The sequence below is a fragment of the Larus michahellis genome, chromosome 2 (genome assembly GCF_964199755.1).
Source record: "Larus michahellis chromosome 2, bLarMic1.1, whole genome shotgun sequence".
In the NCBI taxonomy this organism is placed as follows: domain Eukaryota; kingdom Metazoa; phylum Chordata; class Aves; order Charadriiformes; family Laridae; genus Larus; species Larus michahellis.
This window is the reverse complement of record NC_133897.1, coordinates 36,810,285-36,882,373: the sequence shown is the minus strand read 5'-3', so window position 1 is coordinate 36,882,373 and position 72,089 is coordinate 36,810,285. Positions and strand designations below refer to the sequence as shown.

Here is a 72,089-nt window from a genome sequence, read left to right as displayed (position 1 = left end):
ATGTGCTTAAACGCTTTCCTGGGCAGGGGCCAGAACGATCTGCGTCCTGCCGGACGGACTTTAAACCCGCACGGCTCCAAAGACATTAGTGAGGGTTCTGTAGAGGTAAATCTAAACCCCGAGACTTGGATAGAAAGTGAGCTCCATTTTCCTCTCATCGGCCAGACGAGTCCCATGGAAGAAACAGAAATCTACGGGATTTTCCACCGATGGCGCTTTGCCCAGCTCGGCCCTTCTCAGATCCCAGCGTGGCTGTGGCTGTCAGAGCTGCAGCTAAAGCTGGTCCCCAAAACTTTGGCAGGCTGTCATTCCCTCAGAATGTGCAGTTTCATCAAATACGAAACGTGTTGCAAAACGGATCTGACTTGGCCAAAATAAGGTTTTGGAAGAGAAATGGCAAATAGTTTTTCACTACATTTTCAACATTTTAAATGAGCTTTTTTGACGTCTCAATTAAAAAAAAAAAAAGCCGGGGGGGGGCATTTTTTAAAAATGAGAGCTGTAAGTATAAATATCACCGGTCAAAAGTCAGGATATCCATTCCATGATAAATATAGCCACTTTGGGAAAAGAAGGGAATCTCAGCATGAAAGACACAGTCATTCAATTTACCTACAGCAAATCAGGCAGGGTTTCATTTAGGTGTAATTTAAACGTTTTGTTACATGTATTGAGCGAGTGTGTACACTGGAGAGGATGCGTTCCCTGAGGCAGCTGACTCACTTGCTCAGCGTCCAGGGCTTGCAGGCTCCCCGTTCCCTCTCACCTCTGCCTGGAGGAAACTCTTTCAGGCAGAGCCCCTGGGAGCCCTGATAGCCCCAGCACAAGCCGAGGATATAACAGCGTCCAGACACCCAGCTGTGGAGCTGAACCAGCTTCCCTGGGGTTTCTAAAGCGAGGACGAGCACCCTGAGGGCTCCCATCCTGGATTGAAGGAAGCTGCAGAGCACAGAAACTCTGCAGTTCTTAGCCCGAAAAGTAACGCTGGGAATGGGAAGACTCAGTGTCCCACCAGCCGTGCCAATAAGCTGGCGGGAAACAAGGCAAGTAGAGGCCACAGCGGAGGTCCTCTCCCAGTGACACCTGTCTGGGACGTTGCTTGGTTCGACGAGCCAGTGCTTCATCGTGAAAAGTCGTCTGCTCCACAAAACTCTCATCCAGCGCTAACTACATCTCAAGAAAAGAAAAAAAGAAATTAAGATTATTAGCCTGCCTGAAAACATTGTTTTATTTTGCTTCTCTCTTATTTCAAAGACAACTCACGCATGCGGGGGTGGTGCCTGCAAATGCGGGCAATTGCAATCTGAGCGGAAGATAAAGGTCAAAGTCTCAAAATCCTTTGCCAAATGGAACTGCTGCCCTGAACACAGCTTTAATCACAGTAGGACAATGTTCTTCTCTATTGTACCTTGGTGGGAGATCTCTGTTGGCTCAAACAAAATAGATTCTCCTCAAAGAATGAAATGAGATGACAATGTAGATATTGTCTTTGAATGACCTCCAAAAGAAAATCAGGAAGTGCATACCAAACTTGATTGGAAATGTACTTATTGTACTGACTGGGGAAAAAAAATTTCAGATGAAATATCCTGATTATACAATCACCAACATAGAGCGAAATGAGAAATAGGAAATACATGCAAACATCCCTATTCATAGGTTTATATGGTCTTTTCAATTTCCATCAAGCATAGAAGACAATGAATAGCTAGGGATTTGAAGTGTACAGAAATGTTTCTGCAAATCTAGAAGCAGTGAAATGTTATTAAAAAAACAGTTTAATAGAGTAAGAATTGCTTTTCCTTTTCAAATTGGTGTGTATCATTTTTGTGCGGTAGCCTAATTATCTTTCCATGATTATCTTTATTTTTAACTAGCATTTTGCTGTCAGACATTTGATTCTTTTCTCTCTATTGAAATCTTTTCACACTATTACCTTTATCCTTATCCTGTTATATCAGAAATTTTTTTAAGGAGGGGTCTTTAAAGGCTAGTGTTGCTGCATAGCTCCCTTTTTCAAAGCCTGGCCAGATCTGAGCACTGATCTAACGGTTCAATAGTGTCTTCTGTTGACTTTTTACTTCCCTCAAGGGAAAAAGAAATTCTGCCTTTGGGAACATAAGGGCAGTTCATCAGAGTTGTGAACGCAAACTTTACCCAGAAACTTTAGGAACAAAAACACATTTTGTGAAATACATCTGTAAAAGCGTGAAGCTTTTTTCTTTGTCTAATTTTTTTTTTTTTGCTGGACCCAAAAAATTCTTTCCTAATTTAAGTGAGGACTGGTACCATCTCTGCTTTGCAAACGTTGTGACTGACTATTGTTTTATCACTGTATTATTATTTTCTTTCACTTTTTTTGGATCAATTATATCGCCACATTTCAGAAGGGCACGGACTATTTTCAAACATAAGGCTTTGTTTCCCTTTACAACTCAGGTGTGAGAATAGACAGGGCAAAGGCTGTTTCCCCTAACAACTCAGGGCTAGAAGAATAATAGGGGTGATGATAATGATGAAGCAAACTAAATACAACAGGTCTCCCAGATGAAAACTTCTGAAAATATAAAGAAAAGTGCGAAAAGTTGTCTTTTAATTAGCAGGAGGGCACGAAATGCTGAGTAATTTCATTGCCAGAATGCAATAGGAAATTGCTGCTCCAAATTCCTCCGAAATCAAACCTGACCTCAATGGACTGTCTGATGAGGTCATTGCATTGTCCCAGGTGTCATCGGTGGGATCAGAGCAAGCCTGAGTGACAGGAAGGGACGCCCCTGTCCACGCGTGCCCGCCGCCAGCCCGCGGCTCAGCTGCCCAGGCAGAGTGGAGACCGGGCTGCGCTGGGCTGAAGCGCTCTCGGCTGGTCCAACAGGCAGTCACGTTTGCGGCTAAACCCCAGAGCTCTTGGTGAAACCTGCCTCCCAGGTGTGTCTCCCTAAAGCCCCGGACACCTTGAGCCCCCTCTCCCAATGCAAGGGCACCTGCCTGCCCCTCTGAGCCATTCCACGCTCCCTCCCATGCGCCTTTGAGTCCAAGCCGTAGGAAGAAGGAAGGATATCACCTGAGTCCTGCGTATGAGCTGCTTGCAATACAGAAGCTGCAAGAAATGCAATTAGTCCTAGAAGGCCAAGAGTACAACGTTATGTAGTCTTGAGCAGCAGCATCTGGCCCCATCTGTGTTTGGCGACTGTTGCCATGGGAATGCTTTGCACAAGAAGGGTTTATTTATAGACAGATAGCAATATAAATGCATTTCCCTTTTCTTACCTGTTGGTTTCTTATGTATCTGTAGAGCACTCTATTCCGGAACACTCCTCTGCAAATAGTTACTGCACAAACAACTCTGAAACCTAATGATTACAGTGGAGATCTGGGCATTCTCAGAGGTACAGGAGTACATGACTGCACCTTCACAAAGCAAATTTGCTTTGTGCTTTACTCTCTGGGGGATATGGTGGCAGGGATATTTTGCAATAGCTGCAAACTCTCATCTGAGCTTTGCTTCAGACTTGACTTGACAGTCGCTCCCACTTGACCCAGCTCTAAAGAAACACCTAGTTGGTCCAGCTGAAAAGTCAAATGTATCCTAACAAGATGCCCACCTCATCAATCCAATGTGACCCATCGGATCACATGCATGCTGATATGCCTGTAAAAAGATAAACGTTGAGATAGCAGAAAAAACACTTACTGTTACTACTTTATGAATTTGTACTTTTTATGATCATTTACAAATCAAATAAAGCACAACACCAAGGAATTTACACCCAAAGAAGAAACACTTCAGTAGCGGAAAGCTCAGCTAAGACAGGATGGTGGGGAGAAATAATTGAATCTGTTTCTCCACATTGGAAAAAATTGCCTGAAGAGCAGGATTATCAGCAAGGTGCCTATGTCCATACCAGTTAGTCTGAGGCATACGGAGAGCGCAGGCTGAGTCTGAGGAGAGCAGACGCACAGACCTCGCACGCGGCGGGCAGGCACGTTCAAGTCCTTCCAACGCTATGTCCCCCTCCTTGCTCCCATCCCCTTTTAGCATTCACTCCTCATGGGGAGGAGATGACACAGTGGCACAGCCACTACCTAAAGCAGGAGTAATGTAATACTCATACGTTATTCTATATTGATTTTCTTGCCTATCAGTAGCATTGGCAATATTTCTGCTACGAGGATGGATTTTATGTTACCTCTGTTCACTGTTCACTGACAGTATATATTCCTGTGTTTTCTCTGCTGTGGCGCCTGATTAGATTAATCCTTTGTAGAGTGAATTGATCAAGGCCTGTTGGAGCCCCGGGCTTCTAATATCTCTCCTAAAGAAGACCACACACAGGTCGTGCTAGGTTCACATAACTGAACATGAAAGAAATTCTACAGAAGAAAAAACATGATCTAGAACACAAACCCTTGCCTTTCTCTGCAATTTAAATATGCATTTGCTGATTTTAAATACTACTTGGATCAGCTATGAGATGAATACTTCGCAAAGTCTGATCAGGAAGGTTCAGGGTTAAAACTCCAGCAAGCAGAGCAGGCTACCAATTATGTCCAGCTGAGATTCCTGTGTAAGAGAAAAAGCTGGTAGGCAAATAGGGATTGGTGTATTTGGAACAGGGAGAAGGTTTCTGTTCCCAGGAGCTGGTGATTAGTCTGATATCTCTGTTCGGATTCATGGTTGAGCTGAGTCTGCCAGAAAAAGGAGAAGACAGTTTGAGAAAATTATTTCTCCAGAAACCCATCTCAGAAACCTTGGGGAATATTTTTCTGAGCTTTGTAGCAATATTATAGTGCTCTTGGGAGATTAGAGGTTGGTTGGTTAAGTAAGTTTCTCACATGTTAACTGAGAGGATTAGGCTGTTCTGTCTCAAAGACCTTGTAAAGAGGGAAGGCAAGAAAATTACTTGTCAAAGAACTGCCAAAGATGGTGGGCCTGATTTCAGATGTCAGACTATGCCATGACAGGGAAAATAGTTTCTGGGATGCTGATGCCCACTGCCATGGCTGCAGGGTGTCCCTGTGTGCCTGCGATACAACCTCCCCCTCGGCACCCTCGGGATGCCTTTTCCAGTCCTCACAGCCTCATTTCACCCTGCAAAAAGGCATACAGATATGGCAAAGGCTAGTGATGGCTAAAGTTACCAGACTGCTCTAAATTCTTTTATTCATGTATCTTTGCGTCAACAACTTACATCTGTTAAAAGTGCCACAAGTCACGAGAGAGTAGACAGATGCCAGGAAACGTGCTCTGTGACTATGGGCTAGTCTCACTGTCCGCTTTTCCTCTGTGGTAGAGGGATAATACCCATCAGGTTTAGCCTTGAATTTGCCCACAATGAATGTCAAGCATCTCATCACTTCAACTGTTGAGAGTGGCGTACATTGGAGGTAAGGAACAGGCGATGCAGGTCATGGGAAGAGTTACTATTGTCAAAGAAATACCTCGGTATTTTCATTTTTTGTGAACATTTACTTACTGTGTCCTAGGCTCTTCTCCTTGCACCTCTGCAGGTGTAGAGTTAAGATCTCTCCGAGACTGTCTGGGAGAGGTAGAAGGTGAGCTCACTGCAGGGCTCGCTGCGAGATGGGAGAGCGCTTCCCTGCCATGCAGGACAATGGAGGAAGGACCGCAGGCGGCAGGTACTCATGTGTTCACCATGTCTGTCACTAGGGCTTTCCCTGTTCTAGGTGGCACGGATTAAGCAGTAAGTGAGCAGCAATGAGTTAAAAAACAGAGGTCCCATCCCCAGGAAGTGTCCTACACTGGTGCTCGCAAATCCCTGCGGTTCTCAAGACTGAAAATACCGTGGCCCAAATTTTCCTGTGTGTTTAATTTTAAACGTAGTTATCTCAGTCGTCTTCTCAGAGTAACTTATCCACCACATTTTCATCCCATGGAAAGCCCACGCTGAGAAAAGCATCTCATAAGCACTTCTATAGCTCCCTAAATGCCTGCCTGGTGCAGAAACATTCGGAAGACAGGCCCAAAGCTGTAACTGGTCTATAGAGAGTTGCTGCCATCGCTGTTCAGAGCAAACTGGTAAAGCTGATGTGTTGTTTTCAAATCATCCTAGCTGACACAGGAAAACTGCACAGTATAATGTTGTGAACACAGACCTCAATTCAATGTTGTCCTATAGAGTGCCCAGTCACATCAGAGGGACAAATGGAAGTTATTGCAATGATCCTCTGGCGATTTATATCTATTTAGAATGATATTTGCCATCTCATGGCAGCAAGATACTGAGCTGCTCCTCAGCCATGTAAAACAGATTTTCTCACCTGCGAAAGGCAGGTGTGAGGACGGTAAAATGTTTCATGCATTTCAGCGCAGCGTTAATGAGATGTAGTGGTAGATTCAGGCACAGTCTCACTGAAGTAAATAGCATGAGGTCGCCAGTCCCACCACTTTCAAACCAGCTGACACGTCAGAACAGGCTGCTCCTAGGGGCTGCTTAATCTTTTAATGTCTTCCTCCCTCCTCCCCTGTAAACTGAAGTAAAAATATTTAATATTACTTTTTATAGGCGATTTTCCAAAATTCTGTGCTGTGGCAAGATGGAAAACCTGAATTTTACAGGAACACTGTTGGTTTTGTGCATTGTTTCTGCAAGTCTCAGAGCTGCTCCTAAAAAAGAGAAGCACTGAAAAGGAAAAGAGCAAACAAAAAGAATGGATCTCCGGAGGTGAAGTGGAGCTGAGCACAGAAATAGAAATACTTTCAAGTCAGCCACAGATTCAAGACTCTGGGTCTCAAGCTGTACATCATGTCACTTGCCAGAACAGCAAGGAGCTGTTTAATGAACTGAGATTTTGGTAGGTAGCCTGAAAGAAAAGGAAATCACAGAGGAATTATTTTTTTGTTGCTCTTGCAGTTTCTGAGAACCAGAGAGTCTTCACCTACACATATATGTTACAGGCTGGCATAGTCCCACTGAAGTCTTGTCTGCTTGAAGGTAAAACGCTGCTTTCCTGCCTTAGTGGATCAAGGCCAGCAAGCTCCACACCTTCCCAAACAATCTTGAAGCAGTTTCCTCCTCTAATTTGGCTCCCTTGGCATGAGAAAAAGCTCTCATAAGTTGTCATGTCTGCTTAGCAAAGGCTCCTTTCATGGCTAATATGATGTTAAAGAGACGAGTTATCCTAGGAATACCTTAATGCTTTAAAGCTAATATGATGAGAGGAGACAGCTCTAATCTGAGGAGAGACACAACCACCTCCACACAGACTCTAGTGGCAAAAGAATATAGTGCGTGTGTGTTAAGGCACGTTAGGCAATGAGTCATTTCTGACAGAGAAATAAATTTATTATTTTTGATCTGCAAGAGCAAGAGGCCTTCCAGGTCCACAGGAAAGAAACCAGACCGGTATCACTTAAGTTCGCAGACAAGGCAAAAGGGCAAATAAGTTTTTCTACAAATAGGCTAAGATAAGGGACTTAAGTCTGCAAAACTGCATACAGAAAAGGAGTTCCCATACTTACCCAAGCCTGCTTAATTAGGTTATAGCAGCCTTTAGGATTAATTATTCCCAGCCCGTAGGAGAGATGGAGAAAAATTATTCCAATAACGCTGAAAATAATTTTGAAGAAAAACTACTGAAAAGAGACTCTGACCCATCCCAAGGCTATCGACCATTATTGCCCACGTTTGCTTCCACTACACCATTAACTGGATGGCAAAACACAGCATGAAATCTGCCATAGGAGCGGAGTTACTGTATGCAGGTCTAAGCAGGTTACTCGTCCATCCTCCCTGCTGCCCATCGCAGATGGGTTTCCAAAATAAAACCAATGAAGCTACACCACCTGCCTGTTTGCCTGACACCATTACCAGAAACGGCATCACAACCGTGGTGTAAAAATTAATAATTCTGTTCTCACCTCTGAAAAGGCTTTTCATTTTAGCATATCAGAGCCTTGCTCTCTTTGGGATTGTACTGTCAAGGAGTATGCTCTGGCTGTCTGGTGGAAAGCCAGGGATTTCTGAAGGAGCCGTCACTGGTACAGACGAGGTTTGGTGCAATGGCTTCAAACTGGAAGAGCGTAGATTTAGATTACATACTAGGAAGAAATTTTTCACTATGAGGGTGCTGAGACACTGGAACAAGTTTCCCAGGGAAGTTGTTGAGGCCCCATCCCTGGAAGTGTTCAAGGCCAGGCTGGATGGGGCTTTGAGCAGCCTGGTCTAGTGGGAGGCGTCCCTGACCATGGCAGGGGGCTTGGATCTACATAATCGTTAAGGTCCCTTCCAACCTAAGCCATTCTATGATTATATGATTCAACAGGGACTCTCTATTCCAGCTCCCCAAAACACTGCTTTTGAAGCAGCCCCTCTGATCTCACCTGATGTAGCAATTCCGTAGCACATAAAAGATGTGGTGTTCTGATTACTGTACACAGAAATTTATTAATAACCAGACTAGGCTCCATTCACCAAGGTTAGCCTGCCACCAGATTCACCTTCAATGAAGTATGCTCTCGATTTTAATTTCCTCCACTGAATAGGACAAGGAAAGGGGAAATGGTGGTTCTGCTCTGTGCTTGTCCGCAGTGAAAGGGAAATCCCACTGCCCATTTTGGCTTTTTTCATGCTGTTTGTGTCTTTGGTCCGCATGTGTAATATATATATGTTAGTTTGTCAATTCTCAAGCAAGCAGAACTGTGCCAGATGCGTGGCAGAGCAAAAAGCTCAGGAATTCTACCCAGAGGAGCATATAATTTTATGGTGGCACGGCACAAGCTGTGTATTCACAACAAACAAAAGTTCACAGACTTTTCATTACTGCTCCTACACACCCAGCTACAAATTTCCTTTCCTGAACCCCACCCCTTAGAAAACCTGAGGTGCATAGTTAAGAAGGCAGTTACCAAAAAACCCAACTCAAATGGAAATGCAGTGTCTTAGCTGTAAAGAATTATAACAACATAAGAAAATATTTCTCAGCCAGCAAAATTTACATTTTCTCCAGCTTCACTACTTTTCTTCTGTATGAGTTTCCTTAATGAATTCACAGTTTTGAAAAAGAGACTTTTCTTTTTCTCTGGTTGGATGGAGTTACCCCCAGAGCCAGCTAAACAAAAAGGTTCAGATAACCAAACCAAGTTTTCTCTTTCTGCTCTCTAATGGCTTTGGCCTGAAGTGCCTAGAGGGAAAATAAAAATCTGCCAGGTGATAGCCTTAAATCAGGGAAATGAGAAAACCGAGAGGAAGCAAGCCATTCAAAAGCAGTCAGGAGCCACACCGGGCCGCTCTGGTGAAGCGCAGCTGGCCGTCCCCTCCAAACTCTCACTGGGCTCTGCTGGGATCTAGTGCCTGCGTTAATCGTGTAATCCTGGTAAAAAAATGTAAATCTGTGAAGCATATACTCTTTTTACCACACAACCATAAATAAAGCGGGCCAAGCTTATTCCAAACACATTCATGATCAATTTTTCTTGATTTAAGTTCCCCATTTTTTAATATATTCAGCCTGATTCCGCTGTCCCTTCCACCTGCTTGAAGCACGAGCGTGTCATCAAAGGCCTTGAAGTTTCAAAGCCCGGTGCAAGTAAAATGGGAACCAAGCCCCTGTTCCCCCAGGATAAAATCCCAATTCCACTGGCATCAGGACTTTGAGAGGCAGAATTTATCACGAGCCCAATTTAAACCCCATTTCTTTCACTGATGTAAACCCTGACTTAGGCATATATGGAGGTGCTCGTTCCACCTCTGCATGTTTTTTTTTTCTTCCAGGATGCCGTTCATAAGAAGAGGTTTAAGGAGATGAAAGAGGAAAGGAAAGAGGAAGGAGTGTAGATAAGAGTTTTCTTTCAGCTTTTTATTGGCAGATAAAAGCAGAAACCCCACTGACACCAGCAACGATTTATTTATTGGCAAAAAAGGTCGATCAAACTTTATAGTCACAAGCACTCTGTTAAAAATAATAAAACTAACAGATATATGAAATAATAGGTTTACATTAATGGCAAAAAATGTTACCATCTGCCCTGTCAATCAAAGTGCATGCTGAAATTCTTCACTGAACTGGAACCGCAGAAACAAAAAGGGATACAGGAGCATGATGGCAGCCTGGGTTATAAATTACAGGCAGTAGATATATTGTTATGAAAGCTATATCATTCCTTAAAATGAATTCAACCTTCTTGACCTACCCCTTTTCTTCAAAATTTCATCTCTTTATATGACCACTTCTTGGACCGCCAGCCCAGCATTCAGATGCCTGAAGATCTGCAGCATGTTTAAAAAGATGAGAAACGACAAATACTTTGACGAATTATCTCTCAAGCCCGGCCATTTCTGTAGCGCTTCACGCATTCTGATCAGACCTCTCAGCTTTAATGAATTTGCCCTTGGTGGAGGCTGCGAGGGCAATACTAATGGTTTCGCGAGGGGGTGAAACCCAGCGATGGCTGTTGTGGTCGGCAGTGCCAAAGCCTTGCCTGCTTCTGGCCCGAGCTGGAGAACCAGGGAGGGGGAACCAGCTCCGGGAAGGACTCGTAAGATCAAGGTAAACCAGATCTTGCCACGTGTGGAAATATTTTTCCTGATTCCCCAACAAAACAGAAACATGTATGTGCAAGCGAAATTCTGTGCGAAATGGAGGTCCGATAAAATGTTACTTCGGGTCAATCAAAACTTTCCGCTGTTATGAAATCAAAGTATTTTGGTCCAAGTTTGCCCTTTGAAAGCTTGTCGATGTGTTTTTGTGTGAAAATAGTAACAATGAATTGCATGTGGGAAAAAATCATTTCCAAATGAAAAATGAAAACGTTCCATTCCAGAAATGTTCACATGGGCCACTTCAACCTTATGGGAATGCTTTGTTTTGGGACAAGAAGTTCTGGAAACAAAATACTGCCAGAACTGACAATTTTTTTTCAAAACAGTGTGAATAAAAGAAAAAAAAAAAACGGCACTTTTCACTTAGAAGAAATTTGGGTTGCAAAACAAATAGTTTGGCTGTACTTCACTGGGCTCCAGCAGCAGGCTCTGAACCTGAGCGTCAGGAGGCCACCTTCAGGTGAAGTTAGCTGCTGCTGAGGTGACACTGGGTGAGGATCCTGGCCCTTGCTGTTAGTTAAACAGCATTTACTGATGAACTCAGGAACCTCGTGTGGGATTAATACTATGTTCGTACCTCGGTGGGTATGGTTCAGAAGACCAAACAAAGCTCCAGCCTGTACCATTGTAAGCCCGTAGGCGTCCTGACAGTTCGGTACCGACACCGTGAATGACATGTGGACTTTCTTTTAATTGGCTGATTACAGGAACAAAGAAGCAGATCTCTGTTTTGCAGGAGGCAGCTTTCTTTCCTTGTGGGGACCATGTTGAGAGCCATACCCTGCCTATGAAAAAGCAGGTCGTGGTCTGAAAAAGAAGGGCTGTTTCCCTGTGCCTCACTATATCGATATTTATTCGTTTTCTATTTACTGGCCAGAGCTGTCCAGGGGAAAATGGTGAAGCATTACCCGTGGCAGCGCAACCCGCAGATAGACCATCAGATTAAGATAAATTTCCTAATTTAAGAATTATTTTGATGGGGTGGGAAAGGGCAGCTCAGTTTTGTCACCTCTGCCAACAGCCCCCCGGCATGCACGACTGCTCTCATTGTGGAGGAGGGCCCTGCCTATCAGCACCGACATTAGCTCTCAGCCGTTACTGCAGGCAGAGCAGCTGCAGGAGCTTAGCGACACCCCCCACCCCCCCAAAAAAACCACTTACACCACCGGGCCATTTTAATTGCAACCCAGAGCTTAAAGTCTTCATTAAGTTCTCTCTGAGCCCTGCCTCCTCTTCTGTAAGATCAGCCGCTTGTCGCCCTGACCGGCGGAGCAGCGAGGAACATCTGCAGTTCAAACGTGATGCATATGCAACAGCGGTCTCAGGATTAAAGGTCAACAGACTCCTCCGACACCCAGGACCCTCTCTCCCTCGCAGGGTGTCTGGTGTCTTTTACATCCCATTGTTCGAGACGCTGCGCTTCCTGCCAGGCTTTCTGCCCGCTCGCTCAGCCCAACTGCTGCAAGGCTTGGCGCGGCGCCTTGGCAAGCTTGGCCGGAGCTGCCCTCGCACAGTGGCTGCCGGCGAGCGTGCGGGGGCCACCGCAAGGCAAACGATGGGGTCCTTCCCTCGGCTTCTCGTCGCAAAGCCGAGGGAGAGGATGACTGCAACAGCTGCACTGCTGGCTCGCTCTTGACAAATGGTCCTGTCACTCTTCTTATTGATTAGCAATGTTATGACATTTCCCTTCAAAAACACAGATGTGGCACGGGCAGCGACAGGAGCACCGCTCTGGGAGGAACATAATGTTTGCTGTTGTTCCCATTCTCCTCCCTGCATCTGTTCATATCTGCGGCGATGGTTTCATGCACCGACTGTTTTATCAAGAAGCAGTGGGAGCAGGTGAAACCTTTGCCTGGGTTAAAGGCAAATACGTCTTGTCGCATCAGGGGACGGAGTGTGCAGATGACAAGCCTGGTTCTCCCCCACCCTGTACCAGTGTGCAGGGAGACGGCAGGGGATTCAGTCAAGCCAGTGTTTGCAAAGGAGAGTGAAGGCGCATTGAATCCATACGTGATATCAGATTCCTCTTGTGAGGTTTTTGGGTCAATTTTTGTCACAAAATGTATTATAAAAACCCCATAATAACAACTATGAAATTTCGGTGGTATGTTTGCATCCAGCAGGTCATCATCCCAGGAACACTGAGATCAATCCCATGTTGGTACACACCTCCATTCAGAGACATATGGGAGCCCATGAGCTGTGTCAGGGGAGGTTTACTCATGGGTTTGTTGATCATGTGCAAAGCCTGGAAGCACCTCAGCATGCCCCTCAACCTGTCGGTGAACAATCCATTTCTTGGGGCGGGGGGGGGGGGGTGGTATCCAGGTGAATGAGCTTCACAGCCCCCCAGGTAAGAGACTCTTTCCTCTCCTGGAGCCCCCAAAGCGGGCGTTTGCACATCAGCAGAGCTGTTCTCATGCGGGTGAGCCCTATCTGCACTCCACCTCCATGGAAATCCTTCCCCCTGCAATAGAGGTCATCTAATACCATCAGCTTTCAGAGGCTTGGGAAGGGTAGCTAAGGAAGGAGGACGCCAGGAGGAGGACACCAGGACCAATCTTTGGCACAAGGAGGAGGGCCTCTGACAGGGAAGGTCTAAGATAGCTCAGCTTCCAAGCATCTGATTAAAAAGGGATGGTTTGAAGCATGTCTGCCTGAGCCAGGGTCTTCTGGGGGCTGGAAACCACAGAGAGGGGACCTGAAAACATCAGGACACGAAGTATGAGATGCGCCATTCCACATACTGTTAAACTGTGCATTCTGGGCAAAGCCTGCATTAGTGAGCTGTGGGTATCTCCGTGTATCTCTACTCCGTGCTCAGATTTTCACTGTAAAGGCATGTCCTGGCCACGCTGCTCTGACCGCACCGGAGAGAAATCCCAGCTGGTAGAGCAAGAAGCAACATTTTCTTCAGTAAAGGCGTAGGAGCTGATTGTATCAAATATTTATCATCCGAAAGACAAGTTTAGGAGTTTTCTCTATTTTCACTGGCATGAAGGAGAGCAAGTTTTTTCCCTGCGCCTACAAAACATGCCCAGTTTAATCTTAAAATGGCATAAAGCTTTTCTTATTAGTCTGAAGCATTTAATTCAGCTTTAATTGAGTCCTTTGCGTGCCTCACAAGGAAGCTAGTTAGAGGAAAAGTGCTTACCTTCCAGTCCTAAAGGCTGCTCCTCGGAGGTTGAATTACGGGACCAAGCATGGTCTTGCATTAAGAGTCTTGGAAATTCCTGATAAATTGACTGTATACACAGCAGTTAATGACCTTGTTGTTGCATTTAAGGGATCTCTCTGTCTTTTGAGTCAGAAAAAGCAAAGTATGTCCTATATAATTTCTTTCATTGACCAAAGTCTCTTACAGTGCTAATACAGCTAAAATGAGCTGATCCACAAGCTTGATTTACATGAACTTGAAGCAGAGCACATTAGCATGACTGTGTAGGCATTACTGTACAGAGCATGCTAGTAATGAGCAGCCTATTTGTGCATGTCTCTTGTAAAGCTTTCAGCATATTTTACAGCCCCCCAAAAAAGAGATATAGTCTAGAGGGAAAAAAGAAAAATACAACAAAAACATGGGTTTGACCCTCCAGGCAACTCGATGTAGATTAATATGAGTTAAATGGAATGTGACCAATTTGTAAGGCATTTGGTTTGTATCTTGAGAAATTGAAGACAAGATCATTTTTCCTTGCAATCAGAGTATGCCTTGGGCTACAAGCTCTCGTAGTCTCTACAATTGCCATAGGCCTCCTCTTCTAATATAGCAGAGTATCCTAGAATATTTCTTACAACTTTCATAGTCCAATGATGTGATCAATTTGCCCGTATGATACTTCTGCTGCCTTTCCTTGGGAAAAGCCTCCATTAGTTGTAATATGTGCTTATAGCTTCTGTGAGTTTCATCAATTTTTGTCTAGTATTTTGCCCACAGCTGTTTATTTATGCAAGAAAAGAGTTGAGTAATCTACATCCTATACAGTATGCAGGGATTATACAGCAAGAAAAGCATTTTTCTGCCAAAGGTTCATTGTTGTTTCTGAAGAAGGCTGTTTCAGGCTGGTAAGAGGCCAGTAAATGGCGAGTTCACTGTGGACCCACATTTTTTGTTTATGTAACAAATTTTTGCTTATATAACAAAACAAAAAAAATCTCAAAATGATGCCGTTCTCAGTGTTTTATTAATGACCATAAAAACTCTTTGCATTTTTTGAGATTTAGAGGTGACAAATTTAATGTGCTTTACCAAACAGGTTGTAAGGCAGCATGCTCAGTGGAGTTGCTGGTCCAGAGAGAGACTAACTGAGGTCGCAAGGAACTCAGTAGAAGGTTTCAAACACAGCCCAGGAGATTCATACCCATGAAGCAAGCTCAGCTTCCTCTAAAATTCTTCTCCTTTATCACATCACACCACCTTCCCATGCCAGCAAACAGCCAGGAGACCATCTCGAATGTCTCAAGTTCAGCTTAGGTTTCTACCCCACTCTTTGCAGCTATAATTCAGGAAAAGATTTGCCTTTGCTTTTCAAATGACTTGAAGAAAGTGCTCCAAAGTAACAAATCCAGCAACTAACTTGAATATGCCCTTCAGCCTTCCACGCTTAAGAAAAAAAATCTATGATATGTTTGGCAGTCTTCCACTTGGGTGTGTGGGCAATATCATTCAGGCACATTTGGTAGCTATAACAACAAGATGTTCTGTAACTGTTAAGCTCATTTGTTTGAGTAGTGAACAAGGAGGGACAAATAGAGGTTGCTTTTCACTTATTTAATTATTTATTTAAGACTTAAGATAAAATAACTGAAAGATGGGCAATCGGGCAATCATGGCTGCAAGCACAGAAGTATGGGGCAAAGCTCATCCAGGACCTCTTTGTGCCTCCAGATGCCACCATCCATGGCGCTGGTGGAGGCAGCTATCAGTTCTATAACCATTAACTCAGATCAGAGAAGAAGTAGCAGCCATGAACTCCTCCTGCCTGCCAGTGTGCAATAAAAATGACCAGTAAGTTCTAACTCAGTCCTGGCCCCAGGTCCTGACTGGATCCTGTGTTCTTTGCAGAGTTTTGCATCACAACATACAGAAATCTATCCTTGGCTTTGCAGGCAGTGGAGGGCTGTATTCCCTGTGATACTTTGAGCTGTGCTTGTTGAAGAGAGAGAGATGTGGGATTGTGCTGTCAACCAATGACACCATGTTAAATGCTGGATGCACAATGGGATAGTTGACTGTTCACTGCTATTGCCACCTTCTGTACTGTGCTAACAGTATGGTGTGCTAGCCCTCACCAGCATGCCAAGCCAGCCTTAGTCTTCCTCTCTTTTCAGTGGTGTTAGAGGTGGTTTGGAGAGAAGAGGGAAGGCAGATTTGCAATAAATACCTATCCACAAAGAAAAGTGGGGAAATGAGTCTTCATCGTTTTTAACATCTTCTAATCTTCAAGAAGAATTTTATTGGTCTAAATAGGTTTTCTAGGAAATGGATGTCCTCACAGAAGCCCAGATAAGTTTGGGGTGAAACGGGCTGCTGAAAGTCACCTAGTTCAACCTCCTGTTCAAAGCAGGGCCAGCTTGACAGATTAGGTTGGTCAGGGCCTTGTCCAGGTGGGTTTTGAAAACTTGTCAAGCAGAAGAGCCAGGTTTTAAATACACAAACCTCTAGACAGTGCATTGTTGTTCTTTTTTTTTTTTAACTTGAGTGACTCAAACTGTGATATGCCACTGAAGAAGATTCATACAACAGTATGTGGTGCCATAAGTTGCTCTTCCAACCACTTCCTCATTTGTATTTGGCCTTCTTGAAAGAATCGCTTTTGGAGGAGTGTACCTGCACTGAATTCGCAGGCCCACAGCCCTTTATGTATTGGCTGGATCTGGCCTTTCCCATCCAACATAGCCATTCAACCCTTTATTTTCAAGACTTACTGTTCTTTTTTCCCACCCCACATTTCAGGACACAGCCTCCAGTTCTTCAGGGTCGCAGCCCTGCCCTGCGGCCGTTGGCCTGGGGAGGACGGCAGGCTGCTCGTTGAGGGCATGGGTTAGGCAGGCATTTTCATTTCCCTCCTGCTCTTCAGCCTGAGATAATTGCAAAACTGATGGGCTATCTCTCCTCTAAGTTCAGCAACAAAGCCTTGCAGCTTGTAAGAGTAATTCAGCCACAATTAGCGCTGGTGTGAAGCCAGGGCCTCCCACGGATGAGTCTGCCTGGTCCAGTGCAGAAGCTACAATCTCTTTAATGATGGGAGGTTCAACTAAATTAAGGTTGACCCTCAGGCTTCTGGCAGCTAAATTCCAGCAGTAACCTTCCCTCCCACCCTTTCCTCTGGAAAAAATCCTACCAACAACAAACTACAAGTGAGAGGGGGAGGAAACCTCTCTGTTGTTAACCTTTACAGGACAGTGGATGTGTCCAAATCAGACAAAAAACATGATGTCTCCTGCTGAAATGCCATAAATAGTGCTATCTCACAGTGTGATCTTTGAGAGAATCTGTTTTGGGGAAAGAACAGAAGAGGAGTCCTAAAAAGAGCGCGTGAAAAATGATGAAAGTTGCTTTGAAGTGAGTCCGAAAGCTGCAGTGCTTTCAGCAGCTTCCCCCTGGAAGCCCTTGAAATTCTATCTGCAATAAAAGGTACCAAAAGAAAACAGCTGGCAGGAGCTGTTAAAGTGGAAACAATATGCAGTTCAGAAGAGATAAACAGGATGGGCACAGAGCAGAATGAAAAAGAAAGTATGGATCTGTTACGTGATGGGAACAGCCCTTCTGTCCTGGGCTGATATTGCGTGACCGGGGAATTATAGGTGGCTTTAGGAAAGTGGACTGGGAGAAAACAGATTTAGGACTTGCTTTTCATGTGAACATGCATTTTGCTTTGCACTGGAGGACACAGGCATCAGATCTGGTCCCCTGATTCTTCACTGAACAGGCCTCGGCTTGTGTAGAACAGATTAGGGTGGCGGGATGTCATGCTCAATGACACCGCCAAAGCAGAAGCCAATCTTCTGTACTGATATTTCTCTGGTACCCAAGACAACGGCAGCTAGAACAGGAGCTCCTTTCCAGTTTCAGGACAGTGAGGCACTTGTCTTGCTAGCTTGGCAGTAGCTCTCTGCTGCCAGCTGTAGAGATGGGTCCAGTCCTTGTGCAACTCTGAAGCAATGCTGAGGCCGTGGCCAAATCTAAAGCCTGCAACCAAATATGAAGACTGCTTTTGCCCTCACTGGTAGATACCACAGCCTTTGGAGACAGAAACTGGTGAAGGACTAACATTGGGGTTGGAACTGGATCCATCTCTTTGTGCAATGCAAAGAAAAATATTGCTAATGGAGTGTCCATGGACCTTAACCTGTTCTGATGTAAATTGTAAATGTTGCTGTGGTTCCCAGCTCAGTTCTGTGGATCTCTGCTGATGGGACTGAGAGTGCAATACAGCTATGGGAGGATGGTGAGGAATCTATGTGCAACCACATCTGTGAAAAAGTCTTTCATGTTCTGATCTGCTATTGACTCTGCCCACGCCATTACTGATGGAAAGTCTGCTTGGAGACCTGTGCTCACAGGGAAAGGAATACTAATCAAAACTTGTCCTTTCTTCATAGATGCACGTCAGATCAAAAGCACTTCTAGGGGAAAACAGTAATTCAGAGATGTGGTGGGAGTGGAGCAGAGAGGAGCCGAGTCATCCTTTCCATCTGCTTTAATTTCTGTTTTATACAATTCTCATTCTGCAGCCTCAATGTAATTATTTGTGCAACCATTAGACTGTCCCAGTGTTAGGGACAGAAACAAAACTGTCCCGCACAGCTCCACTGATTTTCCAGGCATGTGTATTTCCAAGGAATATTAAAATACAGAGAATAGGCCTCCAGTTAATTTTAGAAAAGGTGTGAAAATGTTCATATCAAGTCATTGTGCAGATGACCTAAGACATTGTACAAACAATATGTGGCGTGGTGTACTTGCAGACGCTTTGAGAAGTTAGTTTGGGCAGGGCTATGCTGAAGAGAGGAAAGAATAGCCAGGACTGATGTTTTCTAGATATATGTTAAATCTCCTTCATTTGGGAAGGATCTGGCACCTTGCTGAAGGCTAAAGGATAACCCGTAAGCAGGGAGAAAATTGCATCCGTGATGGTAATTAACATTTTTCTCTGTGGGCAACAACTCCTCCGCCTTCAGATAGATCCCAGGTACTCAAAATGCCTCGGGGGCTTAAATACTGCTGAGGACCTGGGTCTAAACCACCTATTCAGAAAAGGACTCAGGCACTCACATAGTTCCTGCAGCTCCAAGTGCTTTGATACATCTGAGGCTGCAAAACTCTTTCCCACTTGCACCAGTTTTATCCTGATTTGCACCTGATTTAGCTCCCCATAAAATCAGTGGGAATCCCTCTGCCTTCTTTAATAGATGTTGGATCGGGTGTTAAAGAAGAGAAATTCAGTCTACCTAATCCATATGCACAGATACTGTTGAACTTGCTTATTAGGAGCAGAGCTTGGGATGGATGAAAATGAAGTGCTAAATATGTCCAAGGGTCAGGAGACTAAGGATGCCACCAGCAATGGAAAGGCGATTCCAATATATACAGGAGTACTGGACTGTATGCTATGCAGTTCCATTTTCTCTTACAGCTAAATCCTCTGGAATTTAATAAAATCTTCAACCTCTTCTAAAGGCCTTTAAGCAATTGAATGAAATTTAATTGTGAATTACAATCTGACCATGTAGTTCTAGATCCAGAAAAGTTACAGAGAGACTATTCCCTATTATGTTCTGTAGCTTTTAGGAGCAGATGACTTAAGATAAGATTAACTTCATAAGAGCACTGAGTTTCATTCTTTTTAAATTCTACACAACTCTTATAAGTTTTTCACTGACCAATTGGCAGTAATATATTTCTAACTGAATGCAGGCAGCTAGAAATTGATACGTACACTGAAATGAAAGATTTTCTCTTCCTTATGAACTTACAGCCTAGATAGAGTAACTGCATATTTTTTTTTATATTTGCATAAATATTTAATAATAAAAATTCTTAAGCTTTTTGCATAAGGTCATAGGATATTAGAATGCCCAATAAGTTAAATATATCAAGTTTGGATTTCCTTTCACACTTCTGGAGTGTTAGTTCAGATTTTCTTTGGTATAAGTGCAAATTGGATTTGCACTTTTAAATTTTCGTGTCCTAAAGTAACTGAATATGTGCCTGTTTCTGTGCTATAAGGATAAATACATAATTTCTGTTTACAATAATGCATATGAATCCTAAACTAGAAACCTGCAGTACAAAAAAGAAAACCAGGTGTTCCTTGACCCAGTCTTCTCGGTACACATTTGCCTTGTTCTTTCTCAACTGCCTCCGAACAAAGTAATTCTCTTATTAATCCTTTAACTCCCACTTCATCTTTGTTTTACTGAGAAGTTTTCTATTTCTGGTAACATATCATTTCATGGCAGCGCAAGTCGAAGTGAATATGATTTGTAAGAAGATCCAACAATACCACAGTATGGTGGACACCATTCTCCATCCTCTCTTCCAACTCAGTGCAAGATCTGGTTTGCATGGGAGCTGGTCTTCACTGACACTGCTGGTCCAGTGTCTGACGTCCTTGAGACCTGGCCCTACATTGGATTTTCCATCCGGTTTGTATACAGAATCAATAATACATGTGAGAAATTGAACGGTTAGTTCCCGTGTGTGATTTTTTTTTTATGTTTGCCATTTGTCTACCCTGGTTTTTGACTTACCAAATATTGTTACCTCGGCTAATTTGAAACTTGAGTCTGTGAGGACTTCTTCGGCACTCTGCAGAAATAAAATGAGAGTTTCACGTGCTCAGCAAATTGTCTGCATCTTTTGAGATGAAACCTAATTTTCAATCTTCCTGACGTTTTACTCAGGACTCAGTCTCAGTAACCTATTGAAGTTGCTGTTACCGAAAACCACAGAAACTCTGTAACGCCATTTAGGATTAGCCACATCCCGTTCACCCAGTGACAGCTCTTTGTTTTCCATCATCCGTCATCGGGAAGGTTATCCCCAGCGCCCGAGGACTGGAGTGACCAGATCCCCACCGCCTGCGCTAGGGCTCAGCCCTGCAGCCGCTGCCTGCACTGCTCCCATCCACGTTCCCGGGAGCACCAGCCCTCGGGCTGCTGCAAAACCGGGGCCTTGGGCTGCAGGATGGGTTTTGCCTGAATTGGGAATGACGGCATTGCAGGGAGAGAACAAGGATTTGTAATCTCGTTACACCCCCATCCTCACTTTCCTCCCCGTGATCAAATTTAATTTGATAAAATAATGGAGGCAATAACTGCCAAAACTCAAGCCACCCGGGGAATAACTGAGCGCATGCAAAATGATGGATTCGAAGGAGCACATAACATTTCTTAATGCAACATGTTTCCCTTTAAATCATCGCTTGAGTCTTAACTCCTGAAGCAACCTCAGTACAGGCTGTCTGTCTCCTCAGAAGTGCCCTCTGGCAGGGAACAGGCTCTGTGTGCAGTGTCTTTGTCTAATTGCATTTTGGCAGAGCGTGGTGAGGAGGAAATAGAGAAAATGAACTAGTTAATGTTATGGACAAAACCCGTCTATGGCTGGAAAAGCGGAGGAGAGTCGAGTCCTTCCTGCTTTGCTGAACTGTCCTGCGTGGGATGCGAAACTCCGCCATCCTGGTGACTCTAAGTGAGCATTAAGGGGCAGGTTTCAGTTAGCTGCTCACATTTGTGCGCATTCACTGGTGATGGTTAATGTGACTATAATTATTGCATGGATATACTTGGTTGGCTTTCCCACATGGGCTATTTGTTGATATATGTAAATCGGGGAGAGGCGGGAAAGTATTACAAGACACAGGTACTTTCTGCTGACTAGTTATAAGCGTTTCTTACAAGGTAAAGCTTTGCATGAATGTCCTTGGCCAATACTTGACCAGGCTTTTCTATACGTCTCTATTTAAAGTACTTTCAACTCAAGCAGACAAACACATTAAAAATCATCATGCAGAGTATCCCACCTTACAGCTTATGACACGAGCCTGTGTTTGCATGTCTTACCTCTCAACTACACCGTCAGCTTTATGTCTTACCTTGTAAAACATGCCTTACCCTCTGCGAGAAGCTAAAGCAGCTGGGAAAGGTGGCTGCCCCTCTGAACTGTGCTCCAGGAGGGGATTTAAGGAAAGAGGATTTAAAACAAACCGTTTAGAAGGTTGCTGATGCTGATGCTGCTCAGGAGAGGCAAGAGAAGACTTCAGGAGATGAGAATCTGCCTTCCTCAGGCAAAGCGCATGGGCTCTGTACTAGAATAAAAACTGTCCTGAGACAGGGTTTTGCAGCAGGTACTGTTTAACAAACACGCGTAATACTGCAGAAAAATATGGGGTGATGACCACTTCTATAGAGGTGATAAAAAATAACCTTTTCTTTGTCTCTCAGTAACAAGGACATGCAGGCAGATGAGCCCGGACCCTAGTTTCAAAAGCATCTACCCAACCTTTCTAAATCAGTAGGGGCACTCTTGAAAAACAGAGGTGGAACATAAAGCTAGCTTTATTTTTCACATAAAGCCAGCTTTATTTTCACAATTTCCTATACAGTGACCGTGCTAAATCAGACCTGGCAAGTGATAGTTGCATCAGGAGCATCCTCACAAGGATGAAGGTGCGGGAAGGTATCCAGCACAGTATTAATGCGACTCCGAGTCTTGCAGCAGCGCTCTGTGCTGTGGCAGAGCCTTGAAGTTCACCGAGGAGAGAAGGAAGGGGGAGCGCGGTCCAGAGGGGGGAAGATGGATTATCTTGTAGCTGACCCATTCTTTGTTCATCTCTGTGGCACCACATCCTTTGCCACACAGGTCATAAAATATCCTCCCAGTAGCTATTTTGACAGTGGCATAATAAAGCTCAGAAGGGAATGAAGAAACACATCCAGAAGTCTCAAAATAATGCAGCAGACTGTGTTTGTACTGCCGTTATAATATAGTGGATTATCAGCAGTTGCACCAACACAAAATAAAAGTAAAACTTAAGGGTTTTTTTTTCAGAGGATCAGATATATTTTGCTTTTGCAAAGTACCTTTGCATACCTTGAGAAAGAGTCCTTCTTGTTAACTTAAGAAGGAATTATTTCCTTGGAAATGAGCATGATTGCTATGAAAATCTCTGGCAGGAATACAGGCAGGAAAAATATAGCCTAGTATCAAAGTGGTCCGGAAAGACATGACTGAAATCATGGTTTTAATTTATTTTGAACAATTTCTCATCTGGTAACATTTTTCCATACTATTTTAATGGCTCTGGTACTCTTACTGCATTCTAAAATTAACCTTCACCTTACGTGAACTAAGGAAATTTCATAACTACATCCGTATGTAACATTGCATAGGATTGTGAGTTGCTGGTACTAATGGTATTAATTTCAAATATATTTCAATTTTCTTCGAAAAGCAACATAATGGCAACTGAAATGATATCAAATGCAATAATAATAATAAATATTAAAAGAAATGTATACGTAAAAGTAGTAGTCAGAAGCTCCCCTGATAACTGGTGTGCGGTTGTGTCAGATGCTTTAGGAGCAAAAGGCTACATGCGCTGCTAAACCTGACGTTGATATGAAATAGGAGGGGAATTAAAGGCGCGGCAAAATGAAGTGACCTGACCAAGGCGTGCTGTCAGGCGCCGGAGGGGAAGCAGATAAAACACAGGACTCAGGAGTCCCCGACAGGTAATCTATCCATGAACGATGCTGCCTCTGTATTTCACGCAGTCCTTCTTGTACCGGGACAGAAGAAACCCAACAAGAGGTGGAAGAACTTGAACCCAGAGACCGCCAAAGTCAGCCCAGGGCAATTCCATGTGTGAGACCCATTTTGCTTCTCTCCAAGAGGATTTGGGACCAAGCCTCACCAGAGCCAGCAGGGAGTTGCAGGGATGGCAGTGGGTGTTTGCTCTGGCTCCAGGTGAGCATCAGGTACTTTTGGTCAACAAAGCAACACCCAAAGAAAACGTATCTGCCACAACGTAGTGAGACCTGGGCAGAGTGCCTGTTCTGTAGAGCAGAAGAATGCAGGACCTGGTTTCTCCTGGCCCAAAGGGTGCTTTTCTGGGCTGAAGGGATCAGGGAAACCCCAGGAACCCGAGCAGAGAGGGCTCATGGAGTCTGGCCAGGGCCAGGCAGGAGATATTTCTGTTTGACCGGTTGGTGGGCTCTGAGACTTGAGGTGGAAAGAGCGAGCCTGATGGTTTTGGCTACTTCATCAGGCTGTGGAAACATATAGTCTAGACGTAAGTATAAAGAAGCCATTTTAAGGGATGGCATTTTAAAGTTATTATACAGTTTATCCTCTGTGTCCCCTGATATCTACCACAAGATGACGGTAACTTGCTTGGATTTTTTTTGCTTGTTTCTTTGTCTTGTTGTTTGTTTTTTTTTTTAATTGGCACTAATATCTGTTCATTTCTATACACATGGCAGGGAGCCTGAGGGGCAGGCAGACGGCTTTCAGATCATCTGTCCTATGAACTCACTGGAAATTACTTGGTCCTCCTTTGCCCAATTACTTGATTCCCCGAATGTTGATACTAAAGGAAAACACGACATTGGCTCCAGGGCAGGCTTAACCTTTTCATTCCAAGAGTTCCAAAATGGATTTTTCAGGCCAAATACACAAGTTTTATTCAGAGAGATGTACAGCAGTTTGGACTTGCCTACATGGCCACTCAGTCCCCGGCTGCTCGGTGGTGGTTTCCGAGGGGAGTGCCAATTAGTGCTAATTGCACAGGCGTTTATGGGTACGTATGTGTGCATGTAATGTGGACCCATGTCTCCTCCTCAGACCATCACTCATGTCATACAGGCCATAGGCCCATCCGACAGCTGTGAGGTGACCTGGAGATGAAAAGCTCACATCCCATATCCAATCCCCGGAGCCAGCTGGGCCCATCCCCTAAATGACTATATAAATCCTAATAAGAGCTAAAGACGACATCGGCAGGTACCCCAGGCTTTCCTGCTGCCCCCTGGGAGCTGTCACAGTGATGCGATATCTCAGCTGGCCCGCTGGAAAACCCCATGATAAGGTGTTTGCCTCCATCCCATCCGACTGCAGAGGACATGCCTCTCTGGACAGGGGTGGAGGGACAGCGGCTGGACGGATGGCTCCCCACTCTCTGCTCCCGGTGAGCAGGAGAGTACCTTCCTGACAGGTCACTGAGGAAGGGAAAATGTCCCATCTTTCCCGGCCACCCCAGGAAAGCCCCTGCCAGCCCCAGTAGGCAGCTGGTATGGCCCTTGCTGGCAGGACATGGGTTTCGGGGCTTCTGGCATACCAGGAGCGGGAGAGCTGTGCACTCCCAGGTTTTTGCTCCCCTGCACCCAGCTCTTCACCACTCAGCCCTAGTAAAAGACAGTTTTGCTCCTCTGTTTGCTTTGCAAGTGTTTAAAGCACAGCACCGAGTAAAAAGCCTATGCTCAGCTAAGCAGGACCTTTGGACCATGTGGAAAGCCTGCCTCGACCCGTTAAGGATTTAATCTCTTTTTGGTTCACTAGGAACATCTGCAGTTAACTTGCCATGGTGAGAGCAGAGCCTGTAGCTCACAGGAGTGTGTGTGCTGCACATTTACAAGCAGACACTGGTAGCTGGGCTTTTTAAGACTGAAACTGAGGGAATTCACAGTGAGAGTAGCTAATTTGCCATTTTCTTATCATTGTTTCCTAGAATTACAGCCAGAAATAAAACTATGTTGAGGAAAGATTTCCCTTCAAAAACATCCTGATATGGTGCATTTAAAAACATAATTCAATATATGCTTTCATGGATCTTAGCATTTCTGCATAAAAAAAAAAAAAAAAAGAGCCAAATTATAGCATCCTCTTTGCACCAAAAATATTAAAAACTGCTATTGGGAAAAGGTCTGATGCAATATTGATGTTGTCATTACAGAATGTATAATAAATTGCTTACCACTGTGTACTGCATATACTTCATTAAAGAGTTGCTAGTAAAAGAAGAGGTAAATAGTATTTTTTCTGGAAGAGAGAGAGAACATACACTGAAGAGTCAAAACTTTTGCCTGGGAAAGACTTGCAGAAAGTTGTGCACGCTGATTTATACTCTTTGCTCAGGAAAAACGAGATCTAGGTTGTGATGGCAGAGGCATCTGGCGACTTTTTCTGTGCTGCTGCTGATTTTTTTCTGCAGAGCTTCTGAAGCAAAACTTGTGCAGCGCTGGACTGTCAGCGGCAATGAAGTAGCTCCACCACCTGGATGTTTTTGGAATTGCTTGTCTTCCTCGATTACGCTGGACTATATACATGTTCTTTTTTGTTTTGCTTCACTTTTTTTTTTTATAGGTACGAACACATATTTGAAATAAGAGGCATTATAAGGTAAAGCTGTAAATGCAGGTAAGTGATAACATTCAGCTTGTCCTTGTGTGCCATCCAGCAAGAACTTCTGTCTCTGATCTAAGAGCAACCTTTGTTTTACAAGTCTCCCATCATACTCTGTGGTGTTACACCTCATTAAAATCTTTAGAAGTCACTGTCCCAAGAAATAACAGTGAAATGGAAGAAAGGAGTTATTCAAAAATATTTTTCTGAGACATATTGCATTTATTTCTGTTAAGATCAAGAGGAGTTATTCCTGAAAGACATGGATATGAAAAAAGGCAGATCCCGAGCAGAAAAGTCTAACATTTTGGTGAAAGAATTAATAAAGTCAGTGCCTCATATCTGTCTCTTGTTTTTATTATAAAGACCCTCAGCCCTTGCTCCTTACACCCTGGTTTCAAGTAAAAATCCAGTATGTAAGTATAAATTTCAAGCAGAAGGAAATTCAACCCAGCCAAAATCAGCCTGGCAGCAGAGTATAATCAAACCCAAACCTTGCCCATAGTGTGGCTTTTCCCAGTTGCTCCCATGCTAGTGTATTTGGGCCTCATATTATGCACCCAAAGTCTTTATTTGTTCACATCCCTCCCTATTTCCCTGAATCCATTAGCTATGAATTAGTTTATATGAATTAACTGTGAATCCACACACACATGCAATTTAACGCAGGTGAGCAAAGTGAGTGAAGACATGAACTTTTCAGAGCTCTCTGGGAGCTCTGAGGGCTTCTGCTGGCACTGCTTTCCCCGGGGCTCTCCGCCGGCGTTGCCCTGTCTAAAGCTGTGGCGAGAATCGAGCAAGGCAAGTCCAGTTGGCGATGGCATGCCCTTTGGGCTAAGCAGCTTATCTCAGTCCCCCCTGCCCTTCGGTCAGCACGGGCACTGCTTCACCGGGGACTGATGTATAACAGGTCACAAGCAGCCACCAGCCTAGGAAGGATAAAACGTGTATGCGCAGCCTCAGACCTCTGGGAGCTATACAGGGAGAGAGGGAGAGTGATTGTGGTGCCTGCATGGACGGAGGATTTTTTTTTTCCCCCAGCAGTGCTAGTTTTAAGTCCCACTGTATGTGGAAAATGTTTATTCCTCTGTCACATGTGCCTTAAAAAGAGCATATTTCATGCTACAGAGAACTGATGTGTGTTTTTCTGATGTGTGTGTTTGTAAATTTACCTGCAGCAGCTGAAATCCCATGTACAGCCCAAATCTGTTTTAGAAGTGTTTTACGGGGCGTAGTAGGAGATTTGGCAACAGAGCAAAGAGATGGAAGAGGGCAATAGTCATTGCTGACATCATGTCACAAACAAAATAGACTCATTCACTCTCTTTCTTATACAGGAGATGTTATGGAAACATACGGCACTCACAGTTCCGTTACTTTGTTATTTCTGTTCCTCCCCCAGCCTTACTCCCATCCTCCCTAGAAACCTCTGCTCTTCTTTTTTTTGTTGTTGTTGTCTTTCATGGCCCTCTTCAGGATGAGAAGCAGGCAATCCCAACAGGAAAAGAAAAAAAAGTAATCTCCTCATTTACAGAAAGTGTACAAGAAGCAACAATATTTTTAACAGGATCGCTTTGGAGTTTCGAGGAATTGTAGACCTTTGGTGGCTGGCGAGGAAATGGGTTTTACGCTGCAGACCGTGAGCAGCTGTCCCATTGCCTCCAGTCACACAAATAAACTGCCACAGAGCCCCTGACCTCAGCATTGCTGCAGTGATCATCTCACTGCTTTGGTTAACTGAAGGACCTGTAAGTTTATGTCCTGAAATCAATGATACTCAAGCTGATGAGAGAAAGAAGTGGTCTGACAGCAGACACACCATTCATCCCTCTTGGATAGCAATGCCCTCAGTATTGCACCTGGTTTGGGTTGGAGGAGAGCAGACCCCTGCCTTCATCCAATAGCCACGCTTGCTCCACCAAGGCAGCAGCATTTTTTTGACAGAACAGAAACCTGGAGTCCCGGAAGTACCCACCATACGCTAAGAGTAGTTAGGAGTTTCATTTGTTGTGTGGAAAAGTAGTTCTTTTATTTTGTTTTAATCCCTTGCCTCTTAATCTATTAGAGTTCTTTTAAAAAAAAAAAAGGACAGAAAAAAAACCCTAGTTCTTAACCCCCTCAAGAATCCAAGTTGAAGAAAAGGAAGCAGTTTGATTTGAGATGAGATCAGGCTTCCAGAAGGGTTTTTTAAACCTTCCTAATTTAGTTTATTTAAGCTCAGTGAAATGAGCTATGCAAAAATACATAAAAAGTCTCAGCCTTTAAAAGAACCAAAATTACCAGAAGCTTCTGCTAGTAGAAAATTCCTCTATTACATATTTGGCAGCGAAGTGGCTGCATAGACAGATGACGTGCCATTAGAGTCCACATAAGTAACCGCTAGGGAAAGCACCTGCTGCAATACAGAAGATGTTGTTAGAAATGCAAAGATCTGATTGAAAAGCAATTTATATTCCAAGGAAATGCATAATAAGAGAAGACATACTACCCAGCGTAGAGCTTCCTGCAGAGGAAAGTGACACACAATAGAAAGCAGTTAATCCTGTGGAAATAATTAAACAAGATCAAGGGAAAAATATATTTGAAAATATACAATGCTTAGCCAAAACATGTCTGATTCAGCTTAATGAAAAGGGAGTTTGTCCTCTTGGTCACGGAGTCTTGCAATCTAGAGAAATTCTTTAAATTAAGAAATAGAGAGAGGAATACTGAGTCTAATTCAGCAATGAGATCATGCTATTTCAGTGGCTGTACCTGCCTATTGTCGAGTAAAATAAACATGTGCAAGGAAATTCATTTCAGAATAAATGATATTACTGCCTTCCTGTCCTAGGTATCCCTGTTTCTGAGAGGGATGGGAACAGAGAGAGCAAAGGCTCTTGCTTTCGCTTTTTATACCAGTGAAACAAATGAAGTCAACCTCTGCTTTCTGCCCTATTTCCTTGCACTGATCGAATCTTGCTCCCCTGGGTGTTAACGGAAAGAGTCCTATTAAAGCTGGCAGGAGACTGAGTCAGACCCTGGAGTTATACACAAAAAAGTGGGACAGTGATGAAGAAAAGAGGTAAGATTATCTGGTTTGTGCCACTCAACCCACAGGCAGGACACGGCAAAATCCGAGCTGGAAAAGGACAGAGCAGAAAGCCTTATGAACTTTGACAAGTTAAGCATCTTCTCTCTCCTGGTAGGGGAGACAGAACTGACAGCTGTGTTTAGGGATAAGCCTTAGGGAAAATGAACAACTGAAGCGATCCTGCTAAGACTATGGAACTTCCCTGCAAGAATTATCGATTGCTGATGGCTCTCCTTGTCCACTGTCCTGCCCTGGTAGAGTTATGCATCTGTACTGTGTGGCCAGGGCATGCGGTCACGCTAACCTGTGATGAAACCGTGTTTAAATATAAGGGGAAACTCTTGAGTGTGGTAGAGGCAGGAACAGACAGGAAGATGGAAATACTGAAGCAGAGACAGTTTGGAGATTAACTCTGCACTGCACCTATCATCTAGGGCGTGAAGAAATCTCCAGGTAAAGCAAGGAAACGGAGAAGTTCCATACGCAAGTATGTTCAGGTTTTTCTCCTCACAAATCTGCCTCTCACTTCTTACTCTGTGTGTGTTAATGTAATTCAGAAGTGTAGTGTAATGGCCAGTGTTTTATTCACCTTTGCTGTCACTAGGTCCCAGATGGGTGAAACCACATAGCCTGTCAGGCTGAAGCTCTGGGCAAGGCTGCAAGAGCTCACGAGGGGATATGTGATGTCCTCTGTGGGCTTGGGACCTACATCAGCTGGAGTGTACCCTGGGAAAGCGTGCTGGCATTGGTATTTCTCCCTTAGGAACTGGGAAGTCACATACAGAGCCAGGTCCAGGTGCTGGCTGGGCGCAGCAGAACCTAAGGGTTTGTCTCATCCACAGCCCCCTGGCACCTCGCTGGTGCTTGTCTGCAGCGGGGATTCACCCGGGGCTGTGGCTAATCCTGAATTTTTCCTTTCCAAGGTCTGATGCCCAACTCATTACAGTAATCTCAGTGGTCACTGGTGAGGTCCTGAATATCTGCTCTGAACTCAGTTGCCAAATAGGTGACTGCGGGCTCTCAACCTCTGAGTGCTTTTGCAAACAGAAGCAAGAAAAATGTTTCCAAAATGATAACAGCAAGAATCTGACTGCAATCTGCAAGTCAGATAGGAACACAAAGAGCATTTCATCTCCTTTGTGATTAAGAGTGAGCTTGACACATGGAAAACAACCAGACCACACAGACAAAGGAACACTGGAAATAATAACCTTTAAAGAAGCACATCTGAAAAAAATAACCCTCCCAATGTTTAAATTTGCCTAGTGAGTACAGATGCCAAATGCATTTCAGGAATAGCTTGGCAATGACTGAGTACAACATTTAATTAAGTGATTATGTAATCAACCCTCTGTTTTATGAAGCAATAATTCAATTCCCAAGCGGGTAAGCTATGAGGCTGAAGGCCGGGCAGTTTATCACAGTGAAGGAATCTGATTACTGCTGAGGAAAACATAAGGACAATGATGTTATTGTTAAAATACCAGTTTAATTAATATAAAATTAATAACTTTAAAAAAAAATAATTCATAGCAATGCATAGCCTGACAGAAAGATGGTGCTTCCTCCATTTTCCATGTGGAAGTGGTGGTTATTTATGGCCACACAGAATGTGCGGGAAGTTAATGATGTCACACAGTCAATTTATTGGGGATAAAATTACAAGAGTAATTTTATCAGGGAATGATATAGTTCTCTTCCTGGAGTATAAGTAGACAAGAGACCCCACTTATGCTGTAAAAGAGAGATCAGACAAGGTAACTTCATTGCTGGAAAGCTTTACACTGGATTATTAATAATAATACCACTAACCCAGAAGTTCTAGCCCCATTGACCTGTGACTTCACATACACAAAATATATGATCATAGAGATCTGATCAGCAGTTGGTGAAAATACATATAGTATCAATAGTATATATGAAGTTGCACCAGCCGCACATCTTGCTCAGAGAAGAAAGTAATGCCTTGTGCAAACAGGGTACCAGAAGGAGACAGGGAATGAATTGCATTCATTTATGCATGTCTGGGTTTTGTTTACAGTTCTGTTTAGATTATTTTATTGCAGATTTCAGCAAATCAGTGTAGGAATAAGCATAGATGGCATTCTTGAAAGAGATTCAGAGTAACGTGGATGGAAGAACAATTTACTGCAATATGAAGCATCAGAACCACGGGGGAAGCAAATGAGGAAAAGAGCAAAAGGAGCATGAATTTGGGAAATCAACTGGATATAGGGACGGGACAAGAAAAAAATGAAAAGAGATACAGTGATCAGTGTGATTAATAAATGCAGAGTGAAGTCTTCAGAGATGAGTGAATAATGACTTTAGGAAGGTGTGAAACCTCCTTTTTCCCGCTGCTACGGCATTTGCAGAGGGTCAGGAAACCCATGTGGAGACTTAGCATTTCTGAGAGGCACCTGAGAAGACGTCCCATCTCCTTTAAGACACCTGGATGAAAAGAAAGAAAATAAATTAAAAAAAAAAAAAAAAAGAATCTGAGCACTGAATTTAGCCTATTGCAGTAAATTCTGCTTTTACGGTGGCACTAGGATATTAGGGGCTGTATTACATGCTGGGTTCCCAGGATGGACCGTTCAATGGACTGCATACCATGTAATCATTGATTTGGTGCCTTGAAATAAAGCTTATAGGGAAAGCTGCTGGGGGAAACAGCACTAATATAGACTGAGACTGGTTACCAAAATGAGGAGGAAAACTATTAGGTTGCAATCATTTTATAGGAAAGTGTTCTTAAGTGAGGGAAAAGGAGTTTATGTTCCATGTAGAAGAATCCCCGCAGAACAGTTTCAGCTTATTAGTACTAAATTGACCACAGCAAATGAGTGCCACTATTGTCAATGACCTGGCATTTTATAAGCACACTGGGGCTCAGTTTTGAACTATTTTACACACATAAAGAATGTGAGATGGAAGATGAAAGCAAGGAAATCCACCCAGCAGTCGCAGCTTCAAAGACTGCTGCAGAAGAGCGTTCTCGAGGGTGTGCACATAAGTACAATGAGATTTGCTTTGCTTCTGGAGTCTGACCAGTGGCACTGAAATATGAGGCTTGAATAGAGCAGTGATAGCCCTTAACAGGGAAATCGTTAGGGCTACACACAAGTTGCTAAACGATGAGGAATTTAACCCTTCTGAAAGAGGAGTCACTAAAGGCATTTAAAAGTGGGAAAGTAATAACACGAATCGATGTGGGGGAATGACCTGCTGAATGGGACAGGTCCTTTGTGTCACAGCATGGCCCAGGATTTTTCTGCGCTGAGTTCCAGAGACTTCCTATGCAGAGCTAGTCTCTGTTCTGCCTGCTGGGGCTACAGGACAACTCACAGGCTACTCAGCTGGACCAAGTTGGGGACATTACAACTCCCATGACTCCAGATTTTGAAGTCATGCCACAACAGAATAACTATCCTGAAAGTTATGGCCTGTGGTGAGTGCTCTACTAGCTTCTTTAATGCAAGTGCAGCAAACCTGCTTGGTAGGTCACCAAGCATGATAATCCTACAGCCCTTGGTCAAAACAGCCCATATGATCTTGTCCCTCCATGTCTATCTGTAGTGCCATATCTATGTACCCATCCTCAGCCAGAGAGGTGGCTGGACAGAATGCTTCATCAGGTGAAGAACAGCTGCCATACCACAACCTAGACTAAAAAGAGGGTAATTTGTTTTCTACATGACGCATTGCAGAATTCTCTAGTGAGACTCTCTGGGTTGTGTTGATAATCACAGCACAATCCCCTTCATCTAAAGCCCGTTGTCAATGTTGATTAAACTCTGTGTACAGTGAATCTAGACTTGAAGTTTTGACATTCATCAGATTTCAGATGTCTAACTGGCAATCAAATAGCCAAAGCAGAATTGGTAGGAGGCCACAGGCAACACAGAACAGATTCTGATGCCAGTTTCCAAGTGCTGACAAATATTAACCTACCAAGACAAATATTAACCCACCGTCCAGACTATCAATCAAGAAGTAAAGCTGTTGATACACCAACACCAGATACCAAAGAGCACCAGATACTTTTATGCTCTTGAGTTTACTGCACTTCAGCACTTTCCTTCTCAAAAGTTTTATAAAAGCTCAGAATTTTTAACTCAGATTTTAAAATGCACTGAGCTTCCCAGATACGATGTCTAACAATGTTAATGACGGCTGGTTTCAGAACTCCCAGTAGAATTTGTATGCAATTAATGTTCTCCTTCTCTGAACAGAAACCTAGAGGTTTGCAAAACACACCATATGTTTGTCAGTTTGCCAATGAATCAAGATGTTTTTGCAGCCTTCTGAGTTTCAATAATTAATGGTAATGTCTAAAACCTAAATCACAGTTCAGGGGCTCAGAACAGAACTTTTGCCATGTCCATTGTTGTTCAGCATCATCAGAGTGAGACATTTCAGGTGAGAAATTAAACATTTGTACCAACTCCCATTTTTCCCTTCCCTTCCTGGTCTCCCACCCCATCACCATTGCTCTTTCCAAGATACCTGACTGGATTCCTGCAGAAGGCTTACTTATTATGCAGAGCAATGCTATTACCTGCATTCCTGAGACCTGAGGCTTTGGTCTCAAATGCCTGAATATTCAGTACTCCAGTGTAATCTGCCTAGGTTGACTTGATCTTAGTGACTAAATGATGTCTAACAGTTTACAGGTCTGAAAATATAGTTTATTCTCATCAAGTGGCTTGTTATTCGATTTAGCAGACTATTAGCAACCAATTAATACAACAAAGCTAAGCAAACAAAATAAATCAGTTAGGTCTTAAAATTGTGTTCACGGGCAGGAGGGCTAATTTTTATGAGGCATGTTTTTTCAACTATTATTTTAAAATGTAACTGCTTGAAAGACTGATCCAGAAAAGAATACTTAATACCTCATATACCTATTTCCCTCACCCTTGGGTAATTCTTCTGAGACCTCCTGTGCTTCCACACTTGTGCATGAGCACTCCTGCCTAAGCTGTGACTTTTTGAGTAGGTTTCTTTTCTTTGAGGTGGTGATTTTGCTTTTTGCTAGGCTACTAAAAGTCTTTTCCTTTTTATTGATTCCCAGATGATCTGACCTATTCCAGTCTTTCTCCCCAGACAGACCTAAATTTGCAGTTCAAAATGGCTGATAAAGGCACAGGAAATTCCTTAACTATCCCTGATATGCTGGACTGCTTCCCCTCTTTTTCCCCTCCTGAGCAGAAGTACTACAGGAAGTGTTCTCATAATAACGATAATGTCACCAGCCCTTTCACTTCAGAATTATAAACATCACTTGAAATGGGTTATTCTTTAATTTGGCTAGTATCATGCTCATTTTAATATTATTCATAAAACGGCTAATTTGTACAATCAATTAATTTAATTTGTATCTACCCTGCCGTATAGATTAGCAGTTTCCAGGATCAGCATATTTTTAACAAAGGTGTTGATTTTTCTCAGGTGCCCCACAATAACATTGGTATCATGTCGACATGAGAGAACATGTGCTTTAGGACTTACTAGTTTTAGTAATTAGTAACTTCCAACACCACCCATCCACAGAACATGGGGTTCGTTAGAAACATTCAGCATATTTCCTTCAACCAATTGCTCCTGCCTGACAGAGGCACGGGGTATACCAGCACCACTTGGGCCACTATCATCCTTTCCATTTCTGGGGTAAAAACGCTCCCTAACAGCATGCGGCATGATATGCAGAACAACATAGACTGGAACTGCCAGGAGATTTTCTGGACAACAGCAGGGTTCAAACCTTATTACGAGCACTGCGGCACAACACTAAGTGATCACAGGCATTTCACTACGCGGTCTCTCTTTCATTTTAAAGACGGTACAGTCAGCAGCAGCAATAAAAGTTTCTGGCTTAAGCCATCTCTGAATATTTCTAGGTTTCCTATTAAATGACTAGTTGCTTGCAGAGCGTTCTTTACTAAATTGATGTAGCAGCACTAATAGAGTGCCCAATATGAAAAAAAAAAGTGTAAATGCTAGGTATGCCTTGCACCAATATGGTTTATTTCAGTTTGAAGCTGGCAGCAGAAATCCCAGTACAGATAACATCTAAATCCAATTTAGCCTCAATGCGAGACAATATTATTGAGATACAACCTTGGCTGCAGCAAAGACAAAGGTTTTCATTAAAGATTCACTGTCTGTTTTGTAAAAGCTATATCCAGTCCACATCCATAGTGTCACTTTAACCCAATTTTAATCCAAAAAGTTTTGGTTTTCTTTTTGAGAGACCAATTCTCAGCTCCACGAAAATAGTAATGAAAAATATCTCCCTTTCCTTGAGAAAAAAGGTGGATTTTGACAAAGAACCCAAACCACCAATTACTCCAGAACTGAAAAGTTTTTGCCATTCAAAAAAATGGAACCTTTGAGCAACATCCGTGTCCAGTACCCAAAATTATTTTAGCTGGAAATGCTGGTGCAGATATTCCTGGGTGCTGCAGGATGAGTATCCCGTAAGCCCAGGCTCCCGCTTCATATTAGAAAGCCCTTGGTTGCTTGCCCCATTTCTGCCTGGAGGACCACCTTCCCGGACCTCTGCAATGCAGTGGATCTGCCGGACAGGAGACCTTGCACTCCATGGGACACTCAGGCTGGGCAGGATGCCCAGCCTGCAGGGGAGGGTAGGGGCATGAAGAACTGGCACTAAAAGCCCACAGGGAAGAGCTGGGCAGAAAAAATTCTGACAAATACAATTTTCCACTGAAAATTGCCCATTCAGCAAAAGGGATGGTGATTTTCACTCACCTTGCAGGGGCTCCAGCAGAGCACCGTCTGCTTTCCTGCCAGCCCGCCCTCTCCCCTCCTCTCTCTGCTAAACTTAGCAATCATCAAAATCCTGGAGGCTGAAAAAGCTTCAGGTTTCCCAGACGGGGACCATGAGCTCAAAAGCCCTCGTGGCTGCAGGTCATCAAGCAGGATTCGCAGGGCTGCTGGGGTCCAAGGGCAGAAGGGAGTCCCACAGTAGGAAGCAGGGGAAGAGGTGCCACATGGATATCACAGCTTGAATTCCCCCAGTGATATTTCCTTCTGAAAGCCTTGAAGTGAGACATTTTTGATAGTTTTATAATTGTTTCCTTTAAGAAAATCCCTGCTGAGGGGAATTTCATAAGATGGTAGGGATTATTTTTTTTTGTCTGAATTTCCTGGAGAATGGACAGTCTAGTGTTAGTCTGGATTCAAAAAGCAAAATATATTTCAAAGCATTTTTTCATTTTAAACGAAGTCAAAGTTGATAATGTCAACTTCTATCATTATTATATTTCAATTAAAGCTGCCCCCCATGGGGGCAGAGGGAGAACAAATACACTTGAATATGAAGACAAGAAGTCCATGAATTTCTCCTGTACAGAGAAATGTTCTGTTGCTGTATAGCTGCCATCATTACTTTTAGGTCATCCTTTTCTCATGCCCTATGCATAAGAACCACCCATAGGAGAAGGGAGTAAAAAGACAATACCTACACCGGGATGTTTGCCTGCCACAAAACCCCCTCGAGGCCCTGGATAGCCACAACCGTAAGCCTGCTTAAAACTTATACTTAGGTCTGATCCAGGCCTTCAGCTAATTAGAAAAGAAGTTAAAAGTGAGAAAAGTTGGAACTGAATTGCAGAAATAGCCTGAACATACTTTGGTTTGCATTACTTAACATCAAGCAGGGCATGGGCTGACCAGTCCACAAGATCCACCCATCCCACGTACTCTGAATTCTGCAAACAAGACTCCATCAGAACATTTCCTGTATGTGCCTGTTGGTGTTCGAGAGCTGTCAGGGCTCCCAAATTCAGTAGTACAGCTTAGCACTTCAAAGAGGAAACAGTCACTGTGGTCTTCAGGAAGAACTGGGAGAATTAAGTGTACAACCTTTGCTGTCTCCCACTGTCTGATGAAGGCATAAAAATGGGCAAAGGCAGGCAGATTTCAACATTGTCATATGGAGAGGAATAGAAAACTTGTTCTCTGCAGCCGAAAGGGTCAAAGAAATGCTGTCGCTCTGCAAAATGCTCTTATACATGCTAAGTACAAGAACATGTTTAGCAATGACATGCACAAGACTGTACCAAGAGGTCGGGAAGTAACTGCACCTGGTGCGATAAGAGCAGCCCATTGCGCTGCTGTTGCATGGTGCTGCCAATGGTCAGCAGAAAAGCTGTACCACTGTAGACAGTCCTGGGGGAGGGGAGACCAAGTGCTCCCCAGGGAAGGCAGTGAGGGAACCTGCCACCAATGCCTTCATGAGAGCAGCCTGATGCTCCTGGGGCAGTGGGAACAGCAGGCGAGGAGGAGGAGGCCCTCCAGAGCATCCTCCGAGGGTGATGACTGCTGCCATGGCAACAGCAGCTACGTGGATGAGGCGGAGAGAGGCACCAGCTGTGGTCGGGTGATTGTTTGTTTCCCTTTTTTGCAGGAGAGCTGCTCAAACATAGCACTGTTTTGCTGGGTGAGAAGGATAAAAGGGCAGATGCCCCCGCTGCCAGCAGTACCACCTGGGCAGCTCTGGCTGTAGGTACCAGTATTGTCACCCTGAGCACAGGACACTCCCAGTCCCTACTAGTCCCAAAGCCTCCTTGCACTCTTTTCACTTGTTTAACACAATTCTTCCTTGCTTTCTGTAGATGTGAGATAAAAAGAATTGCTAAAGTCTCCTCACAGTTGTAATCTGCAGACTATGGGCATGGTCTGCTCTCAGCCACACCAGCACAGACACCTGTAGTTTCGTCCCCACTCCAGATTTAGTTTCTTATAACCAAACCCCTGCTCAAGACTGTTCTGCCCTGGAGCTTCTTGAATTAAACTCAGCCCTTGGCATGACACCTCTGATCCTAACCATGATCACCGAGGAGTTCGGTGTGCAAGTCTAAGCCAGGCTCTATCCACTGCTCAAAGGCACCTGCGGAAGGTGAGTTATTTTATCCACAGATAAGGAGATGACTCATGTTCTGGAAATGCAAGTCCTTAGCACCGGATAGGATAAATTGCCCTCTGAGAGCAACAGAGAGCCACTACTCAACCAAATTAAAGTGTAATATTCAAAGCCTAATGTCTGATGAAGTGACTCTCATCTGCAGACTAATGTTGCCTACAGACCTACCGAGTCTCATTCATCTCACGCAATTTACTCCCATTTCTTGCTCCCTGCAGCTGAGTCAATGGCTCACATTTTCAGAGTTGTGCCACAGCCTCTCGCCTGCTTGGGGACCCCATGCCAGACACAGCTAAAGACGGCCCTGCCTCCTCGTTGCAACATGCCAGCAATGTGTTTCTCCCAGACGGAAATTATCTGAGCAATGCGATTAGCAATCATACCTATAGGGCACATTCTGAACTCCAGTTACTGTGTGATTGCCCAGAGAGTCCATTGAAACTCAAATAACCCATTTCAGTACATTTACCAATTATCATGCAGGGATGGGTAAGAAACAATTTGCTGCTTAAAATCAGCAAACGAAATCAAGACAACTTTCATCTTTATGAGTTTCATTTGATTTTCCTGGACTCCAGATGAACCCCCATCCCCCAAACCAGAAGTCACAAGTGATTAATATATATATATTCTACTGAAAACCACCAAGGGCACTAAATTAAATCTGCGGTGCTCTCTCTCACTCACCCACACACATAAATGGTCTGGAAGCCTATGCAAGGCTTCCTATTGGCGTGAGATTGCCAGCCAGCCTAAAAGCTATTAGTACTGGTTAGAGAGTCGCAGAATGATTTAGCAGAATTTTAAATGACTGCTGCAGCAGCGTGCTCCACACTGGAGACGGGACGCTGTTCTTGGAAATGCATTTGGAAAATGCTTATGAATTTAAATTTATTTGACAAATCTCTTGGTGTTTTGGTTACTTAAGGATCCCAACTCATGCACATGCATACTATCTTTTCATGATTTACTGTCAAACTTCCTGTTTTAAAGAATGATTGTGCGTAATGCAAATGTTGTTCATTTCAACCCTTCCTGTCGGCTATCTATGCCAGCAGTTGCTGTGTAAATGAATGTTTTCAGAAGGGTCACAGGTCTACTAACATATCAAAGGGCAGTTCCAGTAACGAGCGATGGTTGTACATCATGTATATTGCACTGACTTGCAGCCTGCATCTACCAAAAGTGCACACTACTGAAAGTCTATTATATCGAGACAGAGAAACCCTGAAATCTCCTAGGTCCTTCAGCAGCACCTTTTCTAATATGTAAAAGGAAAGCATCTAACAGCACATATATTCTTCTGTTCACAAAGATGGTTTTAAAGGACCTTTCTCATCAGCACACTGGAAAGAAAAAAACCTGTCAGCATAGAAACTGGAGTCACATTTGGATCTTGAACCTTGAAATTCCTATTTTTCCCAGTGAAGACCAAGAACTGTAAGAATTACTGAGGATGTGAGAAAAGGGGCATACAGTTATCTTTCAGATGTCCGCACAGAAAAAAAGCCATCTTTAAACTGAATCAGACATTTGTAGTTTCCTTCCCAAAGTGACAGATCGAATTAAAGGCTATCAGAGAGTCAATTTTGCCCAGTCCTACCAACTTCAGCCACCATCTTGACAAGGACTCTCATTAAGTCACTCAAGTTAGGGAAAAACCTTTTTTCTTTTGAATAACAACAGAACTGTCTGCATGGCAGAGGTCTCTTACTTTCCTGCAGGCACACAGTCCAACATAAGTGGCAACCTGTAGTAGGATCCTCTCTCTGCAGCTCATGCTAGCCATTGGGCTAGCTAGCTCACATGCAGCTGATAAAGATTTTGGCTTCCTAAGATTCAATTTGGACAAATTTGCATCTGGAAATATACAGCAAGAGAAAAATCTCACAGTCACACAGAAGACTTACATTTGCTGGAGAAACCCAGATGGAGAAAAGAGAACAGGTAGGTGAAAGAGAGCTTGTACACTATAGAAAGACATTTTTTCCCTTTTCATTTGCTCTTGTGAGAAAATTTAGATAGATCACTTACCTATTTAGCTTAGTATTTTCTTGCCAGGTTTTAGGTCTAAATAAAAGACCATAATTTGAAACCATAATCTCTATTGATCAAGAACTGCAATGGCTCAGTCACAGAGAAAGGGTGACGCTGATTCCTCAGACTCTATAAGCTTTAGGTACTTAGTAAGGGCAGGCGGCTTTCCTGAGTGTCCCTCCATCTCAAGTCTGACAGCCAGTGAGATCTTATGCTACAAACCAAAAGCTTTTGTAATGATGAGTAGTGAGGTGGTTACTCAGGTGGGAACAAGTATGTTTTAGATGTCTAGTCTAGTTATTCCATGAAACAATTGGTTTTGTACCATTCTGATTCTTATCAGAACATGCCACTGTCCAATGCTGAGATCCATTTCATGGTCCTCTGCTGGTCTTTCTGGTGCCACCAGCCCATCCTTGGACCACTTTCCACTCCTCCCTCCTGTTGTGACACCCACCTCTGCCTCATGTCCCTACGTCATCTTTCCTGTGTTCAGGCTGGCCATGCCTGCATGTGATCCAATACGGATGATCAAAGACCAGCAGAGGAATGATCTTGTAGGTTTGCTGTGGGAGGAATAAGAGCACCAGTTTTGCGAATCTTTTCCTTCTAGCTTTACATGAAGCTCACAGAACCTGGATGTGCAGATAGTTTCTTCCTTTTTCAGCATGAAAAACAACATGACTGTCAAAACAAATGAGCTGGGAAAGCAGTTTCCTCATGAAGCCTAACCTCAGAGGGATACTATGAGGTGTCAACACGTCATTACGAAGTTCTTGGTAAAAGCCATATAAAAGACAATCTGAGCTGGAGCCATCGACCATTGCAGTCAACTGAAAGACTTCCAAGGCCTTTGGACCAGACCTTTAAGAAACACTAAGCGTGGGAATACAAAATTCCCCAATATGTCCCCAGTCTCCAAGAGGCACATTTTTTTGTGGGAGGGAGAATCTGGAGAGTGCTACGGGAGCAGTGATGTTATCTAAAGCTTCACTGTATGGTGGCATTGCCTTTCACAAAGAGCAGGACTGCACCAGAGATTCTCCTTATCAGTGCACCTACCAAGTTTGGTCAGCCTCCTCCTGAGAGGCCTTGCTGCCCTTTGTCAAGATCAGAGAAGTCCACCACATCCCAAAATCAAGTAGCTGCTCTTTCCTTCAAATGCACTGAGAGCCCTGGCACCACATCACTTCTCAGAGTCATTAAAATTCAATCAAATACCCCCATAAATTCTCCTGCATGTTTTTGTTTTCCCCTTTTGGCTTCCAGTCTGGCTTGGGGCTGATGCCCGGCATCTCTGCCCTGAGTGAGGCTGGATGGGGCTGGAGGAGCTGGAGGGAGGGTGCAAGCTTCCCTGGTCCAGCACTGCTGCACACCTACTGACGCCCGGTGTGCAACGGGCCAGCTGCCCCAGGGCTGTTCACGGTTCAAATTGTGTCTTGGGGCTGGCTTTGGCTTGGCTCCAACTTCACGTTTTCTTGCTTGGCCAAGTCATTTCTTCATTCTCCTTGTTATTCCTTCCCCCTTTTCTTGATACCATGCCACAAGGTTTTTTGTCTCAGGGCCAAAGTCAACTACACAGACTCTTCTGATCCCATGATAGGCTGAATGTAATAGCCATCCCAGGGATCTGTCTGACATTAGTCTGACAACTTCCTTGCTAAAACACACAAAAACTGTTTTAGAGGAGCTGATGCAAATAGAACTTTGCATTTTTTAATTTCATGCAGTAGTAAGAGTTTTACATTCCTGTGACTGTGGAGATGTGGCAGCTTTATGTGGTCCTGATGTAGCAGACAGAAAAGGGGAAAAAAGACCACGAAATATATTTTCAAGATGTAAGGATCAAATATCCATAATTAAATTCACCGGCAGTTGGAAACAGGGCCTAATCAGGGTTACAGTATCCTAAAGTAGAGAACATATTCTCTTGTGTGTCTTTGCTATGGCCTATGAACTGGCCTCTGTTTGTATTTAACATTTTCTGGGTTAGCTTTCTGCAAATTTGCGTGGAGACAGCAAATCCCGGTCCAGGATCCAAGGTCCAGCAGGCAGATGGGTGCCTGAAGAAATGTCCATAATACGGAACACTTGGAGGAAAAAAAAACAACCAAGTTGCAGAAATAAAACATCTCCAAGCTCAAATGAAACACTGATTTTGTAATCAGTTACAGAGAGGCCAGTCTCTTCCTCTCTCCATAATTGCGTGTGTATACATATATACACACACATATGCCAGACTATAAAAAGCTGTGGGAAAGTGCTGACTCTGTTTCAACTGGTGTAGATTTGTGTATCTTTTGACTGGAGATGGGATTTTGCTTCTGCTGAGAAAATCAGCTAAGTCTGTGAAACATACAGGTACCATTTTAGTGTGTCTTTGTTAGCCTTCCCCCTCTGGCTTCTACCGCTGAGCACAACATGGTATGGTCTGGGATATCCCTTTGGTCAGTTGGTGTCAGCTGTCCCAGCTGCGTCATCTCCCAACTACTTGTGCCCCCCCAGCCCACTCGCTGGCAGGGCAGCGTGAGAAACAGAAAAGGCCTTGATGCTGCATAAGGCCTGCTCAGCAATACTTAAAACATCCCTATGTTACCAACATTTTTTTCATCACAAATCCAAATCACAGTACTATACAAGCTACTGTGAAGAAAATTAACTGTATCCCAGCTAAAGCCAGTACACTGTGGTTCTTGAGCTAATACAGTTTGTTTGCTTAGGTTGTTTCTTTTTAGGGGGTGTGTGTAATTTTTTTTTCTTTGATTTTTGTTTTCCTCCAGCCATATATTTATTTAATTTTTATGTAATTCTTCCTCTTTATCTTCATGTTTCTGTAGTCATCCAGTAATACAGTTTGAGGTGTTACAGCACATTCAGAACTGAAGTAGATCTGCGAAACTGTTGCATGAGGAAAAGCAAAATAGTAGGAGTCTATCTGTTCACTGCTTTTGAACGTTTAAGTCAGTCATTGAAACTTATATCCAGTCGGTCCCTCACTATTATCATCAGCTTCTACCTCCAGCTTGTTAATATTGCATGCAACTGTTTGCCTTGCTGGTCCCACTGTTTTGACAGATACAGCCAGATACCAGCCAGCTCTGGTTCAAGCACATAAGGCAGGAGGGAGGAAAGGATCAACTACAAAAATCCCTGGAAATAATTTTACACCCTTCCTGAATCTCGGTGGGAAGCTTCACTACCTGCCAAGGGAATGGGGGGAGATGAGGTGAAGCCAAGCACCAGCACCATAGCTGCCCAGGGCTAGGAGAGACAAGTCCCACACCAGTTTTCTACAGAGAGGGATGTGAGAAGGAACAAAGACTGGATCTAGTAGCTTCCACTTTCCCACTAGACCACGCGTCACCCAGCAGAGCTGATAGGAAACCCCAAGAGGCTGCAGAGGGATTCAGAGTGGTATTCAATTCATTGTTCATTCATTTCAGCAGCAGCCTGTGGCTCTTACAAAGCAAATACATTTTATGGAGCCTCAGGAAAAATTTCAAAAGGGAAAAAATCCATGAGCTAATCAATCTGCCCAAACTCTGGGTTTTTTTTCAGACCCTGTTCTCTTCTTTCAGAAGACTCCTTCTGAAAATCTCTCTTTCCTACTTTCCACAGTCTGCTGCAGAGATGAAATTTATTTATTTATTTATTTGTTTGTTTATTTATTTATTTATTTTTACCAGAGCCGTATCAACTACAAGGGTTTTTGCTATCAGATCATTTTTTATGGACAATGTAGTAGAGCTGTCAACAAGAACAGATGTGTGGGAGGGTTGAAGAAAAGGCCACGCACCTAATGCAAGAAATATTTAGGTCCTTACCCATGAGTAAAGCCTGAAATCTCCTTGACACTTCGCAGGCAGTGCTGTTCACAAGAAGCTATGTGCATACCGAATAGAGCAAAAGGCTTTGGAAGGCTGATGGGAGTATCACACAGCCACAGTAACTGCTGTCTGTTCTTGTTTCACTCACACGCCCCCAAAATTGCGCTGGGAAGGGTATCTGAAAAACTGCTGCTGCTACTGCTGCCAGTTTCATTAATTAAAATACGTCTCCCTTGAAAAAAAAAAAAAAAAAAAAAGAAAAGAACAGAAATGCCATTAGCTGACATTGTCATTCCTCGCTGCCCAGTAAATAAACATAACATCTATTTGTCATCATGGAAACAACTTCCATGGTCCACAGTATGCAAAGGAGAGGTATTTGAGAAACTCAGAAGTTTGAGGAAATGAGCAAGTATCTAACCTAGCATTTTATGTCGTGTCTCTCCTGTAAGTATTTGCACTTTGATACTTTTTTTCTCTCTAACATACATGCATACTTATTTTAGAAAGAGCAGAAGGTATCTTAGAGACAAAGTTTAAACATTTGCTCAACACGCTGCTTCTCCCGTGCCTAGCATTTTCTCCCTCTCTCCTGCCAGGGACGGATTTGTAAACAACTACCTTATTTGTACATCTAAAAGGCACTTGTTTCTCCAGGGACACTGCATATGTTCTTCTCATCTTAATGCATCAAAGTTAGAAAGACATTGCCATGACCAACATAAACAATGTATTGACTTACATCAACAAAGCCCTTCTGCCCATGTTGTGTAGGCAGTCACCTGGAGATGTGACAAACATGTCCTGTCCTTCCTGGAGGCCTGCAGTGCCACAGACAAGGACCTGCTCACCTTGCCGCTCGGAGACAGATGCCCTCTGAGGCAACACCATGCTGGCACCCCTAATCCTCATAGAGACATGCCTTTCATTTACACAATATATAAGTTACTTAGTACCTGGACACCTCCTTTTGCGCTTCCCTTACAGCAGCTGCAGCACGATGAAGATGGAAACAGTCTCTTCTCCTGGAGTCTTTTATCATAAGGGTTATGCTAACCTGCAGATATTGGAAGAAGATCAAGGTGCATGTGAAAAGACATTCTTGGTTTTAGGTATCCAAAGAGCTATAGACTTGGGAAGATATATCCTCCTGATAATTCATACTACCTTCTGGGACAAAGGCAACCAGGAGAGAAAAACATTTGCATTTAAGAGTATCGCTAGACAGAGCAACTTGTTACTTGTCAGCTGTCCTAGCCATGTGCTATGTACTGCTTTACAGGAAGCCAGCATCAAACCGAGGATCATGACCTTCACAAAATGTGAAGTCCCAGTGCCAGCCAGTCCCTCAGCCGCAGGGGTCACCTCCTTGTGTGAGACACAGCCCAAGCCATGCTCCTGCAAACAAGCCAGGGCAAAGCAGGCACGTGTTTTTGGAGGAGTTAGTATGTGGAGTTTGGGTTCGTGCTCAGCTTTAGCATTTCTGCCTTCCTGCGTTTCTTTGGGTTGTTTTTAAGATTCTTTCCCTCTCATCTCCCTGACATCGTGTACTCTCCGTTAATGCATCTCTTTGTCTTCTTTCTACTGATGGATATCTCTAACCTGCTTTTATTTCTGTCATGTTGCTCTTCCTCTCTTTCTTTAGCAGCATAATTTCTCCTTCTCATGTCAAGTGACTTTTGCCTTTTCACCCACCTTCTTCTTCCTAGACTTGAGACTCTGCTCATACCAATGTACAACTGCGTAACTATCCATCATCTTTAGTTAAGTAATCTTGATTTATTCACTGTGAGAAAATAATTTGTCTACGCTGATTTCTCCAGCATGAAGCTTCGCCTATTGCTTTTCTTCTCATGCACATTGACACAACTGGTAATACATCACCTAATAATACCTTTCCAACTGTTAACAATTACTTTTTTCCCCAAATACCAAGGATGGATAAAAGTTCCCCTTTGCACACATTTTTTAATGTATTTCCTTGCATCCTTCCTTTATTTAGGAAAAAGTGCATAAATCCAAATAAATAATGGGATCCCAAGGAACTGGGAATGGAAAAAATAGAAAAAACACAAAGGTGGGTAGGGTGGTATATTTTTGCATTGCCTTTCACTTTGGGAAAAAACCCCAAGCCTTTTGACTTGTAAAAAAAATCTCCTTCCCTCCTACAGGTTGAAAATAAAAAAACAGCCAGTTTTTTCCGTATAATTTCTTGCTGATCTGTGCAGACCTGGAAAGTCAGAGGTAGTACCGGTTAGATGCAGCTATGTTGGCTGAACTTTGGCAAAAAGCTGGTGCAGCTTTTGCTTTTACTGTACTCAATTTCCCAAAGTACTTCTGGCCCTTCACTTTCAGGAACATTAAAATTCATTGAGTTTAACTATTTTTTTTTATTAAAAAAGGAAAAATGGCACACTTTTTTAGCCTGTGATTAGGAAGTACTTGTTTATTTATAGACCCATTTGTTGCCTAAAAGCACTTCTTTTACATAATTGCTTCCTCAGACTGTTTGCTTATGTCGATCAGAAAATGTATTTTGGAAGATTAGGTCATTTGTACTTGTGCAAATCTGAGCAATAATTCAAATAAAGCAAGGTCAGTTTAAATGAATACCATATCTAGCACAGGGATAAACCTATTAAATGAAAATCACTGAATGTAAGACTCTGCTGATCATGTACTTGCAGTGGAAAATGTCAAAGGAAGATACTTTCTATTTACTAATTTATGTCAATGCCACGATGAGATGAAATTCTCTTTAAAGTTGAAAGGTGGTTAGTACATATCAGAAGGTCAAATAGGAACTGATTTCTAGTTGGCAGTAAGTTAATGCTACTTCTATCAGTCATTGTAAATAGATAATAGTTGAATGTTTTTATTTGAAAAGAAAAAAAAAAAACAAATAAAAAAAAAACCTGAACCAAAACCCCAAGAGTGGTAAACAACCCAGCCAGCCAACCAAAGGAGCTGGGTTGATCTCACTCTTACATTTTAAGAATATGAAACAGAGCAATTACATTTGTAATATCTGTTATTTGGTTTTTGAAACAATGTGATAATTCTGTCCATAATACTGGAGTTTCAATCATTCATGGACAAAAGCATAATTTCAGATGTATACCTCAAGCCTGCAAACTTTACACAGGTGCTTAACTTCACACGTGAGAGTAGTTCAACTGAATGCAGAACTGTAGTCCTCTTCTGCCCATGGAGGTCAAACTGTTCTTTTATTTCTAATAGTCAGAATCTGTTGATAATCATTACACTGGATGAGTGATTTTCAGGTTGTTTGCAAAATGTATGTGTTAAAAATTTAGGTGACTAAATTGCACAGTATTGTCTTTGCGTCTCCCATGGATGACTGAAATGGGAACTTATCTAATGAAATTACATCCATCCTCGGTGTTTCAGGAAAATACAGGAGTATATGCTTCAGCTAAAGAAGGTACTCAAAGGCTTTGCTGAATGAGGCCCCAATGAACAATACAGGAGACCTGCACAATGGTCATTTTGATAAACATTCACCTCTGCTAACGCTGGAATATTTCAGAACTTTTCGATGTGCACAGAAATCTTCCTGAACAGCTGAAGGCACTGACCAGCAGGAAGCCCCGGAACAAGAACGAGCAGACCTAGGGGCCAGCTGCATGAAGAGCCTTCTATTGTGCTTCTCACTCCTTGAAACCTTTGTGGGTGTGATGTGGGGCACATTTGCAATAAGTACGCTCGTGAGTTCATGAATCCTGGGGCAATCCAATGAAACTCAAAGTTGCTCAGTCCCGTACATAATGGGAAAGAACAAGCAAAGACGTAAGGCCGCAGATCAGGTTGCTGCTTCTACTTATAAGCTGCTTGTAAGCATATTTTATATGCATGTATGTGTAAGTAGAATTACACATGCATGTAGAAAAAAACTGCAGCCAGTGCATGGGTGGAGTGCCCCTGTTGGTACCACAGCTACAGGACATAAAATTCCTGGCCTGATAGGAACCGTGTTGTCTAACAATTGGGTTGACCCATTTTTGATCCTCTTTCCCACAATCTCAACACTTGGAAAACACTTCTTGGTATTTTGCGCTGCAGGCTGGCCTTTGGCCAATGCCCTGTGGATCCAGCAGCCTGCTGCCTGGTGAGCCCACTCGCGATGCAGCCATTTGACCACCCTGGCACACGCTGGGTATGATGTGTGGCACGGTACCACCCCACCCATTCTGATGGGCTGCGATGTAACCCTCCGAATTCATCACGCATGTCATTTGCTCTGTGATGCTATGGTTGTCTTTTACATAAACAATCCCTCTTGACCTCTGGAGACATGGCCGGCTGCTTCTTTGCCCCAGTAAAACCCCATGTTAGTCAGGAGATGGCAGCAGTCCCAATGCTGAGAGACGATGTATCCACAGAGAGGCTGTGTGGTTTTTCTACACTTGGTTCATCAAGAAAGGATAAGTCATAATTTGTAAACAAAATCGAGTTTAAATAAATTTTTGTGATGTATTCTGCTTCAAGTATCCCCTAAAATGTATCACTTAAAGCTAGCATTAAAAGAAAATGCTATTAAGAGGGCATGAGGTAAACTCATTTAGTTGCTCAAATTGTATAACGCAATGAATTAATATGGTAATGTATCTTCAGAGACCAGAAGTAGATAATAGAGGTGAGCAGAGGTTTTCTAGCTTGGCTTCGGAAAGGCAAAAGTAATTTATCATTCTGTTGCAGTTTTGGAGGGAAGCATTTCTCATTTCTTTTGACTCTCCCTCTGAAATTCTCAGTTTCATTTTTAAACCATCCGTTTTTTGAGATTTTGCTTTCTTTTTATTTCAGACAGAGCTCCTATTGCTTCCCCTGAAGAGGCAGCAAGCTCCAGACACTTTTAGTTTCAGCCCTGCACTTACAGGCTTTAAGAGGCTGCAGCAACCTAAGATTTGCCTCTCTCGGACATTCAGCTCACTTCTCCAGCCAGCATAAGCAGAGTATGGAAAAAATAAAATAATACTTTTTTTTTCTTTTTTTTTTTCTTCTGTTGTCAGGGTCAGGGCGAGACTCCAGCTATGATCAGTTGTCTATGAATGACCCCGCTCCTTTTCTTTATGGCCACGCAAATACACATTATGTCTTTATTATGTACATGCATTGTCCTATATGAGCCTATTTTTAATTGATAGAAGACAAAGCCCTTTTGACCTTATCCACAGGAAATACTGATGCTAGCCATGTATTAAGCTAGTACAGCCTGAGTGTCCAATGCATTTGTCACAGGTAACGTTCACTCAAATATTAAACACGGAGAAAAAAGAAGGGAAATCTTATCACTAATCCATTGACAACAAGATGGACACTGTAATTGCTAAAAGGCATATCAGAGAGAGGGATTTTATTGTGCCATAACAGTTGCAGAAAGTAGAAAAAAAAAATCTCATATAATTGAAACAGAGGGAAATTTTAGCAATGCAAAATCTAGTTGCCCAAATTGGAATGTCATCTGATGCAATAGTGAGACAAACATCTTAAAAGGAACTCAGTGGAGAAGAAAAAACTTCAGAGCAGAGAATAAAACCTGATGTACAAATATATACTAATTAACCTTACTAATTTGTCTGTATAATTAGATAGTCTCTTTGTCTTTCCTTTAGTTTTTTTAACTTCAAGCAGGGCACAGCAGTAGCAATACAAAATATTTTACTTTGCTGTACGTACGCTCAATGCTGGCAAACAGCAGGTATCTCCTGACAAATAAGCTGTCACAAATTACTCCTTGTTTGGTGGCAACATCCTTGGTCTACATCATAGCTACAGGAAGCCTAATCAATTATGCTCCTAAAATGAAATAAGAGCTCTATGGTGCCAGGGGCGTAGCTCTTAAAATTAATTACAAGGCAAGTTTACATATTGAAGTACCAGTTTATGGAGGCACTAATAACTTTTGATGAGACTTTGACAGGATATTACTCACAAAGATTATGAAAACACAAAAATCATTTGCAACTGGCTACTCAGACGGTGGCTTGCGTCTTGCAGATGCACGTCCCGGACATCACCCAGGGTCTGCCCCTTTCCTTTGTCAAGTGCAGACAAAGATACCCAACAATCCAACAATCTCATTACCCATGCAGAGAGCACAGAGCAGTCCCCCTTAGCTGCTCGCATCCGCTCAGGCAATGTCTCATCTCTTTGCCTCTCCTTCCTACAATTCTACATTACTTCAGGCAGATTATGGCAATGTGGGGAAAACAGAACCAAACCATTTTTTTAAGACAGGCCAACCCCTACGATGAAAAACCTGGAATGTTATTATCAGCTGCTGTGAGGACAAGGCTGCAGGGTGAGCCCTGGTGTCCCAGGGAATCCATCCAGGAGCGAGACTTCGCAACTGCCCCAACCTCGGGGCACTTCCAATGGCTTGTAATGGGAAATAGGATTCCTCAGGCATTGGTGTTCGCTCAACTGTGGAGCATAAAAATGTAAAAGGTGAATAGTGACAGATGGCAGATCTTTGGGGGAAACAAGTAATTTTAATGGTAGAAGCAAACAAAGCAAATTGTGGCGTGGATTAATGCGGAGCCTTTCATGCAGAGATTGAAAACATGTTGCTAGTCAGCCCACCAAATGGGTGAGAAGTCAGGTAAATACCAGTAAAACCAATACTCTGCTGGCTAAACTGAGGCACCAAAAGGACAAGCACCTTGCTGGTATACTGCAGCCCAAGGCAATAATGCAGGAATGCCACCTCGCAGTGGGTGCCAGCCACCGGCTTTTACCAGCTCGCTGAGTCACCTCCTGGTCTGGCTAAAGCTGTTTAATGAATTGCCTTTATGAGGCTTCAAGACACTGAGACCCACATAGAACGTCAAATGATGAATAGCCTGCCTCATAGATGCCCTTCATAATCAAATCTTAAATGTAATTCAGCTGAATGGAGTCATTGCTCTTCTGTGTATCATTTACAACGCTGGATGATGGTCTCTGTGAACTTGAAAGGTACCTTCTCCTGAAAGGCAAGCTGTGAGCTATCCTGCACAGGAGCTCAAGAATGAGCTGCACAAAACCACACTGATTAACTCAACACAGAAATGGTTACAAGAGAAATGAGATGTGTGAAACCAGGGTGTGCGTCAGTGTGTGCATGTCTGTGTATAAGCATCTTAACTTTTGAATGCATTGGCCAGTTTCAAGCAGGCACGATCCACAGGTAGCAAACTGGAAGATGCTGTGGTTTCCCAAGTATTGAATATGGGGAAAACAGGTGGCTGAGCAGGCAAGAGGGGAACCCTAACCATGCCCCGTTTGGGAAAAAAACTAAATGATGAGCCAAGGACATCGGCCAGAAAAGTTGAAAGGAAAGTTATACAGCACCTTAAAGCAAATCATTCAATTCCCAAGCACAAAGTACAAGCGTGTTCTTTAAATTATCATTACAGAGTTCCTTGTTATTTAGACTGGGCAACAGATTTTCATTTAAATGGAGGTCTCCTCAGAAGTGCAGAGGGGCCTTTGGGGAGGTGCAGGGGAGGAAAAATGTAATTTTTCAGGCTCCAAGTGTTCTTTTGTGTTTTATAAACAGTTGAGTGACAGCCCGGTGATTAATAAGTTACATAAATAATTATAAGCGACATGTAGCTGAATCTAGTCCACATTCCAGACATGGTACATTAAATAAAGAGAATTCTGCTCTTCCCCCAAGAAGAAAATTTATCTGGCAACAGCAGATAAATCAGAAATGATACTGTTAAAGCACATCCCGTTCTTTAGAGAGACAGCTCATCAAAACCAGAAGTTTCTCCCGAACCCACTTTCTCAAGAAAATTGTTTCATTTACTTTGGTCCTACCTTGTACTCATTCAGTATAAAAAATTACTTTCTTCCTTTATTCATCCTCTCTGAAATTATTATTTACCCAGAAGTGCCTCTGTGAAGAAGCGCTTTGTGCCAATACAGCCTCATGCATAGGAAGGTAAATGCTAGTTTGCAGTACCAACGCTGAAGCTCACTGGGAGGCTCATCACATGCGTTTAATTGATCATGTTTTACAGCACCAAGAAATTCAAGTTGAATTGGGTTAGGCACTGGAAGAGACAAAATTAAGGACAGTGCCTGCCTACGTTTTTTGTTGTAAAGATACATTTAGAGTACACTGGAATTGTGCAGTATCTCTTTAAGTTGTTGCTGAGGTTTTTAGAGCACTTTTCTGTCTTCCACAGCAAAACGTTAGAGGATGTAATAGAAAAGACTAGTTTGGCCCAGTGCAGTGCCATAACGTTAGGAAACACCACTGATCAAAACCCGGCTGTGACCCAAGGTCTCCGCGTTGTGTGGAGGGTAAGGATGTGACCTCCCGTTAGAAAGTTGTATGATGGGAGTGATCCCAGTATTCAGAAAATATTGAGAAGTATTTTGAAATCTGTCTAAGATGATTTAAATGTAATAACTAATGCTTAGCACCTCTCTTTCCCCCTAAATTCTTTTTGTATGCATTATTCAGGTGTATATACGTGACCGCGATCCTCTGACATACCTCTCCCTTTCTGCATGTGCTTCATGCCTTCCTTGCTCTTACTGGGAAAGGGGGTGACACAAGGACCTACTTTGGTATGCATTAATTTATGTCAGTTTTATATTATAACACTGAGTGGTTTTCTATATTTTGGAGTTCTAATGAGCTTGTGGAAATAATAAAAAAGAAGAATTCTGGTAACAAACACTGTTCTTCTGAATTTCAATAGAACACTGATCATCTGGTATATCATCTTAGCAGACAGTAGCCACATTTCCAAGAAATGTGATTACTTCAATAATGGAAGTGTGTTTTTAATGACTTAGATTGTGCAATGAGGCGTTATTTCCTAGATCTTAGGGCCAGAAGGGACCTGAATGATCATCTGCTCCCACTTCTCTTGTAAAAACGCCACAAATTTTTTCACTGCTTTGAAGCAAATACATTGCTTTGGTGAAGCTAAGCATAGCTTTTGCAGAAGTGGATTTAGTTGTAGTTGGTTTTGTTTAGTGACAGCACTTGAACTTTCTACATTTACATTAAATTGCATCTTCATTCCTTTTCTTGCACTTAAGGTAACTGACCATTTTTAAGGCAGCTGGTTGACAGCAAGAACACTAAAATCTGATTCCTAAAACCACACATATAGACATTTAAATTAAATTTCAGCAGAGCACCCCCAGAACAGGAGTCCTGCACTGTTATTTTCCAGTTACCACTCCTGTCAGGAGCAGCAGTGATGCTGGTGGCATCATAAGCAGGGGCAGCCACCAGCTTTTTGCTGGGCCATGTATCCCTTCAAAATGGGTTGCATACTGGGATTAGCACATCAGCTTTTCTGAGGACCACATCACATGATATAGTCAGGGACTCTTTTTTAAGGGTTTCTCATATAGGAAGGTTTTGGCCTAGAAGCTCCTGGCCAGCACCTGAAGAAGCAGAGAACTTGCAAGGACGTCCTCCATGTCTTGCCTGACCCCTCTCCAGGATACAAGGATGAACACTTACTCAGCCCTTGCTTTCCAAGAGCAGGAAAACCCTGTCAGCACCCAATGAGATCTCCTATATGAATTTTGTCTTCCTGACTTACTTTCTTTTTTAACTAACCTTGATCTCTTGTTTCCTCCAGGTCTTCTGGCAGAAATGTCACCTTTAATCTGCTCTTTATACTTCTGTAGTACATGGTAGTGACTCCTGTTTTATTTTGCAGACTTCTCCCTGACACAGCATCAGCTTAATTCCCTCATTTAGGTCCTAGCCAAGTGAAACTCACCTTGTTTCCATCTCTTGTTGTAATTCATTCAAAGCTCTTCCAAGACCTTCCAAGATTTATTCTGTCATTTTAATCTGTTCTGGGGAAATAGATTATCCAAACAGAAGCACACTTTATTTTTAGTCTCTGATTTTTAAGCTGCAGTAAATGTGGGAAAAATGCAAACTTCAGTAACAACTGAAATTTTCAGGGAAATTCTGATCCATCTCAGTGACTACATGAGAAGTGCAATTAAACAAGGCAAGACCTCAAAATATACTGGTGAGATATGGGTGAGAGGGGAACATTTGCTTGTTTATTATGGCACAGACCTCCTGTGCAGAACAACCCTCTCTCTTCTCAGGCTTCAAGTTCATTGCAAAAATAAAATCCTCCAGCAACTGATGGAGATGCCATATAACCACATCAAGTGTCCTCTGAGTCTTTATGTGCTGGTTTTGTGGCTGGTTGAAAAATGAACCCAAGTATGAATTTCAAATGTTTCTTTTTTTGTCCTGCCATACTGAATATCCTAGTATTATTCTATTAAAAGTAGCTTTCAGGAGAAAAGCTCAGAAGACAACATGCTGCAGATCATGTGCAAAATATTATAACCAATTTAGTCACATATTGCAGTTTTTAAAGGTTTTAACTTTAGAGACAATGAATGGATCTTATGAAAATGAAAGCCACGGAAATAAATCATCCATCAGTAATGAAAAAAAGAGAATGATATAATTTCTATTTGTCAAGGTATAATGATGTCACCACCCATTTATCCTCTGCACTTAAAGGTTGAAGCTGTTCAACAAATCTCTCCTGAGCCACATACATCTGTTGCTTTAATGGTGGCTATAGCAAAGCTTTCTGATTAGTTCACACATCATTCATCAATTAGAACAGAAGGTAAAAGTTATTTCTCCCTACCCGCAGTGCTTCATTAAAAAAATAACCTTTAATGTAATGAACGACAGCAGAATCGAGAAATAAATAAGATGAGAGATGGTGCCTTAGGAAGTCACTCTCTGAAGAATTCCAACTTTTTCTAGAGTAGAGGGAAATAAGGAGACATGGGGAAAGGGGAACTTAACATTTGGCATGAATACAGGCTTTTCTGTGGCTCGACACGGTGGCTATTAGTACAACCAGACACATACGCTACGTTACACTCTGCTTTACAAAAGAAATTACTCCATAATAAGAATGCAGTGTTACTTACACCAAAGTTTAGATGAAGTTTTGTCCATACTTGTAATTTATTCTCAAAACTCTTGCAAAGCACAGTGGAGCATTTTAACCAATTCCAACCAATTCCCCAAACAATTCCAAGAAGGAAGCTGAGTAATTCGTCCAGATTTTCATTTGAATCTTTAGCTGAGCAATTTTATTCTTGGACAGTGCACATGCTGAAAGACAGAGCTCCTGTTCCTCCAAATGTATTAGCAAACAACTCTCTGGGTTGACAGATAGGATATTGAGCTAAAGGTGAAAGATATGGATCCTGTTTTCAACAATTCACTCAGAGCAGCATCAATTAAAGAATTGTGTCCCCCCCAAAATGGCATACAGCCTTATCTCCATGCCCTATAGCCATGCAGGTAGCAAAGGCTTTCCTTGAGGACAGGGGACTGTGGCTGCCTTCAGGAAGAGGAGCAGATCTGAATCCAGATTCTGCATTTTAGGTGAGTGTCCTAACTGCTAGGCTACTGGGTAGTCAGCATGAGTCTAGCCCAAGGCTTTCTCTTACAAGGGCCCCAAAACCAACTACTTCTATTTTGTTTGGATTTTCTTTCGGCATCTCAGGGAGGACATTTTGTGTTAAATTAATCCATTTTATTAGGGTAGAGGTTGAAGGAGGATATTTGTTTTGCCATTTAAAGTAGTAAAAGTAACCACTGATTCAATCCAAATCAAATTATTTTTCTTCATTTGGTTTGTGCAGCAAACCAAAACAGGCTGAAGTCAGGTTTTCATTTGTGAAAATTTTTACAAAGTTAGTTACCCTGCCTGTTTGTGCTTCGTCAAATAGGGTGAATAGCTTCAGGCATAGTCAGATGACAGGGGTCCTTGGGATGATCAAAACGAAGGTACTTTCATTTACCTGCAGCTGGAGCGATTGCAGGGACAGTTATACCACCTCACTGCAAGGACCGTAATGCACTGTAGCAGGATGGGAACACGGGCAGCCCCAGCTGCTTCCCAGGCAGATCCCCGACAGCTCCCTGAGCTCCTTGCAGTGCTCCACCACAGCTCCCCATGTACTGCAGTGGGCACTGCTGGCAGCCTTGTGCACTGATGACGTGTGATGCACTTTCACACGTCCCAAGTTCTGGTTTCAGCTAGATCAGCTTTGCAGAGCCCTATCCTCATTGTCATAGTGACTTCTCACAGCTGTCCAGTCTCCAAGTCAAAGCATGTTTTTTCTCTCTCACAGTGCCACCAGTAACCTTAGTGTAGACCCTGCACACATTTGTTTCCCTCTATAACTTAATCAGTCGTAATTATTTCAGCTGAGGAGAGAAATCAAACTGGAGACTGAGCCCACCACCCATTTAGTGGAAAAGATAGAGGACTGGGCTCCAAGCTGCTGACTGCTGGGGCACGATAAACCCAGAAGCAATCTCCTTTTCCGTAACAGCAGTCACCAGCTGGTACATGGCACTCATCTGCAGCCAGGAAACACTTTCAGGCTCTTGCCAGCATCTCTGTGACTGTCGTACCTATTATAGTCCCTGCATTGGCTTTGCAGAGCCACAGCAGCCCATGTGAAGCACACAAAATCTGTGAAAGCTGGGGCTAGATTTTTCAGCAATCCCAGTGGGCTTACGTTGGTGTAAACTGATGGGAAATTAGAGTTAGAGGCAGCGCATCTATTATCGATTGCAATGCAGAAGGCAGCAGTCTTGATTTTCAGTTTCCAAATTGAATTTTCTTTGAGAAACAGTCAGTGGAATCAAAACAGCAGACAATTTGGCCATATCTTTTGTTTATAGTCTCTCTTAGTTAGAAAGTGCAGTTTATGGTCTGAGTACCAGTCATGCTGACTGCACAGTTGTCAGCACTCAAAACACCGTTGCTGACTCAGTCTGGGTTCAGTTTTGCCACTCTTAGGAGAAACATCCAGGGAAACACTTGGTACAGGCTGCCACGTATTTTCCCCACGTGATTGCCCTGGTCTGGTAGGGATTGGGTAGAGCAGGAGATGAGATGACCCCATTCGTTCCCCATAAATGGGACAATGTTTCTGGCACCACTTCCTACACAGACCTGGGAAGAGAGACGGAGCTGTGCCCTCACTAACAGTTTGAGCAGAGATGAGCAAAGCCGTCACCCAGCTACCTCCCTGAGATCTGTGGTTCCAATTAGTTGATAATGTCAGCCTGTGATTGAGGAAGTTTGACGAGTCAAGCAAGATACTGTAAATCTTCATCTCCATTTCCTCCAGAGTGAAAAATTTCTCAAGAGCAGTCATGGCCACAGGAGATGGCCAGGACCACTTCCCTCTTCTGAAACATGCAATGAAGTAAAGCTCGCTCAGAACCATCTCACCCTTCCTGGCTTTATGCAATGCATTAATTAATCCCACATTAGCATGGGGATGGATTTCCTCCCATTGTGGGTATCTTCTTCCATCTGAAATTTCTCTTCTCTTGAAAGCTACTTCGAAAAAGCACTGTATCCTATTGATCAGCTAGAAATTTCATTATGCCCATGGGTTACGTACGTGGAGTAGACCGCACACAAATGTGATATTCTAATGCTGATTGCACTTGGTGTGCTCACATTTGTTAAATATTGATTTGCAGGGCTTTGGTATAACCGTGCCTGCAGTTAGTACAAACCCCCGTGTCCCAGTGGAATGACACAGGTTAAACAGTACAGTGTATTTGTGCCTGGATGCGCATTTGTGCAATCTGTGAATTTCAAGAGCTATAACCACAAGCTCGCCTGTACAAAATACATTTTAAGAGCTGACATTAAAGTTAATATGAAAGTTCAGAGGTGCAAAATAATTTAAATGCACAGAAGAGGTAGCAATAACGTTTCTAAACCGAGGCAGTGAATTATGTATATAAGAAATATTAAAAATGCAAAGCTGACTCTATTTGCATTCGGAATGCCCCCTAGCTGTTACCAAGAAGGAGGAAATTGCTTTATGCTGAATTCAAGGGCATACTACTTAGTGCTGTATTTAAGTCAAGGAGGAATATCACTCATTTTTATTCTACCACTTAACTTGGGCTTATGTAATCTGTCTGATAGCCGAGTCAGTTGTCTTATATTATTTTCTATCACAGAGAGAGAATATATAATTCAATCATTAAACCTTTATTTTCAACTGGTTCTGAAATACCTCAGAACCATATTGCTGCATGTAAATCACAGGCTGTCTGTCATCAGTCCGAGACGATGGAAATATCAGTATTGGCCCATGCTTTCCCAAATCACTTTTGGGTAATCACAGGACAGAATTAAACTTATTTACCAGTTGGGGAATATGTAGATGATGTGGAACAATCAAATGACACCTGGTTTGCTTGCAGTTAGTGGGGGTAAGGTATCACTTCAGGGCACCAGGACCTGAAAACAGAAGCCTGGTTCATCTAAATGGATTTAAACCTTGTCTGGGATGAAATTTTTAAGCGATATTTGCCTTTTCTGGCCCCCAGCTTCAATAGCAGTGACTGTGGACTGGACGTGAGCAAGTGGCATGAACAAGTGCATGAGCAAATGCCACTGAAAGTGGTAAGGAGCCAAAGGTCCTACGCCACAGGTAGCAAACACACTGACTGCTGGGGTCAAAGCCCCTGTGCTGCAATCACCAACAGGGATTTTTCTGAAGCCTAAACAGCAGGGGGAATTAAAGTAGAAATAATTTTACATCCGAGTAGTTCCTGCCTCTCTCTGATTATATTGTTTCTTTGCCACTTCCACATTTTTCACCCCGACCAGTGAAAATCAATCAAATTTTCACAAAGCTTTTATTTAAAGTCAGTTTCACTTCCAAGATCTGTTACACACATGGCAAGAAAACATCACAAAACAGCTGCTTCCACCTATGACTTTAAAATGAGAATAAGCAGAGGATCAAAGTGGAGTTTACATATCTCTCACCCATAAGCTTCTGCGTACTGACCCAGCGACAACTACTTTTTTGTGTTCAGAAAGCCAGCACTCCTAACCAGGCCTGGATTTAAAATGTCTGATCAAATTAATCCCAGTTCACTGCGGTAAACAAAGGAAATGGTAGCAAGGATGGACATAAACAAGGGCAAGATATGTTTAAGTAGACAGTTTGCTAATGTATCTGTTTACTTCCATTTATATTATAGATGCACCATAATATTATCTCGTATTTTCAGCAACCCTGATATTTAATGGAAAACTAAAATAAAAAGCATTTGAAGTGCACACATGTCCCAGGAATGTTCCCATCCCACCTGCACAATACAGTTTGAATACAAATTCTGCAAACTGCCACATCCTTACAATAAAAAGAAATGGTCCTTTCCTCCTCAGCTCTCCCAAAACAGCCTCTCAAAGCACAGTACAGAGAGGGGTATTCAAGCACTGTGTCGGGTCATGGTGTTCCTTCTGTCTTTTGTGCTGAGTAAGGATTTAGGCTCGGAGGTGGTACTGAGAGAAAAATCTTGTATACTGCTATCAGGATATTTTAGCTCACAACAGCAGTAGGTTGTCAAAACTGGCCTCACTTGATGTCAGAAGAGTCATCTCAAGTGCAATTCTGGAGTTCTCATGGGATTGGCTGCTTTTCTGAAAAAACAAGGTCCCTCCTGATGCCTCAAAGAACAATGGTTATTGCATGGTTTTGGTCACTTTTTAAACAAAGGGACAAAAGATGGTAGGAGAACTACAGCTACAGGCAGAAAGAAAAACACTGGAGATGATTAAATTCAAACATGGGAGTAAGAAACTTCCATTAAAACAGACATTGATGTGAGTCTCTGATGTAGCTCACTAAGGGGAAAAGCAGAGCTGGAAAAGTGAACATCTCCTTAATGAATATCAGAAACATGGGGGCAGGAGACAGACAAATCAGAGGTCATGTGCTGTATCACCCATGTCAAAAAGAAGCAAGAAAATAAATGAGACTTGCAAGAATAGACTAAAGCCATTAGAACAGGGATGGCTGGGGAGGTAGGGTTGAGCAGAGAGCTAGAAACTAGCAGCATGTCTGCAGAAAGAAATGAAGACTGGATTTGCCAATCTTTGGCAATTACTGTAACAGAAGACTTCTGTCAGAAACGGCCTTTGTCTGTGTTAGCAGGGAAAAGGGTGGTGATGGGGATTGCACTGTGCGGGGCAGTGCACGATAACAGGAACAGCTGCTCCAGAAAAGTGGTGCTTTGGGATGGAGGTCTGAAACCCACGCTCTGCCAGGCATCACTGCTTGGAAGAATTGGAGGAAGTAACCATGGAGAAACCCAGAGGAAGAATACTGTTAATGCTTCAGCTTGACATATTTTGTTTAATATTAAAGGGCAAACTTATGCTGACTGTTAAATCGATATCAAATCAACACTGGAATCTGTTTTACGATCATGAACAGTGAACTCCTTACTGCTGGAGTCATAAATGATGTCACGTTTCAGCAGTCCTGTGGCTGCCAATATTCGGACCAGAAATGCCCATTTAATTAAAAACTTTAATCTGAAAGACAAAGTGACACTTGCTGACAGCGAGAAGTACTTGTTCATGCGCCTTGTGTGCTTTTGAGGCTCTACGAAGAGCAGAAGCCAGTCTACGTCCTGCTCAGCACCGTCCCATCCCTCTGGCAAGGCCTTGCCCAAAGACAAAACTAAAATTTACACTGTCAAAGCAAGTTTGATGCAAAAGCTAAGAAGAGCACAGGTCTTGAGCTAGCCTTTGGGGATGAAGGAATGCCACCTCCTTGTGTACAGCACAACCTGAAAGTACCCTGTGCGCTTCAAACACAACTTCACTTGGACTGGGAAATCCACCCCCTTATGTCCCTCCCCAGTGCCACGGAACAGCGTGGCGTGTGCTTTAAATCAGCGGTGCTTAGTCTGGCTCTGCTATTATTTTTGCTTGGCATGGGCTGGACCCAGGATCCCCTGAAGACAGGTGTATTTCGCATCTGAGTCTTTGAATCAGATCCCAGAGGATTAATTTTATCAAGGATTTAATATCCTAGAATGATTGAAATCAACAGAGACCTTTGCCACTTTCTTATTTATGTTGCCCCACTTGGTGAATACATGCCAATGACTGGGAAGGTTGCGCTACAAGGTCATTTTTTATACCTTTCAAAGTGAAGCATTATTTAGGCACGTGTCAAAACGTTCACAGGTCTTAAGGATTAAACATGAGCCACAGGTGTTTTCTCAGGGATGAAAAGGTTTGCTGGCATGGGGGATGTTGAAGCAATGTCTCCCATAAATTCAAAGACTGTCTGGGGGCCTGTGAACAGGAATGTCAGGAACCGACTCCCTCTTGCCTTACTCCAAATCTGTGCTGTAGATCTATGAAGACACAGAAACATCAGGATCTCATCACCACAAGGTCCATTCCCAGGTCAGGATTCCCTGCGTGGCCCATGACTGATGGCTGGCTGCAGCCAAAATCAAATCACCCTGTTCAGTAAAACTTTTTCAGCACAGTGACAATTACAAGCTCTTCTGCTAGATCAGTCACCTTAGAGAAATAGTAAACTTGGAGATTTCACCAGACAGAAACAATGTCAGGTCAGAAATTTTGCATTGCTTTAGTCCAGTAAGTCCCTCAAAGTAGCTGAATACAGTTATTTTGCTGTTGTGAAACACATCTGCATTTATCCACCAAAGTAGCACGAATAAGGGGGATTTGCTTAGCTCTTTATCTTCTTCAAACAGATAAAAAATATCCTCTCTGCAAAATTAATGCCTGCTTATAAATTCTAGGGCTAGCTGTCTCCTTTGCTTTTAAATTTGCCCCAGATCTGTCAAAATTCCTTTCACAAGTATAGGCTGACATAATGATAATCTGAAAAAGACAATTTCTAATTGGAGTGGGACATATGTTACAGTCATGCCATTTTGTGAGGGGAGAGTAATGTTTTCTAGTTCATATGTTACGGTAATTCCCCTTGAGAAATTATATTGTTTCCCCTAGATCAGATTTTTGCATATATGGTGTAGATCTTCTTGCAGTAAAGAACTATGAGTTTCTACAAAGAGCTTTTGTGGAAGAAATTATGATTTAAGATATTACACATGCTCCACAGAGAGCATTGATCATCTACAGCAAAACACGTCTGGTGTATAATTAACATTTTGTTTTACCTCTGCTTTTTAGTTCAGAAAAACTGATAAAAGCAAAGTATATTTAGACAGAAAATACTTTTTACACATCTCAAAAATTAATGAGTAGAGTTTATTACTTCAAAAATTAAGAAAAAAATCCATCTTTTACTTCAGAAAGATTTTGGGTTTTTTATGGGCAGACTTTTTCCGCCTTTGTCTAAAATAATTTGTACTAGATACTCTTTGATGAAGACCATTGAACAAAATAAGCTGACAATCCAATGCAGTGTGAGCCTCCTTATCAGTAATATAAGAATATTACTTTTAATTGCTTTATTTGAAAATGGCCATAACAGTCTATTAACCTGGCAATTACCTTTAGACAACCATTCCTATGAGGTAATATATGGATTCGATTTCGTTGAAATCTCTGTCTTTATGCGAGTAGCTTTTAGCTGATTTTGTTGGCTGCGAATGGGTCCCCCTATTTCATTTAAATGGGGACAGAAGTAAAAGGAATGGAAAGTTTCATGATGAGATCCAGGTCTTTGCCTTTTGTCTCTACGAAAAATCCTTTTCCTCACAGTGTAAAGGTTACTCTGTAAATTATGATCTAACTTTTTTTCCTATCAAAGTTCTTTGCCTTTGCAGCTTTACCTCCCTGGTTATGCGAGGAGCCAAGAGCCATGTATGACAGGCAATGCCTTCACTGATTCAACCTGGTACTTGCAGATCTGCCCTGCTTTACAAGGTATTTGAGTCCTCGCAATAGCAGCAGCCACAGGGTATGTATTGATCCAGCAGCCCTGACGTGGTGCTCACTGCACCCTGACTTGTGTGCAGGGATTGAAGTTGCTCCTTACTGTGAAATACAGCACAAACACTTCAGTGTTGCTTCTACCTGCAGGGCCCACAGCTCTCATTTCTTTTTGTTTTCCCTGATTCCCGTTTAGTCAAGCTTTTCTCATTCCCAGTGTCAGGCCAACTTTGACAACTCACAAGAGTCGTCATATATTTACTCTAGGGTCTCTCCTATAGGTGGTCCAAACAGGTCATGGAGAATAATACCAGTACGTGGTGAATACAGCAACAGTACACAAGGAAGGCAGTGCAACTGCAGCCCTGCTCTCCTGCTTTCCACATAGGAGTAATAATCCCTGTGACAATTACACCATCTAACACTCCAGTGCAAGAAATAATGTTCTATGATCTCCATTCAACCATGTTCTTAAGTACCTGCTTAAGATGTATGCCTTGCTGTCTCTGGAGTCAAAAAGATTAGTCATGTACTTGCAGTTAAACACATGCGTGAGTATTTAATTTGTTTCAATGGTTCTGTGTATTCATTTGTCTGTTAAATGGCCGCAGTCCTGGACGTCCCCACTGGAAACAGGATGAAACTCATACATCAGATGCCTTCAGCCCTTCAGACTCTGTTCCATGGCTGGAAGAGGATGCATAAGCAGAGATTTTGTATCATGCAATAATAGGTAGATATATTTTTATGTAGACTGATATGAAGTACTCATATTTGTTGTTCCTCTGAGAGAATACTTTGAGGAACTATTACAAAAGGGACTACTGGAAAACACAGCTGTACTTGAAACGCTCTTTCCCTGCTCTCTCCATGTTGTGCACCAGACCACAGATATGGTTGTGCCAACTCACACAAACCAAGAACTGTCAAGATGGACTTTCACCATATATTTTCATTTTCAGTGTCTTGATCTTCTATATTCTTTAATCTATTAAACAATTTTCATAGCAGCAGTTGTTATTCTGATTTTATTCTGAGATTTATCAGCAAACAATAAATAGCCTGGTAATCGCTGAGCTAAATGAATCCTATTTTAGGTAAACTGTGTTTTGACTATTATTATAGTCCACACTTAATATAGTCCACACCAATCAGAACGTTTGCTTCTATTGGAATAATTCTAGTCAGTAGCAGCTTCAGGAATTATAATTCTTCAGGTTACACCAAGTATAAGACAATGTTATTTCACAGCAAGTTTGTAATTTCAACAAAGTACTTGTTTGACAACTTAACTACGTAGTAATGCAAGAGGTGGCTTCAGCAGTGCAGTCACTCAGGGTGACTGTAGACCCGACTTAACCAACCACTTAAGGTGAGTTTATGACTGCTTTGCATTGTTAAAGCAACATCGGCAACTAGAGCATGCCAAACAGTCCTGGCCCAGGATATTCTACCATAAAGTGCCATATGGTCATTTACAGATGTGGATGCAAATTCTATTGAGATTTTAAGCAATTATCAGTTCATGAGATGCTATAAAAGAGCTGTACAGAGTCTTATTCTTTATTTTAGAAACAAAGTAGGGAGTAGGACTGGAACAGATTATGGTTTCACTGCATTGCTAATGCCACCTAAGTCTGAGCAGCAAGTAGTTTCTTAGCAAGAAAGACATTCACAGTCCAGGCCACTGGACTCTAATTCAGGTCAAAATATTAACAAACACACTAGCTGAGACAATGATTTGGGCACCGTGTACTCTAAGGTTCCACTCAGAGGATGACCTGAAGCACATGTTTAAGAATTGCGCATCATTCTCCTTCATTAACTTCAGTAGATTTATTTGCACATTTAAAGTTACATGCATGCTGAAGTATTTTGTTTTAGCTGAAGGCTATATGTGATGGGAATGTCCTACTCCTTCTTTGTTGCCACAATTAAACAACCATAACCTATGACCTCTGCCCGCACCAACTGAGTGAGCTTCAAAGCAAGAACTTAGTGCTGACTGACTCCACTTCCAGATACCTGACTTCACAGCCAGACAAACATCCATTATTTATTTGCCTCATTATCTAAACGTATTTTAATGTTTACAGTCTCTGCTCAAAGAAGTGAAGGTTTTCCATACTGGATTTTTGTCATTGCTCATCCATGATTGAACTGCCATTGAATAGAAGGCAATGGTAAAGGTCCCAGCAATTTCCATTAAAGAAGAACTGGGACCCCAGGTCAGTCACTGTGTATGAAATGTATATCTCCTTAGTTTCCTCCTTGCCCTCTCAGTCCCCCAATATGAAATTAGGAGATATATTTCCTCATATTTCTCATGTCTGAATGTTATATCACTTAAGCCTGCGTAATAACGTTCTGGAAGTGGCTGCTTAACAACTGGCACAGCACAAGGAAGTAGCTTTGATCAATCTTAAATCCTCATCCCTTGACACTTTAATCAAAATAATTTAAAATTCTATTAAGCACAATATGCAGAGCATTAGCACTCTGAACCAGTGAGCAGTTAGAGCGCAGACACTGAGTGATATGTCTGAGTAACAGCCTTGTTAGAAAGGCTATCATGTTTTGCTCCTTGCTGAATCATCAGGGACGATAGTGGCAATATCACTCTTTCGTTGCTAGTATGGCTCAAAGGATCTGACAAGGAGCTAAATGTCTGATTACCTGGGAGAAGCTGCTTTACTGAAGTGTAAGTAAAATCTTCCGTCTTTTAAGACTTAAGTGGATTCTGGAGCTGCCTATCACCCAGCAGTCAGGGCAGCAACCAGCCACCTTCTCAACATTATTCCTGCCACTGTGAAATTCCCTAACCTCTCCAGTCTAGCTGCTACCATCTCATTTCATTCAAATCTGCTGCTCTGTCTTGAGGCTTCTTCTCTTTCTCACTGTTTGTTTCTCCATTGTTTTTCTAAGCATCCCAAAGCCATACTCATCATCCCAAAGGAGACCACCAAGAGGCTCATTCACCAGCCACTGGGCGGCTGCCACCTCCCAGCGCAGTTACCATTTAACCACTGAAACCACTTAATTGTTTTTCAAAGCTTTGTACTAACTAAATGTACCTATACTGACCCAATTTGTTTAGAGGGTTGCCTTTTTTTTGGTGGTAATGCAGATGGCCATCTGCATAATGACAAAGGAGGGTAAATGTTTTGGGTTGATTTTAGCTGTGCCTCTGTGGCCAAGCCCATCATGAGAAGTGCACACAGAAATCACAAATATCCTCACAAGTCCCCTTCCTTTGGACTAAAGCTCTGGTTTTATTTGTGTGTTTAGGCATGCAGATCTGAGGTAAAGTTCGTATTGAAGGAAATATGTGCATATAAAACCTCGGTTTTGTCTCCTTGTTTAAAACAGAACGGGGTAGATTTAGGTGATCTCTACAGGCCCTTTCAGCCCAATTTTCTATAGGTCTATGAAAAGAGATAAACATGACACTGACCCACAAACACAAGCATGTTTTTCCTACTGTGTTATAAATGGGCCAATACTTGCATATAGATTGAATCATGAAGGGTGATAGAGAGGAATTTAGATTTAAGAAATAATGAAAACAAAAGGAAAATTACAATAATTAACTAGTTGAGACAGAAACTAGAGTCACTCCTGAATGCTGTTTATGTAATGCAAAGAATCACTTAAAACAGCCAGAATACTGTTACTTTTACTATCAGATGTCATACTTACAAAATGTAGTTATTACAGTCCTGTGTATATAAAAATCTTTTAAAAGCCAAAAAAAGGTTAAAAAAAGCTTTGAAACCTCTCCTCTGAAAAATATCACAGGAAAAGCCAAATTAGTTGCATAACTAGCTCAAGTATTACAGTGTAGCTTTGCCACTGGAGTATATAACAACAATCTCCCCTGAATTCTTTTAGTTGCAAAGAGTTAGATCAGCAATGTGATTATCAAAATCCAAACCCGTGAACAACGTGAGCTTTTCACCATAGCAAGTGAAATCATTACTAATTCCCCACTGCCAAAACACGTACCTCAGCGTGCGTGTGAGCACGACCTCTCATGTAGTTTTTTCTTTTCCAGTAAGATCTGGTAAAGAGCTGCTTCACTAGGTTTTAAAGCCCACTGGAGGTGCTGTACATTAACTGAGAAGACTGATCAACCCATACAGTATTAAAAAGACATTTGTAGACTCATTTAATCAATAATGTACAGTATTAGTGTGCAATTTAGATCGAGAGAAGACAGCTGTAAGACTATGATACATCAGCTAATGAAAAAGCAAAGAGAGTGTGATTCACTTAAGTAGAGAGGCCAAGAGGCAGCTCCTCAGCTGGTGGGAGTCCCCCTGGGTCTCTGAGCCCACACCCCAGCTGAAGATTTCTCCCAGAGCGAAGGGCTGGCTTCGCTCTCTTTCACACAGCATTCTTTCCACAGGTATAAGCAGGAAGTTCTCTGAGCCACAACGGCAGCAGGTTTCTAAAAAAGCCAAACAAGGTGATAAAATGGCCCTATTTGACCTTGAAATGTTTCAGAAGTGGACAGCCACCCAGGATATGTGTGTGCCAGCCTGATCTGAAATCCTCTCTGATTTTGACTCTCTCAAAAGCAAGAAGAATTTCTGTGGGAAAAGGAGCAAGGAGAAGAAATTTTGCACTGTTCACATAAATTACCCTAAAGCTAGATAGCAAACCCATATGGTAGCTCACCGTGCCATTCTACAGAAATGGTTATCCAGTTCTAAAGGCTGGACTGTTCTTTAAGATTTGGCCCTTTTTTACTGCTAGAAACCTACAGTTCCCTTTAGGTGTGAATTCCCCCCAGTGAGCAGAGCGGGCCTTATGCCCTCGTTCCAAAAGCAGTTTGGTGCAATGAGTGAGCTGCTGTGCAGCAATTGGAAAAGCGTAGAGAAGCAGTGCTTACCTGGGTCACCATCCCTAATGCACTCTGCATGGCGATCAAAACCTGCTTTGAGCTGCCTGGGAGTTTCTGCCAGGATTGGGACCAGCGAAAGAAGCAGGACTGGATACCTACAGCTGGCTCTTCTCATCCTTTCGCCATCTTCTTCTTTACATCCCAGATATAAACCTCACAGCCTTATTACAATTTATTCGCAAGCATATATAGATTTTCATAGACATTCTCTACCCAAGTGCTTGCTTCATTAATGAGGCAGATACATTTCAGCCTGTAGAACATGCCAGGCTCTTGGCGGTGACAACTGCTTCATGGATGCACCATCTGCTGCTCTCTCGGTGTGACTGGTTACAGCCTTTCCACGGCACATTTCTTCTTCCTGGCTGAATGGCTCCCAAATCCACGAGGTGCTCTTTGAGAAAGCTCTGTAGAGTCTCCTGATGTCAATACTTATGCAAACACATATTTCCATGAGAATAGCCTTCCTCATCTTCATGTTCACAATCTATGGAATTGTGATACTTTTCCTGTCTGCAATTTTTGCTAGCAGAAGGCTGCTCCTGCCGTTTGTAGGAAGGCACAGGTAAAAGACTATCTTCCACCACCAGTGCTGAAGAAAGTAGCTATGATTACAACATATGGACTGACAGAGATGGAAGTCCATCCTTATATAGATGTTCCAGATTTCCTTAGTCTTCTGCATAAATCACCACATGTCTCTGTTGTGCCAAACATCACAACTTCATGAAGGGTACCTTAAAGGGAGGTGGTGGGGAGGGAAGGTCAGCTGCAATAAATGTTATTTGCTTGAGATGCCCAGGATTTGCTGCAGACGATGGAGATTTTTCCTGCATGAAAAAGAGCAGGGATTTGGACTGCTATTACTATGAGTTAAAAATCATTGGAAAAAAAAATCACATTCATAATATCTCATGTTTTCTGACATTTTCTGTAATCACTAATTCTTGGTAATGTTCACTGTCTTTCTTTACATAAAATCACCGCTGATACAAGTTTAGTTTTATGTAATACTCCATATGGTGGATTCATAAAAACCTTCTACTGGGAATACCACCATAAACTACTATTTTCTGCTATAAAAAATAACCATTAAAGTCCAGACATGCACAAACAAGGTAATCTGCCATAAATTTTGAAATGGTAAAATACTACAAATGTAAATGTATTCAACTCCCATTGCAATGCATGTAATTTCCATAGCTTTATTAGAAATCCTGCAGTTGCAGTGGTTTGGCGATGGGTTATAAATATAGTAGGAATGAGTCAGCATGCAAATCCCTTCTGTGGAAAACAATTTGAGAGATTTTATAGCCCAAAGCTGTTTATTATTTTGTAAGAATAGTAATGCAAGTTCATGTTCAAAACCTGCTGAGGGAAGAATTTGCAAAACATCCTATTATGGAACAGGCCGAAAAAAAGCCTAAGACCTATGTAATAGCACTGGGCTAGAACATTTTCAGATCTCGCATTTAGCTGATTTTTTTTCTCTCATGTACTTATTACGGTCCTTGTGAGATTATCACTATATCACACTAATAAAATGAGAGCAAAGCTAAGGCTTGGGATTTCATTTCTCAGTTAATGCAACAGTCCTTAAAACCTGAGACACGTGGAACAAAAAAATGGTTCCTGGAAGCTTGGTTTATATATGAGTTATATATAAGAGTTACAATTCATTTTGAAAGATTTTGGTTTGGTGGTTTGTGAGTTTTTTTCCAAATAATTTTCTGTTTCTCTGGATAATAATGAGGAGATAATATATTTCTGATGATTCCAAACCCCTTTATACCCAGCTGACTTAAACATTTCTCTGTTTTACATAATAAATTGCAATGAACAAATTCTATAAATGTGATCTAATGATGTTGCCTAGGTACACTAGCAAGTGCGGAAAGCTATTTACTTTCAAGGCTGTCTCCATTATGCGTTTCACACTGCAGACAAACACTTTTGATGCCAATGAATAAATAATGAGGCAGGTTCTGCAACTGGACTATGGCTGGCAGCAGAGGCAGAAGGGCATTTCCCAGCCCTCAGCGCCCTGTGCCAAGTAAAGACCTTCTCTGGTGTGAGATCTTTCCTGTAGATGCGTACTCTGCAAGTGCTGCAGCTTTGGTTTTACACCTTCCCTGGCGGTAGGAAGCAGAGAAAGGCATACCAGGCGTGAAGAGGTATAGAGTCTGCAACCAGAAGCTGCCTACCACCACCACCACTGCTCCCTTCCACTCTCTGCTACTGTAAATCTATGGTCTCTCTGCCCAGGAGGAAGCAGTACATCCTCCCACCCCAGGTCCTTGCAGGGGATCTTTGCATTTGGTGCTGTTCTCACTCTGCCCTTGCCATGTCCTCATCTACAACAACAATCTTTGAATGTTCTGGGATTCATCAAGGAATTGTGTTGAAAACGTGAAATCAAGGTTGCTCAGAGGCACTGTGGATCACCACTGGAGCTGGCCTTCAAAATCCTCCTCCAGCCTTTTCTCCCTGCATCCACAGGCCTTTCTCCTTCCCCTGGACCTGCTCAGGCAGTGCCTATACAGTGCAATGCTGGCCCAAGACTTTATAGACACCAGCCAGGCTGGCCCTGACAAAGCCAGCTGTGTATGACCGCACCGCACCCACAAAAATCATAGCTACATGGGGCTTTCCGACCTCTCGCAAATCTAGGCAGAGCATATGTGTTTGCTAACTTTTGTGGATTAAATAGAGCTGTCAGCGTAGCTATAAGGATTAATTTTTTTTCTGTAACCAGGACCATCAGATCAGGGCCATAAAGTTGCTACAAGAAGTGAATGAGGTTTATCTGTTTACTTGGAATCTGTGAGAAAAAAGGCAACAATTAGGTCCAAAATTTTTTTTAACATTTCAACAACATTTTGACAGGAAAATGAAAGCAAACTCTGTAGCTTGGCAAGGGCAGTTTGCATGGAATGTTGTAGGGTTTTTTTCCAAATCGAGAGAAAATACGTTATTTTGGTTCAGTTTAAATTAATGGGGGTGCAGCTGATTGCTACAATGCTTGATTGGAGTTGGCATTTGGGTTTTTTATATTCCTGTTTCTCTCTCGGTAGGCTGGACTCCTTTGCTAGATTATCTCTCCCATGCAACCTCCCCACCTACAGACTGGCGTGAAGGGAGTCAGACGCCCCCAGTATACAATGACAGGTATGGCCCCACCCATAGGCATTCATACTACAGTCACAGTGAAATGCTAAATAAGATTTGAAAGGCGCCGTTCAAGTGGAGCCAGAAAAACATTCTGATTCAATTTGATTTAAAAGAAAAATCAAAATGTTGGGACTCAGGAATGCCCATGTTTTGCTTTCATCAAGTATAGTCTGATTTTGACTTTTTGAGGCTATCTATCTTGAACACTTTTTTATTTTGAATTCTCAGACCAATTTTGGAGAAATAGTAGATTTTTTTTTCTATACTGGGTGCACAACAAACAACCTGAAATACAATTATTCACTTAGTTGAAACAAGGAATATAACCTAAGTCAGATAGATAGTGAAGAGACAAGAAATGTGCATTTAAATGAAGACACTGGTTTGGAACTCATGTATACAGAAGTCATAGTTATAAAAAGGTAACTTAGCCAACACTGGAAAACAGTCATTCCTATGGTATATTTAATTTCCACATTACTTAGAAAAATTATTTTTTTTACTTAAAAACCAGTAAGAAGTGACTTTTTAATAACTCTCAGTTCTGATTCTTTTACTGTGTCAGAAGTATCATAACCATAAATCAAATCTAAATAATAATATTTGAGACTAAAATCAACAAGGCCCACATCTGTAAAATGTATCCAAAACGAAAGGGGCAGGAAGCCTCCATAAGCAGCGAACATTTCCCTGTCTAAATAACCAATATCATCACTGCAATTTCCTTCTCCAGTTTAAAAGGTGTATTTCCATATACATGACAGAGTAAGCAGGATTTTTTCTATTAATAAGAATAACAGGACTTGGACTATTCCAGTCAAATGCTGATCACACATTTAATCATATTATTATTTTCTAAAGAACATACTTTCCCAACAGTAGACAGAATTGCATGAAACTCTACTCTCCCTCATGGCAATATGAACGCACACTAACCCCATAGCTACTAACAGCATAGAGAAAGTGCAGTAGCAGAAATCTACATTAAGAGCTGAAAGTCACTAAAATCATTGCCACTCAGTTTCCCGCTTAAGCCCCAGCTCCCAAATTCAATAAAATTTTGCCCAATCTTAGATACGTTATGCACTTCTGCACTTTGCTTATCAGAGCTCTGGTATAAATAGCCACAAAAAATTCCTATTCTCAGGTAAAAGAAGACATGAGGACACAGAGAGCTGCAGGTTAAAACAGATCACAGATGACTTTCTATTCCAGTTTCATATTTTTTTCCAGATACTCAAACTCACAACAGCTATATATAGCCAATACCTCTTAGGTCTTTAATTTCTGAATAAAGTTAGGGCACATTGGTGCTGACACCCAAAACTGCAACTTATGGAGCAAGTTTTGAGCTAATTGTCTCCAGCATCAAAAGCAGATTAATAGAATAGCG

The 72,089-nt window shown here is 42.5% G+C and overlaps 1 long non-coding RNA gene across 1 annotated transcript; it reads right to left on the bottom strand.

The window, feature by feature from the left end:
- Positions 1-30,656: 30,656 nt before the first annotated feature.
- On the bottom strand, positions 30,657-67,849 carry LOC141738256 (uncharacterized). The gene is made up of 4 exons (XR_012585349.1): positions 67,514-67,849; positions 44,812-44,912; positions 43,853-44,087; positions 30,657-31,492 (listed from the first exon to the last, which is right to left on the bottom strand). It is a non-coding gene; the product is annotated as an uncharacterized LOC141738256 (long non-coding RNA).
- Positions 67,850-72,089: the final 4,240 nt, after the last annotated feature.